This window comes from Triticum aestivum, chromosome 7D (genome assembly GCF_018294505.1).
Source record: "Triticum aestivum cultivar Chinese Spring chromosome 7D, IWGSC CS RefSeq v2.1, whole genome shotgun sequence".
NCBI lineage: Eukaryota > Viridiplantae > Streptophyta > Magnoliopsida > Poales > Poaceae > Triticum > Triticum aestivum.
The window spans coordinates 466,315,271-466,387,359 of record NC_057814.1 but is presented as its reverse complement, the minus strand read 5'-3'; the positions used below and the strand labels follow the sequence as shown (position 1 = coordinate 466,387,359).

The following is a 72,089-nucleotide window of genomic DNA, read 5'->3' as shown; positions in this document are numbered from 1 at the left end:
TGCCCGTGCTGCCGCCGCTGCCTCCCACGCAGGCTACACCCAGGGTTGGATCTTCATCTTATTGTTCTTCCGTTCGCTTGAAGCCCGGCGACCTCCCTCCAACAAGGGCGCGAGGAAGTGTTGTGTCGGTCTGTCCAGCGGCGGCTAGGTTAGGAGCGAACCAGACTAGAGGCTGGAGCGGCTCAATTGGGATTTTTCCTGCTATCGATTGATATGGGAGGCGCTCGTTTGGGCCGCGAGCCTGCTATAGGGCCTGCCTTGCACTTATGTTATTGGCCTATCCAAATTGAAACATTTTTCTTCATTTTTAACATTGCCTGCTCATGCGTTGGGATGAACAAAACTAGCCTGGGCCAACCTGGATGACTCAAAGTAGGTGCACGCTTTCGAGCCACCCGAGGCGGCCGCCCATACCAGCCCCTATGGTGGCGTCGCCCCTTTTTGCGTGTATGATAGGGGTAGTGAAAAATATTCCAGTGGCACTTTTGATTTACCCATAGAATGGTTGAATTGCTTGTTTCTATGAACTGAGTTCACCAATAATGTGAAGGATGTCAGTCTTTTCATCCTATTGTAGATTGCTTAGATCTCGATATGCCAAAAGTAATCGCATGAAATATACAGTAAAAGCCAGTGTGATGTGTGTGGCTACAACTAGTCTAACTACACGTCCTCATATAACATATCAAGGACACACCATCTTACCAGATTAACCATTCGACTTACCAATGCAATGTGGGAAGAAAGAAGTATTGGGACTGCGTATCCAAGCAATTGATGCCATGGACTCCTTCGTACAACCTTGTAAGCGAAAAAGAAGTTGCAGTGTGCCTGTACAAAGAACTAGCATAAGTTCAGTTACCTGCTTCTCGGAATTTTAGTTAGCCACTTATTGCAAAATTGTTCAATTACATTGCTTGGCTTAATTTAGTTTGCTACTGATTACATAATGCCACCGCCTGTTAATCCTATTATAGACTGCGCCTATCTATGTGTTTGATACTTACTGTTAAGAATTACCTATTTGCCTGAACTTAAATAGCTACTTGTTTGTTTAACTGCTTTGCTGCTGCAACAACGAGTTACAATGATGTTAATAACTACTTTTCAGCATCGAATTTAAACTCTTTAATTCCTTGTTTGTTTAACTGGTTTGCTGTTATAACTCCTAGTTGAGATGTTTTGCTAACTTCAACTTTTCTGAATCCAATCGGAACTTTAATGGCAAAATAGGTTAGGCCAAGATCAAAGAGCGAGGTCCCCATGGACGTTGTATCATCCCACAGCAGTGGCACCGGCCCAATCGTGCATTATGAATTGCCAACTGCTGATGCTCTAGAGGCTAAACTAGTGGTAGAAAGAGATTCTGCTTCTGCACTTAGATATGAAGTTGACATGTTGAGGAAGCAAACAGCACAATCAGTAGCAGTACTCAAGACAACCATTAAATATTTGTTGGATTTCAAAACAAAGCAAGCTGAGACTGACCACATTGTTAAGGTCCTGAAGGAAAAACGGAAATTAAATTCCCACTTGGTAAATCATAGGTGAAATGTTCTTTCCATCGTTGAATAACCTTTGTGTTATTTGTTCATGTAATTAATCAAACCATTTGTTTTAGAGATCATGTAATAATTGTTTTTTGGTTTGTAAGTTTATTTGAGCACAAGTCTGTATTAATTGATAAGACTCGGAGACATTTCATTTTGATTACTGTGCCAGACCTACAAATATGCCAATCGGGCTGAATGTGCATTCAGCAATAATAGTAGTATAGATGGACCATAAGTGGCACGCATCGGAAAGGGCCAAGATGCTGTAGTAGCTTGGCTAAAAAGGATGCTGTTGTAGCAAAGAAAAGTACATCGGCCTGGCTTATGTATGTTAGTTGATATTATTGATCCATATACTCTATAAGTGTTTATATGTCTGTTAGTTCTGTACATTCTTGGTTGATTGACTCGGTATTTGAATCTTGATACATCGCTTGTGTACAAATCTAAATGGGAGTACACATTATGCTGCGTGTGACATTTGAGTTGGACATGAAGTGTTCCAAATATTCGAATTCACCTTAAACTGGATTCTAGCTTCTGAATTTGAGTATCGGCATTTGTAAACCATATTCATATATGACAGTGGAATACATCTTTGTCGTCCTTTTGAAGATATATAAAAACACATAGAATGATTTACAAAGATTCGTATAAGAATACGAAATGGATTCGAATTTAGTTGCCAGGGTAAACGTGGATGCTTATTGTCCCAAAATTCGAAAGAAGCGGCAAAATGTCCACTCCCACATCGGCTGCCCGAAGCCAAGTGTTTGGGAGATGGAAATTACTGTCTACCCATTACACGGACAATCCATCGGCCCGATTTCCACTGCTCTAAATAGGGGTAGGATAGTAACTTCAATTAGACGTGACACGACCGCCTCTGAGCCCATTCCGACACGGTGGGCGCCAAACATGGGCAGCAAAACACATTTGATTCAAGCTCGTCCGAAAGACCTCTGTTTCTCCCTCCATTTCCCCATTCATACACGGTGGGCGGCAAAACAAACTCGACTCGGCTGAAATCGATGTAGGCAAATATTTTCAATAGGGACAGGCTTGTAACTTCACTCAGACGTGACAAAACCGCCCTACCTGTCAGCCCCGTTCATACACCATGGGCGCCAACCACCCTCTCCTCGCCCGAAATCGCTCTGGGCAAATATTGGCGAGATGCGAGATTACCGTCGTATCCCCAACCGACGAGACGTCCAAATTTTAAACGGGGGCTAAGTTCGTAACTTTCCTATATTTCAGACAGGCGTGTCCCAAAAACATGGTTCCCCGTACCTCTCCCTCCATTTTCCCATTCATACACCGTCCGTGCTAGAACACCATCCCCACACCAGCCTCCGTCCGGCACCCCATCCATCGCCGCCGTCCTCCACCACATCCATCGCCGCCATCCTCCACCACATCCATCGCCACCGTCCTCCACCATGCCGGAGCGCCTACCAAGACCGTGTCGTCCACTGCTAGAGATGGACGTTTCTCATCCATGGTGACGGACCAAGAGCCTTGCATCACGTCCTCTTGCTTCATCGGCGTCGTCGTCCTCTTTGCCGGGGCCGCTCACAGGACCTTCTCTTCCACCACAATGGGACTTATCCCCCGATGCACCCGTCTACCTTCACAGATCTGCTTCAACGCCACCGACAGCCATCGCACCCCCGATGCCTACACGGCGCCGCAAGAGAGGTGGTACTTCATATGTCCTCAATTTTGTGATCTCAACCAGAAAATAGATCTTAACTTGGTTACTCTACTTTGTTTTCAGCTCTTAGAATTTAGTTCTTAGTTCGAAGCAACCAATGGCTGCTAAATATCATTTCTCCGGTTTCCCCCTTTTATGATCACTATACGATCAGAATATGTGCTTCGTGTCATAATAGCACTGCTCAACCCATTAAGCTAAATAGCTTACTTGTTCAAATACGAATCTGATATTATTAAAACAGATTCATTTAATAGGTCAGCTAAATGTTCCTAAATTAGTTTCAAAAATGCATGTTCGCCGCTTGGGTGTGTATCTCTACAGGGTGCCCACGGTGGGTCGGCCCACCCTGGGATTTTGGGTCGTCCCAGGCCCCGATTCCCCTCTGTTCTGTTGCGCGCTTCCGATCTCTACTCGCCCCCAGCCGCCTGCCTCACCGGCGACTTGCCGTCCCCGGACGGCATGAATCTAGGAGGAGACGCCGGACTAACAGGAGGTCAGGAGCCGCTCGCCCAACAGCGTCACCGCTGCCCGAGCGCGCCGCCGTGCCTACCTTCCCAGTCCGTTCAGGGCTCAGGCATGCAGCACCCACTAAGCCAACCCGATTTATCCTGAGATAAGTCCTCAACACTCAGCAGCCACTCCTCATCACTCATTTTCTAATTGATTCATTACTCATTAGGCAAGACTGTCATTAGGGTTTGTTGTGTGCTCAGTGCTACGTACACTTAATGGTTCAGATGTATTTCGGTAATCTTTAGTAGATGTAAAGTCCACAGGGTTTTCAAAATTCCGGCCCTAGGAACAGAGACTAGTCGTTTTGGATTGTTGGTCGAAGTGACATTGACCTAGATTACTACTGCAAGCCAGGTTTGTTGACAATTTTACTTGTCTTTCTTACTCATTCGATATAATATCCAATTATTCACGTCGATTAGTTGCAAACAATAAGTGCTAGACAAACTTCTTGATTCAGATTTTGGACGGTCTCTTACTGCAATTACAATTCTACATACTTGTCCTAGTAAGCTCACAAGTAAATGATTGATTCACTACATCTATGCTTGCCTTGTCATATTTGTTGTCGATATTCTTTTAGGGTGGACCACCCTGTTTCTAAATACTGCAACCGTATACATGAGTGAATTGTATTTCTATATGTGATCTCTTCCATCATGTGTGGGCAACGAACACTGCATTGTATAGAAAGAAAGTGTCATTTCCAGCTTTTACATAGGCTTCGATCTTTTACATGGAATACAATCTGCCTACGTGCTTTGTGTCGCACTACCAACACTCCACCCTTGAAGCTAAACATTATGCCACTCATAATTCCTTAGTTTATTTGTTCAAATATGAATTTCATATGATTCTAATGTTCCTACTTCAATTATGAAATGGGTGTCTGCCTGTTATAGACATAAGGGGTTTGTATTTCTGTGTGTGGTCTGGTCAGCACGGTTGGGGGTGAACTTTGCATATGCAGGGGTTTATAGGGAGACACTCTTCGAGTTGAATCTGCAATGCATTCCATACATTATCTGACTACTTTTTATGTTTTCATGAATCTCAGATTCTGAACAGCATCATAATGATTATGAGCTTGCGCGCATGAAAAGAATAAAGCAGAACAATGCCATGGCTGTCAAACTTGGCATTAAGGGACTGAAATCAAGTCTGGATGCAATGCAATGCAAACGCTCTCCGCCTACAGATTCATGCTCAGAATATGATCCTAACAGTGATTCTGACCTAGAGGGAGACCTAAGTTAATGTAGCTCCCTAGTGGAGGAGTCAGAGGAAGGTGCCCTATCTTATTCACCCATCAAGGTGCTTGCTCTAACTTTCCAAGGTTATATTTGTCTCACATATCTTTCAACTAATGCTTTGCATTGCTTCTACTTTGTTGAACTTCCATTAGCTTAGTTTACACATCGTGTATGTGAATACGCCCTGCCTATCCACTTTCAGTACATATTCCATCTGTCATCATACCATATTTATCCATTCAAATGCTGTTCTTGTGTATCAGACGTTCAAAAGGAAGAGGGCGATTGCTGATCGTGGAGGAGCACAAGCAAAGTATTTGGAAAAGGTAGTGGCACCTGATAAATCAAATAGCCCATTAGGTGTAGTTGCAATATCACCTGACCCACAAAACACCCCAACTCTAGCAGACTCTAGCCCTACTACACTGGTCATTTCTGATGCCCCAACTCAGTAGATCCCAACTGCAGCAAACATTATGATTATGCCAGTTGACATAGCACCAGCTCTACGACGCAAAACCCCCATTCCAGCAAAGAGTACACCAAATCCAGTTGCCAAATCCCTTTACAAACCAGAGAGAGCCCCAATTGCAGCAAATAGGTCCCCTATTCCATTTCTTCCCAGTTTAGAAGACAAAGCTTATATTGTTGTCAGGAACTTTGTGCGCATCTTTCCTTCATGGAAAGATTATACCGCAGACACAGAACAATTTCCAGTCTTCCTCCGCAACTTACGCGTAAGTAATGTATTAATGTTATTCATGGTCATTGCTGCATATGTTTCTGCTGACAGAAGACATAAGATTTCATTCTTTTAAATAGGCGAGGACCAAACTGGATTGTGAAGACGAGCAAGGGTTGGTTGCGCTTTTCAAGCACTCGTTGATGAAGTATCATTCCTACCTGAGGCAAGCGCACTTCGATGGCAAGTCTCTAAACGAAATTTCTGTAAAGTCTCCGGTGCTACATTTATCCGACGGTGACTGGAATAATCTTGTTACACATTGGTCTCGGCTGCAGCGTAAGGTACTATCTATGATATCACATCACAATTTGAACTACATTTCTGCATTTGCCTTAACGTCTCACTTGTACGAAAACTGTTAGCAGAAGAACATTCATTCTCAAGGGACCACAGAATCTCGCAACTATACTGCACACTGCATTGCTCTTGTGAGTACCTCTTGCCCTGTATGACCATACTTACTTTCATAGTTGTTTGATTATGTAGCATCACTTCACATGTTAGCCTCATTATCATCCATTTGGTGGACATTATAAGATCCGTATGGACTCTTACATAAATTTAGAATCAACCCAATGCTTTTGAAGAGGTTTAGCTCTGTAGTCCTCTTGTAAGGACTGAACGTCGTCTATCACTGTACTTACATTAATAGCTACTCCCTCCGTCCCATAATATAAGAACGTTTTGTACAGTACACCAGTGTTCAAAACACTCTTGTATTATGGGAAGAGGGATTGGTTCATTGTGTAGCATTCTGCATCTTATCTCCCTCGCCCACCATTTACTAAAAAGATCAGATCTATATTTAATCTTACCAAAAAGTAGAATACACAGACAATGCCAGTGCACAAGTGTAGCCCATTGCTCTTGTCAGAACGTTTTGTCCTGTAATGCTTGTACTTCCAGGGATTGGTAGTTGATTATGTAGCATCAATCTGCATCTTATCTTCATTATCCTCTATCCCTTCCAGTATTATCATATCTATAATTACTCTCTACAAAATGTAGAGTACAGGCAATGCTTATGAAGAAGATTCTGTGCTGAAATTCTTGAGTTATCCTTCCCTTGACATGGAGAAGGGCATTATAAAGCCGGTGTTAACTGTTAATGTAAGTCAGTCCTTCTAAAGCCTTTATCCTCCACTGTTGTTTAATTTTCTCATACTCCCTATCGTTTGCTGCTGTTTAGTTTGCTGTTTCTACCAAAATGCATGTTCGCAAGAACCGTAAGTTCTAAGTTTTACTTGTAAAACCAAATTCCTTATTCATACCATGCACATTACTCAATACTCCCTATATGTATGCTTGTTTTGTGGTTCTATAATCCAGTGTGTGGTGAAGCAGCCCACATTTGCACCTTGACATCTCGTGTTTTATCTTACTGATGTGGCTGATGATATGAACAACATGCCGTGCACATTAACCAAAATAGATACAATGATTTTCTTTGCCCTTCATCTATGCTTGTTTTGTTGACATGGTAATCCAGTAGTGTGGTGAAGCTCCCCGCATTATGAACAATGCCAAATTATGCTATTGATATTTTGAACTTACTCTTTATTTTCTAATTTGAAATTGGATGGAATTGACAACACAGTTATCATCTTTGTTTATACACGTGCCAAACATGTCATCTCCCTGCTTTGTTTCAGGGTGATATGCCTGATGGCATGCACAAGTCTGCTGAAGGCTGTGAGACAAACCCAACATATATTGCAGCAAAGAAGGCAAAACATCTTGAAGATAGCGAGACAACCCCAAAGTCTTGTCTTGATGCAGTGTTCAAGTTACTCGAGACTACCAGTCTGAATCAGTTCGACTTCTTCAGTCCGAAGTTCTAGCATAAAGGCATTCTGCAACTCAACTTCGACTTGAAGTCATATCTCTAAGAAAGATTGCGGAGAACACCAATGAGAACCTCATCGCTAAACAGCTACACCTGGAAGCTATGACCGACATGCTAGGCCGGTCTCACAGCCTTGCTCGGCAGCTTGCGCAGCAGTTCCCGCGCAAGCCTAACCTTTCTTGAACTGTCTTGGAAGTCGTCTCGGTTCAGTATTATTTTGTTACGCTGCAATGGTGCCTAGTTTTTGTAGTCTGCTTGTTTGTTGCGTGTTATGATCACTGGTGGCGAACTTCGATGCCCAGTGGATGTAATATACCATAAATCCTTTATTGTATAGTGTAGGTTTATTCTTAGTTACTATGCCGTAATTTCTTTATTGTATAGAGTAGGTTTGTTCTTAATTCTTACTAGTTACTACCATCATTCTCTATCTGAAAAAAAAATCAGATTTAGTCGACCGGGCCGAAACATTCGCCTCTAACGGGTCTAGTGTTTAGCGGGCCACAATTGGCCCGGCCTGCATCTTTCTTGGGCCCGAATCATTAGGGCCTTCACACTTTGCGCGAGGCCCACAACTTACACTGGCCTATATTTTAGTTCGGCCTTTTGTGGACCCAGCGCTTAGTTTGGCCCAGGTAGCGTTGGGCCATTAACAGTCTGAATATTGTACTGGCCTGTTATGACCCAGATGAAACCATGGGCCTTTAGCAGGAATAAATGCATATTGGGCCTAATTTTCACTAGTCGTCGACGGGCCTTCAGCAGGCTGAAATGTAGACGGGCCTTTTTGGGCCCAGTTATATCACGGGCAGATACCAGGCCGAAACATATCTCGGGCCTTAGTTGGCCCACTGATATCATGGGCCTTTAAGAGGCCGAAATCTTAGTACAAACATCAACGGGCCGAATTATGCGACAGGCCTTTAACAGGCCCAAAGTCACGTTGGGCTTAACTGTTGCCACCTTTATCACGGGCCGTTAGTGGGCCCGGTGTCCTGTCGGACCATATATGGCCCATGGGCAGCACGGGCCATTCCCAGGCCGAAAGTCACACCGGGCTGAAATGGGCCCATGTCTACATCGGGCCTCTAACAGGCCGAAAGTCACTGGGCTGTAATTGGGCCCAAATATTCGGTGAACAATTAACGGGCCAGATCTGGCTTCGAGCTGTAAATGGGCCCAAATATTAGGCCAACAATTAACGGGCCAGATCTGGCTTCGGGGCATAAATGGGCCTTTATTAAGCAGGTCGTTATTGGGCTGGCCCACTAGTACCTGAGTAAGTACTACGGGCCTTTGACTGGGCCGGACTTTTTAACCTATATGGGCCTCTGTTGGGCCGTGCCACATGTCGACGTATCATAGGCGCTTTGGGTCCAATGAGTGGATGACATCTGTCCCAACGGTGAGCCGACACGTGTTTCCTCCAGCCAATGATGATTTTACACGTGGAAAATCCCCATTGGTCGGGGCTGTTAACGGATTATCGGATCCAAAACCGGACCCGATAGCTTAACAGCGTTCTATTACGGTGGATGCCACGTGTCGGTCACCCTTGACGAAAGCACTTCTGTGACGCGCGATTTATCGTCATGGAAGTGGACACTTCCGTGATGATAATTTTGGTAATGTCATGGAACACTTCTACGACAGCACAGGTATGACTATCTTGATTCTGTCATAAATTTGTCATGGATGTACATGCATGACAGAAAACGTGACCTACTGTGACAAACACGTATCATCACGGAAGTGTATTTTTTTTGTAGTGTCATTTATCGTGCTGCCAAAGGTCACAGAAATTTGTAACTATTTTTGTATAGTGTAGGTGTATCTTAATAATGTATTCAGCATCATCGATCTCCTTTCAGCCGTAAGCATCATAGGAGCCCATCGGGCCAACATTCCACCGGCCCACAATTCAAATTGGGTTCACAACGATTATGGGCCGTAATTGGCATGTAGCCCACAAAAAATATTTGGGCCTAAATCAGCGTAAGCTTTCTTATTTTTGATAGGCGCATGGCCATAGTGGGCCATTAACAGGCCAAACATGTAGCAAGACCTTTAATAGGCCGGAAACACACCGGGCCGTAATTCGGTCCAAATACTTAGCAGACTGTTAACGGGCCAGAAGTGACCATCAGCCGCAATGATGAGAAATCAAGAACGGGTCATTGACGGGCCGATTTGATACTATTCCTATGGGTCTTAATTGCAAATGGGTCGTCTGCAAGTAGGCCATTAATGGGCCAGACAGCTAATTTTGACTGGGCTGGCCTTTTTAACCTAAATGGGCCGCTGTTGGGCCTTGCCATGTGTCGATGTATCATAGGCGCCTCCTGACCATCTGTACTGACGTGGAGATGACACGTGGTCCCTACGGCCAATGAGAATTTTACACATGGAAATCGCGATTGGTCTTGGCTATTAACGGGTTATCGGATCCATAACCGGATCCGATAGCTTGACGGCGACCCGTTACGATAGATGCCACATGTTGGTTACCCGTGATGAAAGAACTTCCATGACGCACCATTTATCGTCATGGAAGTGGACACTTCCGTGATGATAATTTGAGTATTGTCATGGAACACTTCTACGACAACACGGGTATGACTATCTTGATTCTATCATAAAATCGTCAAGGATGTACATGCATGACAAAAAACGTGACCTACTTTGACAAACATGTATCATCACAGAAGTGCTTTTTTGTGGTGGATGTTGTCACTTAGATGAGTTTTTAACTTGGACGAAAGTCGGTTCGCAGCTAAGCTCCCGAGTGAGATGGATGTTCTCACTCGGATGAGTTTTTAACTTAGACGAAAGCCGGTTCGCAGCTAAGCCCCCGAGTAAGAAGGATGTTCTCACTCGAATAAGTTTTTTGAAACGCCAACTAGTGGAGCTTTACTTCCCGAGTGCATTATCTCACTAGAGCGAGGCGTAGCGCTTGGCTAAATTCGATGACGTGCGTGAAAGGTAAGACTTTAGTTCATCGAATGTCACTCGGCAAACTATTACAATGTTGAAAACGATTGTTTCAACTGAAAAACATGCGAAGGCGGTCAGCATTCCAAGCACGGGGCTCCTGTATGCTCTTCTTGAAGTTGTAGAGCCGACAAGCTCCATCATTTAACACCTTTGAGATTGCCAAGGGTCCTTCAGCGGAGGGGATAGCTTATGCAACTTCTATTGATCCATTCGTAGGACTAGGTCGCCTTCCTGAAAGGCACGCCCTCTGACTTTCCTGTCATGATATTGCCACAGGTCCTGTTGGTAGGTAGTAGATCTGATGAGCGCTAACTTGCGCTCTTCCTCGAGAAGGTTGAGGCCATCTTGACTGGCCACTTAGGCTTCTACCTCTGAGAATAATTCCACTCGGGGGGAATTGTGAAGTAAATCACTTGGGAGAACAACTTCTGCAGTGTACACCATAAAGAATGGAGTGTGATTTGTGGATCAGTTTGGAGTTGTCTGCAAGCCCCAGAGGACTGACGGCAACTCGGTGACCCATGCTCCTACAGCATGCTCCAGATGATGCATGATGCGCAGCTTCAGTCCTGGCAGGATCATTCCATTTGCCTGTTTTGCTTGATCATTCAACTATGGTTCGAAATATGCACATGGAGATTTTCGGGAATTGTTATTTGTTGTTTTCGGACTCGTTAAAACATGCCTAAATATGTAGTTTACTTATGTTTCACCTCTTTCCATGTTAACCAACATTTAAAAATTGTCGTGTACATAAACGGCGGTGAACTAAATGATCGAATGTGGAGTTTCGTTGATATGCAACTCATTGCATATTGAGCTTCACTTAATGTGTAGTGATTGTTTGTGCACTTTGCCATGCCATGAACCATTAAACCGTCCATGCACCATAATTGTTTGCGCATCATATCCTGAATATGTTGTGGTGTGTACCATGTCATTTGTTTGTTTCCGGATTTGCTTCTGCTTGCTAGAATTCCAAAACATTTTCGAGTGTGAGGATTCGTTCGACTACGCCCGTTCGTCTACTTCACGGATTCGATCTTCTTCCGAGCGGCATTTCAGGCAAGATGACCATAACCTTGGATATCACTACTATCTTTTCTTGCTAGTTGTCTCGATGCTATCGCTATGTCTTGCTACTACCACTTGTTTGTCAGCCTCCCAATTGCCATGATAAGCCTCTAACCTTCCACCATCCCAGCAAACCGTTGTCTCGCTATGTTACTGCTTGGCTTAGCCCTCTTATAGTCCTGCGAGTTGCATGTGCAGTTGTAGGTTCTTCCATCTTGGGACATGGATATCATGGGATATCACAATACCTCTTATTTAATTAATGCATCTATATACTTGGTGAAGGATGTAAGTCTCAACATTTTGCTTGGTGTTTTGTTCCACTCTTGCCGCCCTAATTTCCGTCATACCAGTGTTATGTTCCTTGATGAGCGCTCCTAACAAGTGCGAGTTTCATGGGGACCCCCTGACCATTTGTTTTAGAATAAAACTCTTCCAGCAAGGCCCAAATTTGGTTTAAAATTTTGCCATCATAATAATAATGACAATTTAGTAACACATATGGAGTTACCCCTACAAGTGGATTCTTAATTTAACATAATATAGGTGGTCCAGTGCCGATGGTGCTGGTCCAAAACGGGTAGACTGCGGGGCCAATATGGGAAACTTGAGGACTGGTTTTACTCGTAGGATGTCCCATCTAGTTGTGCCCTGAGAACGAGATACATGCGGCTCCTATCGGGATCGTCGACACGCCGGGAGGTCTTGCCGGTTTAGTTTTACCTTTGACAAGTGGCTTGTCCACCAGGATTCCTTATTGTAAGCATCTTGTTATCATGGTGTGAGGTTTTCCATCAGATGTGTGTGGTAATTTCTAATGGACTACCTGGAGCACCCCTATAGGGTTAAATCTTTCAGAAAGCCGTACCTGCGGTTATGTGCCGACTTGGAAATTTATAATATCCGGTTGTACAGAAGTTGACACAAAACCCAAATAAATTACATCAACCATGTGTGTAACTGTGATTGTCTCTTTTCGACGCATTTCGGGAAGAGAACCCAGTGGGGTTATGTATGACTGTAAGCAGGTGTTTAGGCTCACTTCTTGATCATTACTAGTTCACGTCTGTTTATGCGTAGTTACTCTTCATAATCTTGTACTCGTAAGTTAGCCACATACAAATGCTTAGTGCTTGCTGCAACCTCACCACTTAACCATTTCATACCCATTAAGCTTTGCTAGTTTTGGTACCCATGGTAATGATATTGCTGAGTCCCCGTGGCTCACAGATTACTACAACAAACAGGTGTTTGCCACAAAGTGTGAGGGTTTCAAACGGAAAACCGCTGCCTTACACACACAACTATGATTTATAAAATCAATTTAGATTCAAACTTTTTATATGATTAGTACACACCATAAAAATCTTTATGCTAAAATTTGAGCACTTTTGGAGTTAGTTTCCCATCTTTGAGACATGCAATGACTTTCCGGCAACTAAAAATGGCAGGACGACCCTCTTTGGTAAGAAATATCAGGTAAACAAGCTCCGAAAGGGATGAAACTTTGCATTATATCTTCATCGGGCACAAGTACAGTGTGATAAAAAAATTTGAGACCGTTATAGAAAAAATTGATGCACATCGTGTACAAACCTAACACTGCCACAAAGTGTCAGGATTTTGAATAGAAAATTGCCACCTTATAGACACAACTAATTTTTTTAATAAATTTAATTTAAAGATTTTAATATGATTAGTACACACCATCAAAATCTCTATGCTAAAATTTCAGCACTTTTGGAGTTGGTTTTCCATTTTTGAGGCAAAAAGGGATGAAAATTTGCATTATATCTTCATTGGACACAAGTAGTGTGTAGTAAAGATTTGAGATCCTTATGGCAAAAACTTGATGCACATCATTGTCACGACCGGTTTTTCAATAAAATAATTATTGAGAGACCAATCCCTTTTACGGACCAGTAAGGAAGAATTCCTTCTCACTGGTAGACAATATCTTGGTCACAGAAGAAAAATACCAGGAGTACTGAATATAATACAAGGTTGAGCGGGGAATGCCCAACAATTTATTACATGCACGCCGACAAAACAAGAGGGCGGATAGGGTGGCATAACTACTAACTCACGATAATAACGGAGGCGGAAATATCACCGCGAAGCGAGTGATATGACTCATGAAGACTACAGCTCTTCGAGCGTCGGAGTGAGGCTCGAGGAGACTTATTGCGGGTGGCGGAAGCGTATAAAATACAAGTGACCAAAATCCGGGATCGCACAGGACTGACTGGGACTCCTCTAGGCGTCGGACGCGCTATCAAACTCTTCATCCAAGAGATCGCCTTCGTCAACATCTGGCCAAATCAACAAGCCAGGTGAGTACTATGAAAGTACTCGCAAGACAGTTCGGACATAAGATATAACAAATGTAAACATGAAGCATATGAACAAATTAATCAGCACGTTCAGGCATAGAGATAATAAATACTGGGTGCCAAACGAGGGTCTGAATGACTCCTCGAGAGGAAACTGCAAGAATAGTAATACTGGTGCCAAACGAGGGTCTGAATGACTCCTCGAGAGGAAACTGCAAGAATAGTAATACTGGTGCCAAACGAGGGTCTGAATGACTCCTCGAGAGGAAACTGCAAGAATAGTAATACTGGTGCCAAACGAGAGGGTCTGAATGACTCCTCGAGAGGAAAATGCAAGAATAAAAATGCTTGTGCCAAATGAGGGTCTGAATGACTCCTCGAGAGGAAATGCAAGAATAATAAGGCCGCAGTCGGGCGTCGGGGCGACACCACATAAAGGGCCTAAGACGAACATGCCACAGTCGGACGTCTGAGCGACATCACATAAAGGGCTTATAACAGAAAATAAAAGACGAACAGGCCACAGTCGGACGTCTGAGCGACATCACATAAAGGGCTTATATTGTAGCTCAATAATTCAGTAGCTCGAGAACATAAATCATTACAAGTACGAGACAAATATAAGGTTAGTCCATCCACAGCAATAATAATTAAACTGGGTTTACCACTTGAGCTTGTTCACCGGGGACAAGTTTTCCACGCAGATAGATATGGATATAATGATTTCACTACTTGATCATGGATACGATGTCTTGGAAGAATTTGACTCTGCAGAGTTGGTACTTAACCACAGCCAATGGATTTCAGTAGTCACGGGGACTAGTTCCGTTTACGGTGTTTTGGAAGAAACACGTCTAACCAGTACACACCCATTCAACATTCCGAAGCCAGGGATCACCCTCGGCAACATTCAAGAAAAACCTTGAGACGGGGAGGCTACAACCTCGCGTAGCATGGGATGAAATTTCTATACGCGCGCTCTAAGGGGGTGCCCCCCTCTCGGTCCCAACCGGAAACACCCATGCCCCCTGACCGGATGACTGGCTTTAATCCTGGGCCAAGGTACCATCATCCCGGCCTCTCTGTTTGGTGTGTACACGGAAATAGGTTACCAACTTACTAAACCGCATCTTGGCAAAGAAACACGTGGTAGCACGGAGGGGGAAAGAACGATAACGTGACTCCGTCCACGTTAACGACGGAAATTGTCGGATGAGCCAAGGCTGGTATGCTACAACAGTACCACCTTGCTGCCCTTCATGTCACCACATGATTAGGCCATCTCTCACCAGAGATCATCGCAACTTTGGAACATGCGGGTAGTTGCCTCGCAAGCAACGGGGAACTCACCGATACTCATATGCCACGCACAAACTTTCACGCAAACATGCAAAACACCTGCCATATCAAAGGTTCAAACATGCTTGCCTGGTTCGGAGAAGTCGGAGTCTAGCTCGGCGAAGTTCGCGGCTCCGTCACCTCTTCCGAAACCTACGGCATAACGAAAACGGGTACTAACGTGAAAACCAACGCGTGCACAGAAACTTCTCCAAAAAATTTCCAAATAAATCCCATAAAAAAACTAGACAAAATTTTAAGACTGTCAGAAAAAGAATCACTCAAAAATCCCTTTTCATTTAAAATTTATAAAGGTTTTTGTCCAGGGACCCATCTGTAATGAAACAGAAAAGTTCCAGGGTTTAAACTGAGAAACCAGAAAACGCTTCGGAAAGAAATGCGCAAGCTCAAGAGGGAAAGCGTATTTGCCCGAAGGCGCCAACAGAAAATGTTTCGCGTGGGGAAACAGAAGAGAGGCTGATAGGGGGTCCCACATGTCAGGTTCAAAAAGCTCGCCGGCGCCCGAAGACTGCGGTGGACGCCGGCGTCGAACCACGGCGAGTCAGGAGGATCGGAGGGTACCAAGAGCTTCAGCGTGTTCTTCCGCTTCGGTGGGTGGTGGACTCGACCAACGGAGAGCACCACGTCGACGGCGACACTTTCTCTGGCGGACGGCGGCTCGGGTGATGGTGGAGAACTCCGGTGGAGGGCTGCAAACTTCAAATTGAAGCGCGGGTCAGAAGGAGGGATGCATAGTGAAGCTACTGGCAAGAGATGGGAGGCAGAGGCGCACGCACGGGAGCGAATCGAGCTGGATCTCGTGGCGGGTCGCGGTGGCCGGAGTCGAGGAAGGAGACCTCCTCGGGGCTCTTCCAGTGGCTAGGCGTGCTCTAGGTGGAGTGCAGGGATGGTGCGGGTTCGAGTCGAAGCTCGGGGCCTCTATTTATAGGCGGATCGACGAGGTGGCCGTGAACGGAGAATCTCCGGCGAGCAATTACGGTGATGCAGTGGATTGGCAGGAGGTTTGAGTGACCAGGCAGCATCAGTGGACGTTAGTGGTGCCGTTCCCCCGCAGATCTCGGTTGGTCTTGGCGTAATGGCGCCGGTCCACGGTGGGGTGGCCGCACGGGCACGACGGCGGCAGAGAGCGCGCTCCGCGCCCTGCGGTTCACGACGAGAGTGGCAGCGCGTTCGGGGGAGTGGAAGGCCACGCGGCGCGCTTCGGTGGCTTGGGCGGCGCTGGGTGGCGCCGTCGGTGCTGCGCCTCTCCCTGGCGGCCGCAAAGCCGCCGCTGGCGTCGGTCACGGGGCGGCGCACCTTCTGCTGCTCGTCGCCGACGTCCGCAAGGTGCCAAACGCTCGTGCGGTGCAGAGGACAAGGGGGCGAGGACAGGGAACACGGCGACACAGCGGCACTGGCGAGATCGACGTCGGGTTCAGAAGAAAACGACAGTGCACTGAAACTGTTCTCTGAACTTAACTGAACTTGATATTGACAATGCACTGCCGGTGTTCGACAGAATGATTTGGCAAGCAGAAAAATTTTCCTGGGGCTGTGACTTGGTGAGGTGACCACTCAATGCACCCAGAGGCTGCCTGATTTTACTAGGAATATTTGGAGAAGGATTTGGATGAATTTCACCAAATTTGACAAATCTGGTCCAAACTTGCAGCAAGTGTAGTTTGAAAATTTTGAACTGAAGACCAGTGGGTCTTCATGGATCTTGTTTGAGGGTTCAAAGGACTAGGGAGGGGAGTTGGTTTGGGGGCAAAAATCAAAACAGAAAGGGTAGCTCCTTTGTAAATCACCAATGGCTAGAATAGAAGACAGAAATTTATTTGATAAGATTTAAATGGAAAAATAAATCTAGGAGGAGGTTCAACTTGCTGGATTTGATGCAAATCATGATCCAAAGGTGAGGGGAGTTTTAGGAGAGTGGATTTGTACTAAGGCCATGGCAAGAGAGATATGTTGAAAGTGGTAAAGGATCATTCCAAAAGCCATAGTGCAAATTTCAAAGAGATTTTCAAAAGGCATCTTTCTCAAGTAAAAAAGCATTTTGTCTTGAGTCCAAATAGAAACAAGTATCTCCAAGATCAAAACAAGTCTTGGGTGAATCCAATTAAAACTCTTGCCACCAAAAAAATATTTTGAAAGGGAGGATTCTCTTGAAGGAAAATTTAAATCACCTCCCTCAAGTCAAATAATTTTTTTTGAAAAGTCCAAATAAAAATTTGGGTGTCACAATCATATACAAATTGAATACTCTGCCACAAAATGTCAGGGTTTTGGATGAAAAACTGCCGCCTTACACACAATTAAAATTTATAAATCAATTTAAATTCCAAACTTTTTATATGATTAGTACACACCATCAAAATAACTATGCTTAAATTTGAGCACTTATGGAGTTAGTTTTGCATTTTTTAGGCATTAAATGACTTTCTGGCAAATAAAAATGGCACGACGACCCTCTTCGGTAAGAAATATCTAGTAAACGAGCTCCAAAAGGGATGGAACTTTTCATTCTATTTTCATTGGAGACAAGCAGGATGTGCCAAAATTTGAGATCGTTACGGTAAAAACTTGATGCACATCAAGTACAAACTAAACACTCTACCACAAAGAGTGAGATTTTTGAACGAGCAACCACCACCTTACACACACACAACCACAGTTTTTAAAATAAATTTAAATCCAAACTTTTTATATGATGAGATCACAACATCAAAATCCCTATGCTCAAATTTGAGAATTTGTAGAGTTGGTTTCCATTTTCGTGGCATTAAATGACTTTCCGACAACTAAAAATGGCAGGACGACCCACTTCGGTAAGAAACAAAAGGTAAAAGAGATCCAAAAGGGATGAAACTTGGAATTCTAGCATCATTGAATAAAGCAGGGTGTGGTAAATATTTGAGATCATTATGGCAAAAAAATTGACGCACATTGTGTAAAAACCAAACACTTTGCCACAAAGTGTGAGGGTTTCAAACAGAAAACCACCGGCTTACACACACAACTACAGTTTTTAAAATCATTTTGAATTCAAACTTTTTCAACAGTTAGTACAGACCATCAAAATCCCTATGCTCAAATTTGAGCGCTTTTGGAGTTGGTTTTCCACTTTCGAGGCATTAAGTGACTTTGAAGCAACTAAAAATGGCAGGACGACCCTATACGGTAAGAAATATTGGGTAAACAAGCTCGAAAAGGGATGAAAATTTTCATTATATCTTCATTGGACACAAGTAGGGTGTGGTAAAAAATTGATATCATTGCTTCAAAAACTTGATGCACATCGGGTAGAAACTGGACTTATATGTGGCAGGCATTTACTAGGGCCCGCCACAATAACTTCTAGATATTTTGTTATTTTTTGGCGCAGGTTACAAAAATTTATCTATGGCGGGCATACGATTTGCCCCCACTGTTGCCGTATAAACCAATGGCGGGCATATATGTGTTCCCGCCATTCCTGACATTCATCACGCGGGGAAATTTGGATGAGCTTATGTGTAGCAGGTAGGTATACATGCCCGCCACTGCTATGTTGATTCCACTTGCTAACTGGACTTGCTACCGGCCACTGCTACTTCTCTAGCATAGGAGTTGCGGGTACCTGGCATCACCCGCCACTTATTTGAGGCCACCTATAAGCCTTTCCCTAGTAGTGCATTTGAGATGAGTGTTTATGATATTCTCAAAGGTTTAAGGATGTAAGTAAATGTTGACACTTTATAAAAAAATACAGACAACATGATCTCGTAGTATTACATAAGTTGGGTCTCTCAAACATCATTGTTAGCTTAAGAATGTGTTCACAATATTATGGGCAACCTTGTTACAATAACAATGCACAACCATCAACAATACATGAGCTTGTGTAGAGGCCGGACTAGGGGTCTGTTTCGTGTTTATCTTTCCACACATGCAAATAAGTTTTCCCTCTCAATCTCACATGCAAAATCCATTGCAATTATAACATGGAACTATAAACTCAATTATGAACATGAAAATATAATAATACAACTTTATTATTTCCTATAGGACATGTTTCCAACAATTCCTTGATAGACATTTTGTAAAAGGATCTGCCACATTTTTTAGAAGTTGGAATATAATCAAATGTTATTACTCTCGAGAATTTCATTTTCATGACAAATTTTAATCTTCATTTCACTTGTCTTGAACTCTTCGTGTTATCCTCTAAACTGTTCACTTTGACAAATTACAATTTGATTGTCACAGTTCATGAGGATAGTTGGTATGGGCTTTTCATTGAGCGACAAATCCATTAATAGTTCCCGAAGCCATTCTACTTCAACAGTGGTTATATTCAATGTCATGAGTTCTGCTTCCATTGTTTACCTCGCTAAGATGGTGAGCTTCCAAGACTTTCCATGAAACTGTGCCACCACTAGAGTGAATATGTATCCACTTGTGGCCTTTATCATCAACATCAGAAATCCAATTTGAGTCATTGTACCCTTATAGTACTATTGGATATATGTTATAGTGAATTTCATGGCTCATGGTTCCCTTTAGATAGCTCTTAACTCTATCAAGAGAATGCCAATGACATCTCCCGGATTAGAATAAAAACGGCTTAGTTTGCTTACAGCAAACGAGATGTCAGGCCTTAGGTGCTAGCTATATACATGATTTATCCAATTATCTGAGAATATCTAGTAGCTTGTTGATTCTTTCAACGCAACACACCACAGTCATAAGGAGTTGGAGAAGGTTTCAATTGGAATATCAAAATCAGCTCAACACCATTTCAACATAATGGGATATGACAAGAGTGATCCCATTATTTTTAATTCCCCGATAGGTTGATGTATAAGCTCTTGTGGTGATTGGAGGAGTGACCATCTGAGCTGGACATTGTGCAAGACTAGAAACAAACTTTGCTATGAGAATTTTTTTCCTAATGATCCAACTGCGATGGTTTTCAATCTATATCATTAGCTCACTAGTTGGAGCATTTTGCGGAAAGACCCAAGATGAACAAAAAAGAAGCATGCATATTGATCAAGATGGTGATCGCGAAGGTTTAAGCTCGGAGTGATGGCTTCATTGATACTTCAAGCCATTCTTGCCTTTGTTGAGTTTGATGTTCATGTACATACATAGGTAGCTCTTGTCCTCTTCAATTTCCCATCACTAATTAACAATTAATACAACACTGTCTCCTTGAGGCTTGGATTTGAAATTGACTATGGAGCATGACAACAAAATAAATAGGCACTCAGGTGAGGTTCGCTGGGCTATGTTTGTTCTGCTCTAGATGATATTACAAGTGTGAGCGTGATTGTGGTTGATGTTTCTTACTGTCAAAGATTTGCATGGATTCCAAAAAAATAGTTGTTTGTGTTCAAAATCGAGATGATCAGTGGTTGGTGGCATCCTCCTCGTCCAATCGCCATCCAGGACCGCATCAGCTGATGACTGATACGTCCCAACATATCTATATTTTTTTAATGTTCCATGCTGTTATATTATCATTCTTGGATGTTTTACAATCATTTTATAGCAACTTTATATCATTTTTTGGGACTAAATTATTGACATAGTGCCCAGTGCCATTTGCTGTCTTTTGCTTCTTTTTTACATCACAGAAAAACAATACCAAACGGAGTCCAAATGCGGCGAAACTTTTTGGAGAATTTTTCTGGACCAGAAGAAACAACATGGGCCAATTAAGTACCCGAGGGGGGCACAACCCATCTGGGCGCGCCTGGGGGCCCAGGCGCGCCCTGGTGGCTTATGCCCACCTCGGTGGACACCCCCACCGCCTCTTCGCCATATAAATACCCAAATATTCCAGAAACCCTATGAGAGTCGACAAAACACAATTCCAGCCGCCGCAAGTTCCAGAACCACAAGAACGAATCTAGACACCATCAAGGAGGGGTTCATCATCCTCATTGGTGCCTCTCCGACGATGCGTGGGTAGTTCATTGTAGACCTACGGGTCAGTAGGCAGTAGGTAGATGGATTTTTCTCTCTCTTTTGATTCTCAATACAATGGTCTCTTGGAGATCTATTTGATGTAAGTCTTTTTTGTGGTGTGTTTGTTGGGATCCGATGAACTTTGAGTTTATGGTCAGATCTATTTTATCCATGAAAGTTATTTCAGTTTTTATCTCTTATATGCATGATTATTTATAGCTCGTATTTCTTCTTCGAATCTTTGGTTTAGTTAGGCTCACTAGATCGATTTTTCTTCCCATGGGAAGAGGTGTTTGTGATAGGTTCAGTCGTGCGGTGTTCTTTCCCAGTGACAGAAGGGGCAGCAATACACGCATGTATCGTTCCTATTAAGGATAACAAGATGGGGGGTATTCCTAAATGAATAGATCTCGTCTACATCATGTCATCATTCTTATTGCATTACTCTGTTTCTCCTTGAACTTAATACACTAGATGCATGCTGGATAGCGGTCGATGTGTAGAGTAATAGTAGTAGATGCAGGCAGGAGTCGGTCTGCTAATCTTGGACGTGATGCCTATATATCGATCATTGCCTGGATATCATCATAATTATTTGAGGTTCTATCAATTGCCCAACAGTAATTCGTTTACCCATCGTGTGCTATTTCTTGAGAGAAGACGCTAGTGAATTCTATGGGCCACGGCTCTATTCTTTATGATATTTGCTTTCCGATCTATTATTTGCCTTTGAGATCTATTTTTGTTTGCATTTATTTTCAGATCTATTATTCCAAAACCCAAAAATAGTGTGCTGCATATTTTATTTCGCGTTTATTCGAGATCTATTTTATCCAATCTACAAATATTTTATCCCGTCAACTTGACAATTTCATACGCCGTTACCCCTAAGAGGGATTGACAACCCCTCATAAGCGTCGGGGTGCAAGTATTTGTTCTTTGTGTGCAAGTACCATTTACATATTGTTGCTTGGTTCTCCAACTGGATTGATACCTTGGTTTCATAACTGAGGGAAATACCTACCATAGCTGTGCTGAATCATCCCTTCCTCTTTAGGTAAATACCGACGTAGTCCAAGCGACATCAAAAGGAATTTCTGGCGCCGCTGCCAGGGAGACATCATCAACATCTATCAAGTTCCTAATCACAAATTCAACTCCTTGCAATTTACATTATTTGCCATTTGCCTCTCGTTTTCAACTACCCCACTTCACAAAAATTGCTGTTTTATTCGCCCTCTTTTTCGTTCGTCGTTTTCTCGTCAGATCTGTTGTTGTGTGCAATCTTGTTTGCATAGTCACGATGTCTCAAGAAAATACCAAGTTGCGTGATTTTTACAATACCAATAATAACGATTTTATTAGCACTCCGGTTGCTCCTCCCGCCAATAGTGTGGAGTCTTGCGATATTAATGCCGCTTTGTTGAATCTTGCTATGAAAGATCAATTTTCCGGTACTCCTAATGAGGATGCCGCGTGATACGTGTCCAACATATCTATAATTTTTTATTGTTCCATGTTGTTATATTATCGATCTTGGATGTTTTATAATCATTTTATATCATTTTTTGGTACTAACCTATTGACATAGTGCCAAGTGCCAGTTGTTGTTTTTGCATGTTTTATACATCACAGCAAATCAATACCAAACGGAGTACAAACGCAATGAAACTTTAAGGAGATTTTTTTGGACCAGAAGACACCTAATGGGCCCTGGCTGCACCTGGGGGGTGCTTCGAGGAGAGCACAACCCACCAGGGCACGCCAGGAGGCCCAGGCGCACCCTAGTGGGTTGTGCCCACCTCGGTTGCCCCCCGAACCGCCTCTTTGCTCTATAAATACCCCAATATTCCAGAAACCCTAGGGGAGTCGACAAAAAATCAATTCCATCCGCCACAGAGTCCAGAACATCCAGATCCAATCTAGACACCATCTCGGATGGGGTTCACCACCTCCATTGGTGCCTCTCCGATGATGCGTGAGTAGTTCTTTGTAGACCTTCGGGTTCGTAGTTAGTAGCTAGATGGCTTCCTCTCTCACGCTGAATTCTCAATCCAATAGTCTCTTGGAGATCCATATGATGTCACTCTTTTTGCGGCGTGTTGTTGGGATCGATGAACTTTGAGTTTATGATCAGATCTATCTTTTCATATCCATGAAAGTATTTGAGTTTCTTTGATCTCATTTATGCATGATTGCTTATAGCCTCGTATTTCTTCTTCGATATTTGGGTTTTGTTTGGCCAACTTGATCTATTTATCTTGCAATGGGAAGAGGTGCTTTGTAGTGGGTTCGATCTTACGGTGCTTGATCCCAGTGACAGATGGGGAACCGACACGTATGTATCGTTGCTACTAAGGATAAAACGATGGGGTCTATATCTACATAGATAGATCTTGTCTACATCATGTCATCATTCTTATTGCATACTCCATTTCTCCATGAACTTAATACACTAGATGCATGCTGGATAGCGGTCGATGTGTGGAGTAATAGTAGTAGATGCAGGCAGGAGTCAGTCTACTAATCTTGGACGTGATGCCTATATAATGATCATTGCCTGGATATCGTCATGATTAGTTGAAGTTCTATCAATTTCCCAACAATAATTTGTTCACCCACCATTTGCTATTTTTTCTCGAGAGAAGCCACTAGTGAAACCTACGGCCCCGGGGTCTCTTTTTCATATTATTTGCCTTTGCGATCTATTTTCCTTTGCTTTCATTTTCAGATCTATTAAACCAAAAATACAAAAATACCTTGCTGTGTTTTATTCTTATTTATTTTATTTGGTGTTCAATCTATCAATCTACTACAATTTTATTCACGTCCGTTTGCCATCTTGGGGTGCCGCTACCCGAAAGGGATTGACAACCCCTTTTACACGTGGGTTGCGAGAAGTTGTTATTTGTGTGCAGGTGATGTTTACGTTGTGTTGCTTGTTTCTCCTACTGGTTCGATAACCTTGGTTTCATATCTGAGGGAAATACCTACCGCCACTGTGCTGCATCATTCCTTCCTCTTTGGCGAAATACCGACATAGCCTCAAGCCGCATCAAAAGGAATTTCTGGCGCCATTGCCGGGGAGGATCTTCAACATATACCAGGTTCCTAATCACAAATCTCATCTCCTCGTAATTTACATTATTTGCCATTTGCCTCTCGTTTTCCTCTCCCCCACTTCACAAAATTTTGTCGTTTTATTCGCCCTCTTTTTCGTTCGCCATTTTCTCGCCAGATCTTTTGTTTGCTTGTGTTGCCATGTGCCTTCTATATGCTTGCATCTTCGCTTGCTAAAAAACTATTGATATGGATCCCCATCCACTTGCTAATCTTTTTAAAAGATCCAATCATGATGAACCAATTTCTAGTAAGTTGAGTGCACTAGATTATCTTTATGAAGTTTTGCTTGAGGATCGTGAATCTGAAAATTGTGATGAAGAAATTTATGAAGTGATTCATGATAGCTCGTTGAATGAAAAGCATGATTGCAATAATTTTACTATAAACTCTATTAATGTAAATTGTGCTAATAATATGCAAAACCCCAAGCTTGGGGATGCTTGTTTTGTCATGTCTACTACTTATTGCAATGATCATGATTGGGGTGATAATGTTTCTTATGATCTTGAAAATTTATTTAAGCCTCATGATGAATATGTTTGCGATAATATTGAAAGTGGGTTTGGAAGAGTATCAACTTTAGCTAAAAGTAATCCCACATATTTGGAGAGTGTTCAATCTTATGAAATTTTTGATGAAAGTGGGTTTGGAGAGGTCATGACTTTATTTGATGATAATCCCACTATTTTGGAAGAGTGTCAACTTTGCATGCATGTGGATCACAAAGAGAAAATTTTATATGATAGTTATATTATTAAATTTGATTATGATCCTACATATAATTATTATGAGAGAGGAAAATATGGTTGTAGAAATTTTCATGTTATTAAATTTCCTCTCGTTGTGTTGAGATTGTCAATGTTTTATTCCTCTCCTTTGCATATGCTAGATGTGTCTTGTCTTGGTAATTTGTTTTCCTATAAAATTCCTATGCATAGGTGTTAGACTTAAATATGTTTGTCACATGTTTCATGATGCTCTGTATGTGTTGCAACTCTTATCTTTCATGTGAGCATCGTTGAAATCTTATGCCTAGCTAAGGGCGTAAAACTATAGCGCTTGTTGGGAGGCAACCCAATGAATAAAATTTATTTTTGCTTTTTGCTTTCTGTTCTTGACTGTTTGCACAATTATGCTACTGTTATGATTGTGTTTTTTGTGTTTTAATTAGTGTTTGTGCCAAGTAAAGCCTTTAGGATCTTCTTGGGTGATAGTTGTTTGATCTTGCTGAAAAACAGAAACTTTTGCTCTCACGAAAACAATTCTCATTTTTTACCAGAGAGTGATAAAATGCCAATTCTTTTTGCAGTATATTAATGTACAAATTACCCAGGTCTTCCTAATTTTTCAGAATTTTTGGAGTTTCAGAAGTATTCGACATAGTCAGATTGCTAGAGACTGTTCTGTTTTCTTTGCGTTGTGTGCTTGTTTTGATGGCTCTATGGTTTTCTTTGATGAGTTTTTGCCATATAAAAGTTGGAATACAGTAGATATAATGCAAAAACAAAATATGAGTTGGTTTGGTACAATACTTATAGTAGTGATTTGCTTTCTTGTACTACCGGAAGGTTTTGTTGAGTTTTGTGTGATTGAAGTTTTCAAGTTTTGGGTTATCTTACGATGGATGAAGGAATAAGGAGTAAGAAGAGCCTAAGCTTGGGGATGCCTCGGTATCCCAAGCTATTATCCAAAAGAGAGCAAGCAACTAAGCTTGGGGATGCCCCGAGTGGCATCCCCTCTTTCTTCTAACGACCATCGGTATTTTACTCGAAGCTGTATTTTTATTCGTCACATACTATGTGTTTTGCTTGGAGCGTCTTGTATGATATGAGTCTTTGCTTGTTTTATTTTGTGTTTTAAGTCCTGATTCCTTGCTGGACACACCTATTTGAGAGAGCCAAAATTGTGTCATGGCTTGTTAGAATTGCTCTCTATGCTTCACTTAAATTTTTTATGAGCTATGGACTTCCTATAGTGCTTCACTTATATCCTTTTGAGCATAGTGTGCTTTAGTATTTTTGAAGGAATGCTCTCTTGCTTCACTTAGATTTATTTGAGAGTTAGTAAAATTTTCAAGAAATTTTCACTTGCTTCACTTAAATTAATTTGAGAGAAAGAAAAATTATGCTCATGATCTTCACTTATATTTGTTTGAGCTTATCAAAAACAACAGATGAATATTAGTCCCAAAGTGATAGATATCCAAGAAGGATATAATAAAAACTTTCATGAAGATCATTGGATAAAATAAACTTGATTCTTAGTAATAGTTTTGAGATATGATGATGTGATATGTGAGTCATGTTGATGAGTAATTATGCTTTAGTAAGAATATCGGTGTTAAGGTTTGTGATTCCCTATGCAAGGACGAAAGTCAATAATTATGCAATGAAATTGTATCCTACTTGTGGTGCATTATTCGGTGTTAATTATGCTTAATTCTCGCTTATGAGATCATTCGTTTCTTGGTTGGTCGATTCTCAATCTTTTGCTAGCCTTCATTTTGCACTAAGTATGATCACTACTTGTTCATCCAAAAACCTTTAAACCAGTTTTGCCACATGAGTACACTATATCTACCTATATGCGGTATTATTTTGCTGTTCTAAGCAAATTTGTATGTGCCATCTCTAATTTTCAAAATAAACTTCTCTTTTGTGTGTTCGTTTCGCTCGAAGAGCGGTGAGGGGTGGCTAATATTTTTCGTGCACGATGTGTTATTCTCACGATGAGTGTTTATTCACTTGTCATTGCATGAGAGTAAGGCAAAGGTATTAGGGATGCCCAGTCCCGAAATAAAAAATGAATTTACTTTATGTTATCAAATAATAAATTCCCTGGAAAGTGTTGGGATGGGGGGCAACCGTGGATACCTCTAGCCATGGAAAGTGAAAGTATGGTTGAAAAAGGAATAAACTTTATTTCCTGTTTGGGAACCGCCTATGATATATCTAGCATGGAAAGTGTTGGGAACTCTAAGTCGTTTTTGTTGGTGGGAAGGATACACCTCCAAAAATGTTTTTATCTCTAAGTTTTTTCTCTTTGAGCCCTGGCACCTCTACAAATCCCTACTTCCCTGTATGAAGGGCCTTTCTTTTATTTTATGCAATTTTTATTTTTGAATTTGAGTCTCCATCTTCTCTTATAAAAGCACCAACTTGGAGGCAATATGATCGTACTTGAGTATTGGGTGTAGCTAATATGCGAGTGTGTTTCATGAATGGATCAATGAATGAGCATAATGGGCTAGGGATAGCTTATTTTAGCGTTGATATTTTGAAAGACATGGTTGCTTGTTGATATGCTTGAGTATTTAAGTTATCATGTCAAAACTAGACTATTGCTTTGAACAATATAAAAGTCCAAATGTCCATGCTACAAAGAAAAGAAATATGATATGACATGATAGGCAGCATTCCACATAAAAAATTCTGTTTTTATCACTTACCTACTCGAGGACGAGTAGGAGTTAAGCTTGGGGATGCTGATACGTCTCCAACCTATCTATATTTTTGATTGTTCCATGCTGTTATATTATCAATCTTGGATGTTTTATAATAATTTTATAGTCATTTTATATCATTTTTTGGTACTAACCTATTGACATAGTGCCAAGTGCCAGTTGCTGTTTTCTGCATGTTTTTTACATCGCAGGAAATCAATACCAAACGGAGTCCAAACGCAACGAAACTTTACGGAGTTGTTTTTCGACCAGAAGACACCTAATGGGCCCTGGCTGCGCCTGGGGGTGCTCCGAGGAGAGCACAACCCACCAGGGCACGCCAGGAGGCCCGGGCGCGCCCTGGTGGGTTGTGCCCACCTCGGGTGCCCCCCGGACCACCTCTTTGCTCTATAAATACCCCAATATTCCAGAAACCCTAGGGGAGTCGACGAAAAATCAATTCCAGCCACCGCAGAGTCCAGAACCACCAGATCCAATCTAGACACCATCTCGGATGGGGTTCACCACCTCCATTGGTGCCTCTCCGATGATGCGGGAGTAGTTCTTTGTAGACCTTCGGGTCCGTATTTAGTAGCTAGATGGCTTCCTCTCTCTCACTGAATTCTCAATACAATGGTCTCTTGGTGATCCATATGATGTAACTATTTTTGCAGTGTGTTTGTTGGGATCGATGAACTTTGAGTTTATGATCAGATCTATCTTTTTATATCCATGAAAGTATTTGAGTTTCTTTGATCTCTTTTATGCATGATTGCTTAAAGCCTCATATTTCTTCTCTGATATTTAGGTTTTGTTTGGCCAACTTGATCTATTTATCTTGCAATGGGAAGAGGTGCTTTGTAGTGGGTTCGATCTTACGGTGCTTGATCCCAGTGACAGAAGGGGAACCGACACGTATGTATCGTTGCTACTAAGGATAAAACGATGGGGTCTATCTCTACATAGATAGATCTTGTCTACAACATGTCATCGTTCTTATTGCATTACTCCGTTTCTCCATGAACTTAATACACTAGATGCATGCTGGATAGCAGTCGATGTGTGGAGTAATAGTAGTAGATGCAGGCAGGAGTCGGTCTACTAATCTTGGACGTGATGCCTATATAATGATCATTGCCTCGATATCATCATGATTATTTGAAGTTCTATCAATTGCTCAACAGTAATTTGTTCACCCACCATTTGCTATTTTTCTCGAGAGAAGCCACTAGTGAAACCTACGGCCCCCGGGTCTCTTTCTCATATTATTTGCCTTTTCGATCTATTTTCCTTTGCTTTTATTTTCAGATCTATTAAACCAAAAATACAAAAATACCTTGCTGCATTTTATTCTTATTTATTTTATTTGGCATTCGATCTATCAATCTACTACAATTTTATTCACGTCTGTCTGCCCATCTTGGGGCGCCGCTACCCGAAAGGATTAACAACCCCTTTTACACGTCGGGTTTCGAGAAGTTGTTATTTGTGTGCAGGTACTGTTTACATTGTGTTGTTTGGTTCTCCTACTGGTTCGATAACCTTGGTTTCATATCTGAGGGAAATACCTACCACCGCTGTGGTGCATCATCCCTTCCTCTTTGGGGAAATACTGACGTAGCTTCAAGCCGCATCACCGCGTCCCATCTAAACGCATTCATAGAATTATGCGATATGCAAAAGAAAAAAGATGCGGACAATGATTGTAGCGACCAGACCTCAAACAATCTGATCTCTGTGCATCAGTGTCATCCGTGGATCGGTAATGCTGACACGCACAGTACTTGAAGGATTTATAACAGAGTAGCAATCACGCACTTATTACATCGAATGTCTCAAAAAAGAACTTATTACAAATAATATGGCTTAAGGCCATCTAAATACGATAACAGCGGAAGGCTTGGAAGATAAAGTGAGTCCATCAACTCCAACGGCATCACTGAGTGAAAGACCACGACCTAAGGCTCCTTACTCGTCGTCTGAAAAGTCTGCAACATGATACGTTGCAGCCCGAAAACGGGTCAGCACATGGAATATGCTGGCAATGTAACACAAAAGAGTAATGAACAGAATAATGCTATCACTACATGCATATATGGCTGGTGGAGGCTGTATGGTTAATATGTTTTGCGAAAAGCCAATTTTTTCCTACAACAAAGGAATATATTTTATTTAACTATCATGGTGGTTGTTAAACATTGAGAATGGTAAACCCCATCGCAATCCCAATTAAAAAGGTAATTAATAACCCAATCAAATTTTATGATTAAGAGTGATGAGATCCACATGATAATCCAAGAACGAGATACTCAAGATGTCCATAACCGGGGACACGGCTAACCATGATTAGTTTGTACACTCTGCAGAGGTTTGCGCACTTTTCCCCACAAGACTCGATCTCCTCCATTGGATTTCTCGCACTACATGGTGTTTGAGAAACGGATGACCGAGACACAGTCTTTCAGAAGCATTAGCACCTTACGATGGGTAGACAGTACCACCTACATCCCCTACATCTGCTAGTCTACCACTGTAAGAGTTCACACGACTTAATCAACTATGCTAGAGCCCATAATAGCTTGTGGCTGCACACAGAAATTTCTAGCATGAATAATCTCATGATCCCTTTGATCCTGGGTGGCAGTCCATAGGAGAATCACACGGTACCCCGGGATTTCCAAAAAATACAAGCAATCGTTGGATTCTCCAGGTGCCTCAATCCACCCAGATGTGTGTTAAAGTTGCCACCTTAAGTTAACCATTAATTAACAATACTCACAACTGTCATGAATACACTCAAACCCAATCCACGTCTACGAGCATAGCATAGCAATATAAGCAACGTAGAAGTAACTCCCAAGGGTTTGATAATAAACAGGTGAATAGGTACTACCTCATCTATTTCCCAAACCCACAATTTAATTCAGATCCTAACCATGCAATTGTTTGAGGATTGATCTAATGCAATAAAACTGGGTAGTAAAGAGGTATGATCAAAGTGTTACTTGCCTTGCTGATGATCCGCGAAACCTAGAGACTCGTAGTAGCACGCTTCGCACTCCGGGTACTCTATCGCAAACAAACAAGCATACAATAAGCAATCAACCAAGGGCACAAGTAAAACTCAAATAAGAGATCTAACCAGAAAATTCAACTTAAGAACTCCAGTTTGCAAGAAGAATCAAATCAAATGAAGCAACAAAACTCAAAAGGCGAAAGAAACAAGCTTCATTTACTAATCTGGACTAAAGTCAAGTTTTACAGTAGCAAAATCTTGTTCAAGTTGGTTAAACAGAAAGAAGGTTTCGAGATGAAACTCTAGGCGCTTGAATCGCCTGATTCCGATAAACGAGCGAAAAGATAAACTCACACGAACATCGGATCAGGAATCACGATCAAAAATAATCGCGGAAAATCCGAGAAAAAGAAAAATTGATGAACAGGCTAACGAACGAACGTTCGCTATCTGCGGCTAAACGGTGAAAACCGTTCGTTAAAACGAACGTACGAACGGGCGTTCGCTAAATAACTAAACCGAAAAAATAAACCGAACCAGATCTAGTAAAAAACGGATCTAGGGTTTATAAAAAACTGAACGGTTTTTCCGGCGAAAACCGGCGGTGGATCGGGCGGCTACCTCGGGACAGGGTCGGCGGGTGGTGGGGCGGCGGCAACTCCAGCGATGGCCGACGGCGACGACGGCGACGGGCTAGTGGCGGGGCTCCGAGGGGCGACGGCGTCGCGGACGGCAGAGGCGGAACTCGGCGGCGGCGGCGGCTTGCGGCGGCGGCGACTTGCGGCGGCGGCGGCGGGGGTCGGGTGACGGTGCTAGGGTTTCGGGGGGCTGGGCTGCGGCTCGGGCCTCCCGGCTCTTAAAGGCCGGCCGGGCGCAGTGTCCGGGTCGGACACGGCCCGTTAAGTCGGTTGGCTTTTTTTTTAATTCCGCGCAGAAAAATAAATAAAAGAAATACTAAACGGACATCAAAAATCCTAAAATAAATTTTCCCCATCCTCTAAAAATAGGTCGGACAAGGTGAACATTTATTTGGGCCTAAAATGCAATTTTGAAAAACGCATATTTTTCCTAATTCAAATAAAATAGCGATAAAACTCCGAATAAAATTCTTATTTGATTTTAATATTAAATCTCCGATATTTCTGTATTTTGAGGAAGTCATTTTATCCTCTCTCTTTTATTTTTATAAAAGAAATATTTCGAAGAGAAAATAATTAAAATTAAACGATCCTCTTTTCAAAATTCGAGAATAACTCGAATATGAAAATAACGAAATTTCCAACTCTCTCTGTGGGTCCTTGAGTTGCGTAGAATTTCTAGGATCAAACCAAAATGCAATAAAATATGATATGCAATGAAGATCTAATGTATAACATTCCAAATTGAAAATTTGGGATGTTACAATGATATTGTGAAGTTGAAATTATTTCCGTTTTCTTTGCGAGATCGTGCAAAAATTTGGTTTTCTTCTTTGCCTCGCAATAGTTTCGATTCTTGGATAAGTGCAAAGATGCTTTTATTACTAAGTATTTTCTGCCCGCAAAAACTATTTCCCTTAGGATACAAATCATGAATCTTAAGCAACTTGAGCATGAACATGTTGCACAATCTTGGGAAAGAATGAAATTGATGCTAAGAAATTGTCCTACTCATGGTTTAACTCTTTGGATGATCATACATATTTTTTATGCGGGATTGAATTTTATTTCTAGAAATATTTTAGATTCCGCCGCGGGTGGCACTTTTAGGGAAATTACTTTGGGTGAAGCTAATAAATTGCTTGATAATATTATGGCTAATTATTCACAATGGCATACCGAAAGAGCAGCTGCTAGTAAGAAGGTTAATTCTATCGAAGAAATTTCTACTTTGAGTGAAAAAGTTGATGATCTTATGAAATTGGTTGCTAATAAAAATGCTCCTATTGATCTTAATGATGTGACTTTGTCCACTTTGATTGAGCAAAATAGTGATGCCGTAGATGTGAATTTTATCTCGCCAAACAATTTTAATAACAATGCTTATAGAGGTAATTTTAATCCTAGGTCTTTTCCTTGAAATTCCTCTGATAATTATGGTAATTCCTATGGTAATTCTTCTTACAATAATAATAGGAACACCTCTGATCTTGATAATAATATTAAAGAATTTATAAATGCTCAAAAATCTTTCAATACTACGATAGAAGAAAAATTCAATAAGATTGATGATATGTCTAGAAGCATTCATATAATTTCTCACAATGTAGAAAATCTCAAGTTGAAAATTTTTGTGCCCAAGGTCGATGAATCAATTGAAGCTTTATATGTTTCTATGGATGAAAGTAAGAAAAGAACTGCTATGCTTACAACTAAAACAGAATTTTTAGAGAGAGCGTTTTCTAGTGATTGCTTTCGTAAAAATGATGAAGATCTTAAAACGATTGGTGTTTCTTCTATTGATTCTTTGTTTAGTAAAATTAAAATTGATGAAAAGGGGACTGGACAAGAGTCAACTTTAGCTAGAAGGCGTCCCGATAATTCGGAGGGTAAAAATCTTGTTGAGAAAATTGATAAAAGTAGGTTTGGAGAGGTCAAAACTTTAACTAGTGATGTTCCCACTCTTTTGGATTACAATGACTCTTATTATGATAATTGTTCTTTGATTGATTGTATTTCTTTGTTGCAATCAATGATAAATTCACCCCATGTTTATGAACAAAATAAAGCTTTTACTGAACATATCGTAGATGCCATGATGAAAGCTTTAGAAGAAAAGTAGGAATTAGAGATTTCAATTCCTAGAAAATTACATGATGAATGGGAACCTACTATCAAAGTCACGATTAAAAATTATGAGTGTTTTTCTTTATGTGATATGGGTGCTAGTGTTTCCACAATTCCGAAATCTTTATGTGATGTGCTTGGTCTTACCGATATTGAAGAATGTTCTCTTAATTTGCACTTGGCAGATTCTACTATTAAAAAGCCTATGGGAAGAACTAATGATGTTCTTATTATTTCAAATAGGAATTATGTGCCCATAGATTTTATTGTTCTTGATATTGATTGCAATCCGTCTTGTCCTATCATACTTGTAGACCCTTTTTGCGCACTATAGGTGACGTGATTGACATGAAAGAAGGGAATATTAAATTTCAATTTCCACTAAGAAAGGGTATGGAACACTTCCCTACAACAAGAATTAGGCCACCATATTAATCAATCATGAGGGCATCCTATGGATCTAGAACTAAAGATGGCAATACTTGAATCTATGCATTATGCCTTGCTAGGGGCACAAAACGATAGCACTTGCTGGGAGGCAACCCAATGAATAAAATTTTATTTTTGCCTTTTTCTTTCTGTTCTTGAGTTTTTGCACAATTATGCTACTGTTATGATTGTGTTTTGTATGTTTTGATTAGTGTTTGTGCCAAGTAAAGCCTTTGGGATCATGTTTGGTGATAGTTTATTTGATCTTGGTGAAAAACAGAAACTTTTGTGCCTAGTAAAACAATTTTAATAAATCACAAAAGTGTGATAAAATTCTAAAACAAAATTACACAAGATTGATATACAAATTGCCTACTTTGTCCTAACTTTTTAGAATTTTTGGAGTTACAGAAGTATACGACGTTTTCATATTGCTACAGGCTGTTCTGTTTTTGACAGATTCTGTTTTCTTTGCATTGTGTGCTTATTTTGATGAATATATGGTTTGTATTGAGGGGTATGAGCCATGGTAAAGTTGGAATGCAGTAGATATAATGCAAAAATAAAATATGAATGGGTTTTCTATAGTACTTATAGTAGTGATTTGTTTCCTTATACTAACGGATCTCACGAAGGTTTGTTGAGTTTTGTGTGATTGAAGTTTTCAAGTTTTGGGTGAGATCACGATGGATGAAGGAATAAGAAGTAAGAAGAGCCTAAGCGTGGGGATGCCCCATGGCACCCCAACTTATTATCCAAGGAGAAACAAGCAACTAAGTTTGGGGATGCCCCAGAAAGCATCCCCTCTTTCTTCTAACGACCGTCGGTATTTTACTTGGAGTTATATTTTTACTCGTCACATATCATGAGTTTTGCTTGGAGCGTCTTGTACTATATGGGTTTTTGCTTGTTTTTCTTTATAGTTTGTGTCATCTATCCTTGCTGGACACACCTATTTGAGAGAGCCAAAATTATGCTATGATTTAATAGAATTGATCTATCTGCTTCACTTAAATTTTTTGAGCTATGGAATTGCTCTAGTGCTTCACTTACATGTTTTTTGAGCATCGTGGCCAATATTTTCCATGCTTGATGTGTTATTCTCAAGATGAGTGTTTATTCACTTGTCATTGCATGACAGTGCGGCGGCAATAGGGATGGCCAATCCCGAAATGATTTTTTTACTTTATGTTGTCAAATAATAAATTCCTTGGAAAGTGTTGGTATGGACGGTGCCTGCGGATACGGCTAACCGTGGAATGTGAAAGAATGGTGGAAAAAGGAATAAATTTTTTTTTCGGAACCGCCTATGATATATCTAGCATGGAAAGTGTTGGGAATTACTCGGTCATTTTCGTTGACGGGAAAAGTATGCCACTCAAAAAATTTTGTCTCTCAATTTAAGATTTGAGCTCTGGCACCTCTACAAATCCCTACTTCTCTCTGCGAAGTGACTTTCTTTTTTATTTTAAGCAATTTTTATTTTTATTTGAGTCTCCATCTTCTCTTATAAAGCACCAACTAACGGGCACTATGATCGTACTTGACCATTGGATGTAGCTAATATGCGAGTGTGTTCCATGAATGGATCGATGATTGAGCATGATGGGCTAGGGATAACTTTCTTTAGTGTTGATATTTTGAAAGACATGGTTGCCTGTTAATATGCTTGAGTATTGAAATCCTCATGTCAAAACTAGACTATTGCTTTGAATCATATAAAAGTCCAAATGTCCATGCTACAAAAGAAAAGAATATGTGATGAACATGTTAGGCAGTATTCCACAACAAAAAATCTGTTTTTTATCATTTACCTACTCGAGGACGAGCAGGAATTAATCTTGGGGATGTTGATACATCTCCAACGTATCTATAATTTTTGATTGTTCCATGTTGTTATATTATCATTCTTGGATGTTTTACAATCATTTTATAGCAACTTTATATCATTTTTTGGGACTAACCTATTGACATAGTGCCTAGTGCTAGTTGCTGTTTTTTGCTTGTTTTTACATTGTAGAAAATCAATACCAAATGGAGTCCAAACGTAGCGCAACTTTTTGGAGAATTTTTCTGGACCAGACGAAACGACATGGGCCAAAGAAGTACCTGAGGGGTGCCTTGAGGGGGGCACAACCCACCTGGGCGCGCCTGGGGGCCCAGGCGCGCCCAGGTGGGTTGTGCCCACCTCGGTGGCCTCCCGCACAGCCTCTTCGGCCTATAAATAACCAAATATTTTAGATACTCTAGGGGAGTCGACGAAACACATTTCTAGCCGCCGCAAGTTCCAGAACCATGAGATCCAATCTAGACACCATCACGGAGGCGTTCATCATCCTCATTGGTGCCTCTTTAATGATACGTGAGTAGTTCATTGTAGACCTACGGGTTTGTAGGCAGTAGCTAGATGGCTTTGTCTCCCTTTCGATTCTCAATACAATGGTCTCTTGGAGATCTATTTGATGTAACTCTTTTTTGCGATGTGTTTGTTTGGATCCGATGAACTTTGAGTTTATGATCAAATCTATTTTATCCATGAAAGTTATTTGAGTTTTGGTCTCTTATATGCATGATTATTTATAGCCTCGTATTTCTTCTTCGAATATTTGGTTTAGTTAGGCCGACTAGATCGATTTTTCTTGCCATGGGAAGATGTGCTTTGTGATGGGTTCGGTTGTGCGGTGTTCTTTCCCATTGACAGAAGGGGCAGCAAGACACGTATTGATCGTTGCTATTAAGTATAACAAGACGGGGTCTATTCCTACATGAATAGGTCTTGTCTATATCATGTCATTGTTCTTATTGCATTACTCCGTTTTTCCATGAACTTAATACACTAGACGCATGCTGGATAGCAGTCAATGTGTGGAGTAATAGTAGTAGATGCAGGCAGGAGTCAGTCTAGTAATCTTGGACGTGATGCCTATATATTGATCATTGCCTGAATATCATCATAATTATTTGAGGTTCTATCAATTTCCCAACAGTAATTCGTTTACCCACCGTGTGCTATTTCTTGAGAGAAGCCACTACTGAAATATACGCCCCCTGGGTCTATTCTTTATTATATTTGCTTTCCGATCTATTATTTGCCTTTGAAATCAATTTTTGTTTGCATTTATTTTCAGATCTATTATTCCAAAAACCCAAAAATACTTTGCTGCATCTTTTATTTGCATATTTTATTTCGTGTTTATTCGAGATCTATTTTATCCAATTTACATATTTTTTATCCCGTCAACTTGAGAATTTCCTATGCCATTACACGTAAGAGGGATTGACAACCCCTCATAACCGTCGGGTTGCAAGTATTTGTTCTTTGTGTGCAGGTACCGTTTATATAGTGTTGCTTGGTTCTCCTACTGGATTGATACCTTGGTTTCATAACTGAGGGAGATACCTACCGTAACTGTGCTGCGTCATCCCTTCCTCTTTGGGAAAATACCGACATAGTTTAAGCGACATCAATGACAGCGGTGCATACAAGGGCAAGGGTGTGCTCCGGCTCTCATCACGTGCGAGAGCGCCATCGGAAATTGCAGTCAGTAGCAAGGACGTGAGGGCGTGTAGCAAGGCTCGTCATGTGTGGCGGCGATTGATTATCTATCTTTCCTTCCTATTGATCATAGATATTGAATTTGGACACTAGTGACTTCTAGACACAGGAGAAGTCCCAACTAGGCCAGACCAGATCAAAACATTGTCATGATCGAATCTAAACCAAATAATATAAACCACTAGATCAACTTAATACTACATATTAAATCATGTAAAGCAAAGTGTCCTTTTACATTACGTCATATAATTTTGGAGCATTTATTTCTAGGATCCAACGGCCTTAGCCTTTTGCAAAGAGTCCTGAAAATGCTCGTGTAATAATCTTTTATAATCTGCAAAACAACATTGGATTCAAGATGGAAATTTTCACTGGCTCTCCAACCTTTTCAGACAAAGAGTAAGACTTAATGCAATCATACCATTTCCCCCATTTCTAGTTACCAACTCTCCCAATTAGCATGAATTTTATTCAAAAACCTACAAGCTGGAGAAATACTACAGCCCAAAAATGATCCTCCAAATGTAAGGTCTATAGTTGTATTACACTAGTCATCTAGTCCTTCATAAAAGATATGTCCACCCAGGGCGGATAATAATGATGAGGATAATTATCAAGTAAAGCATGGTACCTTTGATAAGCCTTAACAAGATGTTCACTAGGTTTTTGAATAAAGTTGTTTATCGTGTGCCTGGCCTCAAAAGACACTCTTTCCGGATAAAAATAAACCAAGAACGTGCCAAATAATTATTCCCTTGTATCAACGGTACATGCGGGATCGGTATATAACCATACTTTCGCTTTGACAGTTAGTACCTGACCAAATAGCTTTACTTTCATTTCATTATAAGTGAAGGCTTTCAATTTTAGTGTCCCACAAATTTCATCAAAAAGTTTCATATGTTGGTATGGACCATCCCTGCCATCACCTAGAATTTTTTTGGTCTCCAACAGTTAGAGTAAACTAGGATTAATTTTGTAAATCTCACCATTTAGTCTCGGCCCTAAAGATGTAAAGATTTCTTTAATGATCGGTTCTGATTCTTTTATTGTGATGAGTTTGATACAAATGTACAAATCATCCATTGTTGCTTAGAACCTGCAAAATAGCATATTACACAGACAAAAAAACATAAAACAAAGACCAAAAGTGGTTTTTTTTCGGGCAACTGCATCAAAAAAAGATAGATGCAACTTCTCAGACATTCCATTCTAAGTGGTGTTTCTGGGAAGTATAAGTTATGAAGGACGCAGATTTTCTGCACCCGAGCTCATTTGAGCTCGGGTGAACAGTAAAATCGAAACAAAATCGAAAAAATTCAAAAAATTCCATCAAAAAATTTGGGAGAAACATTGACAAAAGTTTTAGGTGCTTGCAAAAAATTCGTCATGAAATCACATTCCTAGAAGGCGTGGCAAAAAAATTGGTAATCTGAAAATGCTACTTTCAAAAGCAATTTGGAGCACTGAATTTGTTTTTTTTCACGCCTTAGAGGAATGTGATTCCATGAAGAATTTTTGCAAGCACTTAGAACTTTTGTCAATGCTTCTCCCAAAAAAATTGGATTTTTTTGAATTTTTTTCAATTTGTTTTCGATTTTACTATTCACGGAGCTCATTTGAGCTCGGGAGCAGAAAGGTACTTTCGAGTTATGAAACTCTTTTCACAACTTATGAGAAATTCGCTAAACCTGTAACTCAAATATATTCCTTTTCGTGATCTTATTGCAAAAACACATTTTTTATGCAATAATTTCTAGTTCATTCTGAAAACCTCTTGAACAATTTCAAAGGATCTAGACTTCTGTCACATTAAGAAAATATTTACATATCTGCTTGAGTCGTCCTTAAAGATAGATAAATCCACCGCTTGCAACAACACTTATTGGATTACACACATCAGTAGTAGGTATGTTTGTCAATGAGTTCGTTGCTGGTTGTTCCTTATGACCTTTGAATGGTATTTTAGTCACCCTAGACTTATGGAGTAGTTGCAAGTGTCAGCTGATACATAATATGACTTCAAAAATCCATCACTATGGAATTTCTCCATGCGTATTTCATCAATGTGACCAAATGCAGTGCCACACATATGTAGTATTACTTTAGTCTTGTGACATTTAGCGTCAATTTTAGGAATGCTTAATCTTATCATCAACACTCATAACATGTATCCCATTCAAGTATGGCTTTATGTTAACTTAGAACTATTTATCTTTTATGAACATCCTCCTCACAGCAAAGTTAGTGTCATGGGCTAGAGTGTACAAAAAACTAGAATAAGTTATAAAAATAAATACGGAGATAATGCGCAAATGATATAGTTCTCCCTCCGTAAACTAATATACGATCTTTTAGATACTAAAGTAGGTATCTAAAAGATCTTCTATTAGTTTACAGAGAAAGTAACTTTTACAACGCTCACAACGTGTATCTTAATCTCATTATCAACTAATCATTTAAGCCGTAGTATTTCTCACATTGAGTTGCGACAATATACAACTTTTCTTTTTCATTGATTAAAACAATGAGAACATGTATCCATCATTTCGTACACCGTGTCCTTTTCATCTACAAAATACAAACAATACTACATTAATTGAAAAAAATCTGGTAGAAATAACTCACAACAAAAGTTCTGCCCTTCCATCCGTCTAGTCACTGAAATAACATTTGGCGGACCAGCATGCTCGTGGCGCGCTATCCTAAAGAACTTTTTTTCAGTGCGGAACCCTCTCTCATGATATTAAAATGCCGCACTAATGACGCTATATCGGTCCACAAAATTCTCATCGAGTTATCTCTAAAATCAAAAGTTGTTTCTCTTTTTACGTCCGTCCAAGCGCTTCTCGTCGAGTTATCTCTAACATCAAAAGCCGTTTCTTTTTTGCGTCCGTCCAAGCGCCGAAAGAACACTTCCTGGATCGACATCCACGTGTGACACCGTCCAGTCGATGTTGTAGAAATCGAAACTTTCTATAAAAAAAAGAGCAACAACCATTTAGATATTTGCATATTTATTTTGCACACCGTCTATGGAGTAAATAGACATGAACAAAGTCATGCATAGTGTAATGGAAGATAGGAACTGCAATGCTTATCATAAAACCCTCTTTTTTTCAGCCAAAAGAAATACACAGACAAAAAAAACTGGCCTTCGGCTGTCCGCTTCTCCTTCCACGTTTAAATAACCAGCAGCCCCACTATTCCCTTCCCCAACCCCGCTTCCTCCCCCAAAACGCCAAAACCCAAACCCCACTCCGCGAAGGAGAAGACGCGGCGCAATGCTGGAGGCGGCGGCGATCCCTGAGCTGTGGAGCACCGTGCACGGGTGGTTCACCCCATGGGTGCTGTTCCTCGTGCTCAACCTCGTCGTCCTCACCATCGTTGTCACCTCCATGGCCGCGGCCCCGGCGAAGGGCGGAGAAGGGGCTGCGCCCGGTGCTGACGGCGAGAGGAGGAACCTGGCGGGCCGGCCGTCAATGGAGCTCGACCGGCACCGGTCGCCCAACCTGCCTCGCTTCACCGCCCCCGCCCCTGAGGCCCCGGCGACCGGAGTACTGGATCTGGGGCAGCCCGACAATCAGCCGCCGCCGCCGCTCGAGATGGAGCCGGAGAATCCGGGTAAGCGCGAGCACGCGCACATGGAGAGGAGCATGTCTGAGGCGGCGGTCGAGGCCGAGCTGCCGCGGCGGCCGGCGAGGCTGCGCAAGTCGGCGAGCGACAAGTCGGCGTTCGCGCACGTCGTGGCCAAGAAGGACACCGAGGTGGTGGAGGTGCGCAGGCCGGCGACGACGAGTGATGCGGAGCGCCGCAGCTCCCTGGTGGCGAAACCGGAGCCGGCATCGGAGGAGGAGATCCAGGAGGCCGGCAGCGAGGTGGACGCGCGCGCGGACGAGTTCATCAACAAGTTCCACCACCAGCTGAAGCAGCAGCGCATCGACTCCTTCAGGCGCTCCCGGAATACGCTCCACCGCCGCCGGGCAGCCGTGGTGCCAGAGGCGCGCTAGGCTGGCGTCTCCCGCAGCCGCGGGAGCTCCTTGATGCTCCACAGAGCTGCTTCCCGCGCTAGTAGCCGAGTCGATGAATAAAATAAATAACCAAACAAAACCTGGCTTCCGAATCTTTGCTAAGAAATGACATGGTGGCGAGCCAGCTCTCAAGCGTTAAACCAACCAATGTTGTGTGTGCCGTTCGGCTATGCGATGCGCCGGGGAATCTGATATATGTTTAATGCTGATGATGGTTCTTCTGCACCTTTCTGTCACCACACCACAAAAACAGTTATTCTTTCCCGCTCGGCTATTCTGTTCTGCACGTTGATCTCGTGCGGGTTTGTATGTGCTCAGGTTCCTTTTGTTTCCGAGGCGTCATGTGGTGTGAAGACAGCACACCGCAAAGTAAGCACATGCAGCAATCATTTGCCACTGTTTCAGTCATTTGCTCAGAAATTCATTGCAGAGCATGGCTACAGGGGTGGGTAGTTCAGTACTAATTCAGTTCACTAGATCATCGATGGCGCGTTTGTCGCGCCCATCTATAAAAAACTTTATAAATATTGATGGTACAAATACAAGACAAATTGAGTTGCATTGTATCAATATAGACTGAACATATTTGATCAAAATTCTAGTCTTGGTCAAAGTTGGCATGTAACTGCATAAATTGACACTGCATATTCGTGCAAGAACAAAGACAATTAGCATTTACAGAATAAAAAAAGCATACATTTATATATCTAGAGATGACATGTCATGACATACTTGTGTAACCTAGGCAATGACATTCGCGAGTTAGAAACAAAGTAGATTGTAACCTAGGCAATGACATACTTGTGTAACAAAGAATAGCAGCCCAATAATCTAAGCAGGCATAACTATGAGGGCTATGACTTCACTGGTTCAAAAGCTTCTGTGGTGATCAAGGGCAGCAAATATACACTCCACCTACTTAAGGCTGGGGGAGGGATTGGTTTCCGCATGGTTGAAGGCTTGGAGCAACATGATTACCTGACAAATATAGATTAGACCAGTCGCATTAAACAATCAATTATTGGTTTGTGTACGCAAAACTGATCAAAGTCCCAAGTGCTTCACTGAACAGAAATTTAGGAGACGGGGAAATGATAGTATGAAGCTTTGCGGTCATACGACAAAAGAGAACAAAGAACGTTATCAACTAAAGGTCATGTTCTTAAATTTCCACGACATCTGCACATAACAGCAGGCAAGGCAAATGGAAGTGTCAAATCTAATGAACGCCTTGTTAAAAAAAAATCTAATGAACGCCAATTAGTTTGCCAGCACAAAACTTCAAGAAAGTATCGAGACAGAGACGGTGCAGGCTCCATGGGAGGTCGGTAGATCTAGCCACATCACGTGCCCTGCAGACTACTCGATAGGCGCCCTTAACTGAAGCTAAACCCGGGCATATGTCAGGCCGGGCCGGGTTTCGGGCTAGGCTTGTAAAAGCCCGATCATCTTTTCTCAAGCCTGAGCCAGGCCCAAAGCCTGACATGCACTCTTTTTTCAAGCCCGAGCCCGGCCCGAAATCAAGCCCGAAGCCTGAAAGCCTGGACCAAATGTTGTTTTCTAGTGTTCATACGTGTAAGCCCAGCCTGAAGCCCGAAAGCCCAGCCCAAAATTCTGGAAAAGAGAAGCCTGAGCCCGGCCCGAAGTACCTTCTGGGCTTCAAAATGAGGCCCGAGCCCGGCCTGAATGTCAAGCCCGAAGCCCAATTTTTTCGGGCCGGGTTGTCCATGCCCGGGTTTAACTGAAACACATACATGCTCTTACACAAAAACGACTTGCTAAAATTGACAGGCAAAGGATCAAAATTATTACCTCATGACGTCATGCGCATTATCTTAGGCATTGAACATGAACTGTACAGTTCCCTTCCATCTGCACATAAGGTGGAGCTGGGCATTTATGCATCACTTGGAACGGAAAAATAATGGAGCCTCTCGACCGTGAGATGAAAAGAAAATCAACGGTGGAGGACCGATCTGACAATTGGAAGGGAACCAGCCGTATGAATCAAAGTGTTTCCCTTTAAATTAACATCATGCCCCATTCCTTCCTCCGTCCTTCTTTTATTTTGTCTCTCTTCAAAGTGCACGCAAAGGCACTGTTTACGAACTTCGTTCTCGTGGCATCTCGCTTATTTTCCCGCCAAATCATGGACATATAAAAACTACTGGAATTTGGCACAAAAGAGCGAGGTGGGACTTTAAATTGGGAGCGGCCTTGTCTTTTGTCACAAATCATAAGCTAGCTGAATAGGCTTGTGCGATTGGGCTTGAAGGGGAGGTTTGGAGTTCGAATCCGTGATCTCTACTATCTTTTGCCGATCGGTGCTCTTCCAATCAAAGTTGTCAGAATCGCGATTCTGTTATACGATTCTACGACTTTACGATCCAAACAACCCCTATCATTCTACGATTTTAGTTCTTAGAATCTACATTTATGCGATCCTGATAGTAAAGATTCTACGATTTGCGATCCTACCATCAAAGCTCCGATCTGATTCAAAATCGTGATTTTGACAACCTTGCTTCCAATGGACAAGAAAAAAGTTGCGTAGCAAGCCAAGCTCGGCCCACAGGAGCGCGTCAACCGAGGACAGACCACATACCAACTCACACGCCTGGATGATTGACATATACATTTGCTAAAAAATAGAACATGCGGAAGAAGATAGGATGGACGAACGAAAACACAAACAAATTTACGGTGGTAAGAAGCTATCCGTGCTTAATTATTACTATCATATATGCCCGTGCGTTGCAATGGAAGAAAAAATAATATGCATTTAAAGTTAGTGAGAATTATATGCGTAAACAAAAACCCGTGTGCACGTGCAAAAGGACCAATTAGATTCTTGGTTTCGCCGGGCGTGAAGTAATCAATCCGCTATTTTTCCATTCATTGATTGAGGATATTTAAGAGTTTTGTTACGTCATTGTACGCCAGACAAGCCCCATTAATTATTCAATCTACTTTTCCTTTCAATCGAGGAGATTTTAAAGTATGAAGTTTCTAAATATTGTAGCAAACATGAACCATTTTTAAAATCCTAAACAGGTTTTTGAAAATTATGTGCGCTTTCAGAAAAACGCGAATAAAATTTAAACAAGAACATCTTTTAAAATTCACAAACATTTTTTGAAAACACAATTTTTTTTATAAAAACATGGACATTGTATGAATTTGTGAACCTTTTTATAAAATAGGAACATGTGTTGAAAATTCACAACATTTTTTGAAAATATTTATCTTTTATGCCCAAACATTATTTTGAATTGTGAAAATTCCACTAAACCAAGAATATTTTTTGAATTTTGAGCATTTTTTAAATGCCATTTTCTTTTTAGAAATCTCAAACAATTTTGAAAAGCAATAAATGTTTTTGAAAAAATGGGACTCCTTTTTCAAGTTCCGAATATTTTTCAAAATACCAACAAAATTTTGGAATTCAGAAAAATTTCCAAAAATTGATTTTTTTATTCCTTATGTTTTTCTTGAATTTTGAATTTATGGAATAAATTCTGTAAGAAAAATAAACTTGCAAGGGAAAAAGGAGATAGAGAAGGAGAATAAAAATAGAAGTAAAACACAGAAATAAAGGAAAAGTGCAAGCCCACTATTAGTTGTCCTGTGTGAAGCTCTGACTATTTGCCGTCCTGTGCAGAAAATATAAATTTCCCAGCTGCGTGGGCAGCAAAATAAGTGGGCTGGCTTCGCTGGGCCACGGCGCGCGGCTCATGTACAAAATTCTGAAATAGTCTTTTTTTAAGCAGACGAATGCATAAGAATTTAGTACCACCTCGGATAGAAAAAAAATCAGCAGTGAATGGATGAAAAACTGACGAAACACACCTTACTTTATTAACAGTAGGTAGATATAGATTCGGTAAAGATAAATGATATTTGCATAATGTGCGCAGCGGGGGAACAGTATAATTTAAAGCTCATTGACCAAGCAAGCACTTGGCTACCATCAGAGCATTTTAAAAAAAATACACATCGTGGCCTGCAAAAAAATTACACATCGTGGCGTGCAACTTGACTGACTTAAGTTGGAGATAAACAATTCCTTGAGACGAGGAAATCTGAGTCTCTCGTGTACAATTCCTTGACGCAGCAATGACAGTTCGGCCATGTCGTCACTCATACCGGTGCCAGCGGGTCAACGTCACCAATGCCAGCCTGACGAAGAGAAGGAACATCGAGATCTAATGGCACGGCAAGGACTGACGATAGAAATGCTAATTAACCACTGTGATGGGGCTGATGAATCGTCGCCGGTGAATCGAACGGGGAATCATCAGGCGGTCGCACAGCAGAACGAGAGCGAAAAGCCCTAGAATATACCGGTAGGTGTCGCTCGCCGGATGTTGATGCGGTCGGTACATGTACGACGACGTTTGTCTATATGGGTTAAAAATAAATTGCACACCGAGGTCGCGACCACGTACTACTACCGCTAGTCGTCCAGTGTGCGGACCGCATCAGTGGTTTACGTGCAGATGTGGAGCTGGACCACAGATTTGTGAGGTTTGACGTAGGTTGTGCGTGGCGGTAACATGCCACCCTACCGAGCCCCGAATTAAGTACCAACCGCTTTCTCGATTTTAATCGTGATGTTCGTGCCGTACGTCTAAAACTAACATCTGTCCGTCTCTTCTCGATTGAGTACTTTGTTATTATCATTTATAAGTAAAACGAGATTGAAATTGAATGGACAATTAAATTAGGCATCTTTGCAGAACGGATATTGATTCTCAAATATATATATATCTGAAAGAGATGGGAAGAAGAGGTGTCTATTCTGAGGCATCCTTGCAGAACGGATATCTTTTGTGAATAGAGAGAGGGGAGGGACATTACTCTTTAGAGTTTTTTTTTCACTTTATAAATGATGGTTCGTTAATTAGCATGTGCTAATTAATAATAGACATGTGCTAATTTATTCCTAACACTCTTCCTTCTCTTGTATAATGCCGCTTCTTAAACAACATGGAAGACTTCTTGAGCATCGTTGAAGATTTCTTGTATATTCATCTTCCATCTTGAAAAGTCCTTTGTATAACTTGAGATTTGCCCAAAACCCCTGTAGAAAAAATATGAGGAGAACAGTGCATATGTTGCTAAAACTTCCTTAAACCCAATAAAATAATAATTAAAAAATGTTCCACATATATGACGCGTTTGGTTGCTCGCATTAAGCTCGGCAAGGCCCGTGCGGAAAAAACTAGGCTTGTTTGGTTGGTTGGGTCGCATGCAAAAGCTCACCCACACGAATCTTAAAGTATCTTTGGGCCTGGCTCTGGGGAAGCGGCCGAATCGGTGTTTTTTCACAGCCAGGCCCGAGCTATGCAACCTGGGGCACGTGTGCATGGGCAGTAGCATGCGTGGAGGCGGCCACCAGGCATCGCGTTATTTACCGGAGCCGCAACATAACATACCGTTACCTTCCTTCCCTCACCGCTCTCTCTCCCCTCTTCGCACTCTCACACCAGCGGTGGCGAGCACCGGAGCGACGGATTGCAAGGCGACCCTAGGCGGCGGCGAGCACTGGATTCACCAGTGCACCGGTACGACGTTGGAAATGGCGGTAAGCCCTTGCCCTCTATCTCGATTCACTACATTCAATTCGTGTTAGATTGGATATGCAGACATGATTCAAGCGTTACAGAGGGGATTGAATACAAAGGGGCTGGGGGATTTGGATTTGCGCACCTGATTCGTCATAGTGATGACCCACAAGTATAGGGGATCTATCGTAGTCCTTTCGATAAGTAAGAGTGTCGAACCCAATGAGTAGTAGAAGGAAATGACAAGCGTTTTTAGCAAGGTATTCTCTGCAAGCACTGAAATTATCGGTAACAGATAGTTGTGTGATAAAATAATTCGTATTGAGTAACAAGTAACAAAAGTAATTAAGATGCAACAAGGTGGCCCAATCCTTTTTGTAGCAAAGGACAAGCCTAAACGAACTCTTATATAAAGCAAAGCGCTCCCGAGGACACATGGGAATTGTTATCAAGCTAGTTTTCATCATGCTCATATGATTCGCGTTCGTTACTTGGATAAGCCTCCCACTTATGATTAACCCCTCTCGCAAGAATCCGCAACTACGAAAGAAGAATTAATATAAATCTAACCATAGCATGAAACATATGGATCCAGATCAGCCCCTTACAAAGCAACGCATAAATTAGGGTTTAAGCTTCTGTCAGTCTAGCAACCCATCATCTACCTATTACTTTCCTTCCTGTAGGCCCAAATCATGGTGAAGTGTCATGTAGTCGACGTTCACATAACACCACTAGAGGAAAGATAACATACATCTCATCAAAATATCGAACGAATACCAAATTCACATGATTACTTATAACAAGACTTCTCCCATGTCCTCGGGACAAACGTAACTACTCACAAAGCATATTCATGTTTATAATCAGAGGAGTATGAATTATCATTAAGGATCTGAACATATGATCTTCCACCAAATAAACCAACTAGCATCAACTACAAGGAGTAATCAACACTACTAGCAACCCACAGGTACCAATCTGAGGTTTTGAGTCAAAGATCGGATACAAGAGATGAACTAGGGTTTGAGAGGAGATGGTGCTGGTGAAGATGTTGATGGAGATTGACCCCATTTCGACGAGAGGATTGTTGGTGATGACGATGACAATGATTTCCCCCTCCGGGAGGGAAGTTTCCCCGGCAGAACAGCTCTGCCGGGGCCATAGATTGCTTCTGCCCAGGTTCCGCCTCGAGACGGCGGCAATTCGTCCCGAAACCTTCCTCTTGATTTTTTTTCCAGGTCAAAACCCTTCATATAACAGAAGATGGACACCAGAGGCCTGCCAGGGGGCCCACAAGCCATAGGGGCGCGCTCAGGGGGTAGGGCGCGCCCCCAGGCTTGTGGCCTCCTGGTGGGTCCCCTCTGTTATTTTCTTCGCCCAATATTTTTTATATATTCCAAAATAATTCTCCGTAAATTTTTAGGACTTTTGGAGTTGTGCAGAATAGGACTCTCAGATTTGCTTCTTTTTCAGTCCAGAATTCCAGCTGTCGGCATTCTCCCTCTTCATGTAAACCTTTGTGAAATAAGAGAGAAAAGGCATAAGTATTGTACCATAATGTATAATAACAGCCCATAATGCAATAAATATCAATATAAAAGCATGATGCAAAATGGACGTATCAACTCCTCTAAGCTTAGACCTCGCTTGCCCTCAAGCGGAAGCCGAAATCGATAATCATGTCCACATGTTTAGAGATAGAGGTGTCGATAAAATAAAATACGGACATGAGGGTATCATGATCATCTTTAGAACAGCAACATATAATGACATATAATTTCTTATGCTAAAGTAACAATTCGTTCACAAGGTAAAGTATGAATCAGAAACTCTATTGAAAACCAACAAACTATGATCTCAATCATTAAAGCAATTGCAATTTATCATAATTTAGTCTTTCACAATTGCTAACACTCACGCGATACTTATGGGTTCGAAGGTTCAATCGGACACAGAGAAAGATAGGGGCTTATAGTTTCGCCTCCCAACATTTACATCAAGGGTAATGTCAACAATAATACTTTATGATAGCCTACATCCGAGTGGATAAAAATATATATATATATATATATATATATATATATATATATATATACACACACACATATATATATCTTGATCTTTCTCCCACACATAGTGCTTGCCAAAAAGAAAAGAAGAAAAAAGAAAGGTTAAGACCACCATGACTCTTGTATAGAGGTAGAAGGTAAAAGTAAAACATAGGCCCTTCGCAGAGGGAAGCAGAGGTTGTCATGTGCTTTTATGGTTGGATGCACAAAATCTTAATGCAAAAAAAGTCACTTTATATTGCCGCTTGTGATAAAGAACTTTATTATGCAGTCCGTCACTTTTATTTCTTCCATATCACCAGTTCGTATAAAGCTTTTTTTCTTCACACTAAAAGATCATACATATTTAGAGAGCAATTTTCATTGCTTGCACCGATGACAACTTACTTGAAGGATCTTATGTTGGGGAACATAGTAATTTAAAAAAAAATCCTACGCACACATAGGATCATGGTGATGCATAGCAACGAGAGGGGTGAGTGTGTCCACGTACCCTCGTAGACTGAAACCGGAAGCGTTAGCACAACGCGGTTGATGTAGTCGTACATCTTCATGATCCGACCGATCCAAGTACCGAACGCACGGCACCTCCGAGTTGAGCACACGAGCAAAGCTTCGCCGGAGAGTTTCGTCAGCACGACGGCGTGATGACGATGATAATGATGCTACCAACGCAGGGCTTCGCCTAAGCACCGCTACAATATAATCGAGGTGGATTATGGTGTAGGGGGCACAACACACGGCTGGGAGAGATCAACAGATCAACTTGTGTGTCTAGAGGTGCCCCTGTATATAAAGGAGCAAGGGGGGAGGCCGGCCGGCCCCTGTAGCCGCGCCAGGAGGAGGAGTCCTCCTCCTAGTAGGAGTAGGACTCCCCTCTTTCCTACTCCTACTAGGAGGGGGAAAGGAAGGGGGAGAGGGAGAAGGAAAGGGGGCGCCGCCCCCCCCCTCTCCTAGTCCAATTCGGACTAGAGGGGGAGGGGCGCGCGGCTTGCCGTAGGCCAGCCCTCTCTCTCACCACTAAGGCCCATAAGGCACACTATTTCTCCCGGGGGGTTCCGGTAACCCTCCGGCACTCCAGTTTTCTCCGAAACCACCCGGAACACTTCCGGTGTCCGAATATAGTCGTCCAATATATCAATCTTTACGTCTCGACCATTTCAAGACTCCTCGTCATGTCCGTGATCATATCCGGGACTCCGAACTACCTTCGGTACATCAAAACACAAAAACTCATAATATCGATCGTCACCGAACCTACGGGTTCGAGAACTACGTAGACATGACCGAGACACGTCTCCGGTCAATAACCAATAGCGGAACCTGGATGCTCATATTGGTTCCCACATATTCTACGAAGATCTTTATCGGTCAAACCGCATAACAACATGCGTTGTTCCCTTTGTCATTGGTATGTTACTTGCCCGAGATTCGATCGTCGGTATCTCAATACCTAGCTCAATCTCGTTACCGGCAAGTCTCTTTACTCGTTACGTAATGCATCATCCCGCAACTAACTCATTAGTCACATTGCTTGCAAGGCTTATTGTGATGTGCATTACCGAGAGGGCCCACAGATACCTCTCCGATAATCGGAGTGACAAATCCTAGTCTCGATCTATGACAACTCAAAAAGTACCATCGGAGACACCTGTAGAGCACCTTTATAATCACCCAGTTACGTTGTGACGTTTGGTAGCACACAAAGTGTTCCTCTGGTAATCGGGAGTTGCATAATCTCATAGTCATAGGAACATGTATAAGTCAGGAAGAAAGCAATAGTAGTAAACTAAACGATCAAGTGCTAAGCTAACGGAATGGGTCAAGTCAATCACATCATTCTCCTAATGATGTGATCCCGTTAATCAAATGACAACTCATGTCTATGGTTAGGAAACTTAACCATCTTTGATTAACGAGCTAGTCAAGTAGAGGCATACTAGTGACATAATGTTTGTCTATGTATTCACACATGTATTATGTTTCCGGCTAATACAATTCTAGCATGAATATTAAACATTTATCATGATATGAGGAAATAAATAATAACTTTATTATTGCCTCTAGGGCATATTTCCTTCAGTCTCCCACTTGCACTAGAGTCAATAATCTAGATTACACAGTGATGATTCTAACACCCATGGAGTTTTGGTGCTGGTCATGTTTTGCTCGTGGAAGAGGCTTAGTCAACGTGTCTGCAACATTCAGATACGTATGTATCTTGCAAATCTCTATGTCTCCCACCTGGACTTGATCCCAGATGGAATTGAAGCGTCTCTTGATGTGCTTGGTTCTCTTGTGAAATCTGGATTCCTTTGCCAAGGCAATTGCACCAGTATTGTCACAAAATATTTTCATTGGTCCCGATGCACTAGGTATGACACCTAGATCGGATATGAACTCCTTCATCCAGACTCCTTCATTTGCTGCTTCCGAAGCAGCTATGTACTCCGCTTCACACGTAGATCCCGCCACGACGCTTTGTTTAGAACTGCACCAACTGACAGCTCCACCGTTCAATGTAAACACGTATCCAGTTTGCGATTTAGAATTGTCCGGATCAGTGTCAAAGCTTGCATCGACGTAACCATTTACGACTAGCTCTTTGTCACCTCCATAAATGAGAAACATATCCTTAGTCATTTTCAGGTATTTCAGGATGTTCTTGACCGCTGTCCAGTGATCCACTCCTGGATTACTTTGGTACCTCCTTGCTAGGCTAATAGCAAGGCACACATCAGGTCTGGTACACAACATTGCATTCATGATAGAGCCTATGGTTGAAGCATAGGGAACATCTTTCATTTTCTCTCTATCTTCTGCAGTGGTCGGGCATTGAGTCTGACTCAACTTCACACCTTGTAATACAGGCAAGAACCCTTTCTTTGCTTGATCCATTTTGAACTTTTTCAAAACTTTGTCAAGGTATGTGCTTTGTGGAAGTCCTATCAAGCGTCTTGATCTATCTCTATAGATCTTGATGCCCAATATGTAAGCAGCTTCACCGAGGTCTTTCATTGAAAAATTCTTATTCAAGTATCCTTTTATGCTATCCAGAAATTCTGTATCATTTCCAATCAGCAATATGTCATCCACATATAATATAAAGAATGCTACAGAGCTCCCACTCACTTTCTTCTAAATACAGGCTTCTCCAAAAGTCTGTATAAATCCATATGCTTTGATCACACTATCAAAACGTTTATTCCAACTCCGAGAGCCTTGCACCAATCCATAAATGGATCGCTGGAGCTTGCACACTTTGTTAGCTCCCTTTGGATCGACAAAACCTTCCGGTTGCATCATATACAACTCCTCTTCCAGAAATCCATTCAGGAATGCAGTTTTGACATCCATTTGCCAAATTTCATAATCATAAAATGCGGTAATTGCTAAAATGATTCGGACAGACTTAAGCATCACTACGGGTGAGAAAGTCTCATCGTAGTCAACCCCTTGAACTTGTCGAAAACCTTTCGCAACAAGTCCAGCTTTGTAGACAGCAACATTACCGTCAGCATCAGTCTTCTTCTTGAAGATCTATTTATTCTCTATGGCTTGCCGATCATCGGGCAAGTCAACCAAAGTCCACACTTTGTTCTCATACATGGATCCCATCTCAGATTTCATGGCCTCAAGCCATTTTGCGGAATCTGGACTCACCATCGCTTCTTCATAGTTCGTAGGTTCGCCTTGGTCAAGTAACATGACCTCCAGAATAGGATTACCGTACCACTCCGGTGCGGATCTTACTCTGGTTGACCTACGAGGTTCAGTAGTAACTTGATCTAAAGTTACGTGATCATCATCATTAGCTTCCTCACTAATTGGTGTTGGAGTCACATGAACAGATTTCTGTGATGAACTACTTTCCAATAAGGGAACAGGTACAGTTACCTCATCAAGTTCTACTTTCCTCCCACTCACTTCTTTCGAGAGAAACTCCTTCTCTAGAAAGGATCAATTCTTAGCAACGAATGTCTTGCCTTCGGATCTGTGATAGAAGGTGTACCCAACAGTTTCCTTTGGGTATCCTATGAAGACACATTTCTCCTATTTGGGTTCGAGCTTATCAGGTTGAAGCTTTTTCACATAAGCATCGCAGCCCCAAACTTTAAGAAACGACAACTTTGGTTTCTTGCCAAACCACAGTTCATAAGGCGTCGTCTCAACGGATTTTGATGGTGCCCTATTTAACGTGAATGCAGCCGTCTCTAAAGCATAACCCCAAAACGATAGTGGTAAATCAGTAAGAGACATCATAGATCGCACCATATGTAGTAAAGTACGATTACGACGTTCGGACACACCGTTACGTTGTGGTGTTCCGGGTGGCGTGAGTTGTGAAACTATTCCGCATTGTTTCAAATGTAGACCAAACTCATAACTCAAATATTCTCCTCCATGATCTGATCGTAGAAATTTTATTTTCTTGTTACGATTATTTTCCACTTCACTCTGAAATTCTTTGAACTTTTCAAATGTTTTAGACTTATGTTTTATTAAGTAGATATATCCATATCTGCTCAAATCATCTGTGAAGGTGAGAAAATAACGATACCCGCCGCGAACCTCGATATTCATCAGACCACATACATTAGTATGTATGATTTCCAACAAATCTGTTGCTCGCTCCATTGTTCCGGAGAACGGCATTTTAGTCATCTTGCCCATGAGGCATGGTTCGCAAGTACCAAGTGATTCATAATCAAGTGATTCCAAAAGTCCATCAGTATGGAGTTTCTGTATGCTGTACACCAATATGACCCAAACGGCAGTGCCACAAATAAGTTGCACTATCATTATCAAGTCTGCATCTTTTGGCTTCAACATTATGAATATGTGTATCACTACTATCGAGATTCATCACAAATAGACCACTCTTCAAGGGTGCATGACCATAAAAGATATTACTCATAAAAATAGAATAACCATTATTCTCATATTTAAATGAATAACCGTCTCGCGTCAAACAAGATCCAGATATAATGTTCATGCTTAAGCCGGCACCAAATAACAATTATTTAGGTCTAAAACTAATCCCGAAGGTAGATGTAGAGGTAGCATGCCGACGGCGATCACATCGACTTTGGAAACATTTCCCACGCGCATTGTCACCTCGTCCATAGCCAGTCTTCGCTTAATCCGTAGTCCATGTTTTGAGTTGCAAATATTAGCAACAGAACCAGTATCAAATACCCAGGTGCTACTGCGAGCTCTAGTAAGGTACACATCAATAACATGTATATCACATATACCTTTCTCCACCTTGCCATCCTTCTTATCCGCCAAATACTTGGGGCAGTTCCGCTTCCAGTGACCAGTCTGTTTGCAGTAGAAGTACTCAGTTTCAGGCTTAGGTCCAGACTTGGGTTTCTTCTCTTGAGCAGCAACTTGTTTGCTGTTCTTCTTGAAGTTCCCCTTCTTCTTCCCTTTACCCTTTTTCTTGAAACTGGTGGTCTTGTTGACCATCAACACTTGATGCTGAAGGAAATATTCCCTAGAGGCAATAATTAAGTTATTATTTATTTCCTTATATCATGATAAATGTTTATTATTCATGCTAGAATTGTATTAACCGGAAACATGATACATGTGTGAATACATAGACAAACAGAGTGTCACTAGTATGCCTCTACTTGACTAGCTCGTTGATCAAAGATGGTTATGTTTCCTAGCCATAGACATGAGTTGTCATTTGATTAATGGGATCACATCATTAGGAGAATGATGTGATTGACTTGACCCATTCCGTTAGCTTAGCACTTGATCGTTTAGTATGTTGTTATTGCTTTCTTCATGACTTATACATGTTCCTATGACTATGAGATTATGCACCTCCCGTTTACCGGAGGAACACTCTGTGTGCTACCAAACGTCACAACATAACTGGGTGATTATAAAGGTACTCTATAGGTGTCTCCGAAGGTACTTGTTGAGTTGGCATATTTCGAGATTAGGATTTGTCACTCCGATTGTCGGAGAGGTATCTCTGGGCCCACTCGGTAATACACATCACTATAAGCCTTGCAAGCATTGTAACTAATGAGTTATTTGCGGGATGATGTATTACGAAACGAGTAAAGAGACTTGCCGGTAACAAGATTGAACTAGGTATTGAGATACCGACGATCAAACCTCGGGCAATGTAACATACCGATGACAAAGGGAACAACGTATGTTGTTATGCGGTTCGACCGATAAACATCTTCGTAGAATATGTAAGCCAATATGGGCATCCATGTTCCGCTATTGGTTATTGACCAGAGAGATGTCTCGGTCATGTCTACATAGTTCTCGAACCCGTAGGGTCCGCATGCTTAACGTTCGTTGATGATATAGTATTTATGAGTTATGTATGTTGGTAACCGAATGTTGTTCGGAGTTCCGGATAAGATCACGGACATGACGAGGAACTCCGGAATGGTCCGAAGATAAAGATTGATATATGGGATAATAGTGTTTGGTCTCCGGAAGGGTTCCGGAATTCATCGGAAGGGGTTCCGGATGTTTCCCGAAATGTTTGGGTACGAGAACACTTTATTTGGGCCAAAGGGGAAAGCCCACGAGGCTTTTGGAAAGTGCAAAAGGAAGTTTTGCGGAGACCAGAGGCTAGACGCCATGAACCCTGGCGTCTAGGGGGTAGACGCCGGGAACCCTGGCGTCTAGCCCTGGAGTCCGAGAAGGACTCTTGCCTTTCGGGCAAAACCGACTTTGAGGAGGCTTGTACTCCAAGTTTCGACCCCAGGGCTCAACATATAAATAGAGGGGTAGGGCTAGCACCCAAGACACGTCAAGAAACACCAAGCCGTATGCTGGCAACCCCGTCCCCTCTAGTTTATCCTCCGTCATAGTTTTCGTAGTGCTTAGGCGAAGCCCTGCGGAAATTGTTCTTCACCAACACCGTCACCACGCCGTCGTGCTGCCGGAACTCATCTACTACTTCGCCCCTCTTGCTGGATCAAGAAGGCGAGGACGTCATCGAGCTGAACGTGTGCTGAACGCGGAGGTGCCGTACGTTCGGTACTTGATCGGGATAGATCGTGAAGGTGTACGACTACATCAACCGCGTTGATAAATGCTTCCGCTTACGGTCTACGAGCGTATGTAGACAACACTCTCCCCTCTCGTTGCTTTGCATCACCATGATCTTGCGTGTGCGTAGGAATTTTTTTGAAATTACTATGTTCCCCAATAGTGGCATTAGAGCCAGGTTTTATGCGTAGATGTTATATGCACGAGTAGAACACAAGTGAGTTGTGGGCGATACAAGTCATACTGCTTACCAGCATGTCATACTTTGGTTCGGCGGTATTGTTGGATGAAGCGGCCCGGACCGACATTACGCGTACGCTTACGCGAGACTGGTTCTACCAACGTGCTTTGCACACAGGTGGCTGGCGGGTGTCAGTTTCTCCAACTTTAGTTGAACCGAGTATGGCTACGCCTGGTCCTTGAGAAGGTTAAAACAACACTAACTTGACGAACTATCATTGTGGTTTTGATGCGTAGGTAAGAACGGTTCTTGCTCAGCTCGTAGCAGCCACGTAAAACTTGCAACAACGAAGTAGAGGACGTCTAACTTGTTTTTGCAGGGCATGTTGTGATGTGATATGGTCAAGACATGATGCTATATTTTATTGTATGAGATGATCATGTTTTGTAACCGAGTTATCGGCAACTGGCAGGAGCCATATGGTTGTCGCTTTATTGTATGCAATGCAATCACCCTGTAATTGCTTTACTTTATCACTAAGCGGTAGCGATAGTCGTAGAAGCAATAGTTGGTGATACGACAACGATGCTACGATGGAGATTAAGGTGTCGCGCCGGTGACGATGGTGATCATGACGGTGCTTCGGAGATGGAGATCACAAGCACAAGATGATGATGGCCATATCATATCACTTATATTGATTGCATATGATGTTTATCTTTTATGTATCTTATTTTGCTTAGATCGACGGTAGCATTATAAGATGATCTCTCACTAAATTTCAAGGTATAAGTGTTCTCCCTGAGTATGCACCGTTGCGAAAGTTCTTCGTGCTGAGACAACACGTGATGATCGGGTGTGATAAGCTCTACGTTCACATACAACGGGTGCAAGACAGTTTTGCACACGCTGAATACTCAGGTTAAACTTGATATGCCTACTATATGATTCACGCTCGACATTTCGGTCTCAGTGTTCCGAGGCCATATCTGCATATGCTAGGCTCGTCAAGTTTAACCCGAGTATTCTACGTGTGTAAAACTGTATTACACCCGTTGTAGATGAACGTTGAGCTTATCACACCCGATCATCACGTGGTGTCTCGGCACGACGAACTTTTGCAATGGTGCATACTCAGGGAGAACACTTTTTACCTTGAAATTTAGTGAGAGATCATCTTATAATGCTACCGTCAAACAAAGCAGAATAAGATGCATAAAGGATAAACATCACATGCAATCAATATAAGTGATATGATATGGCCATCATCATCTTGTGCCTTTGATCTCCATCTCCAAAGCACTGTCATGATCACCATCGTCACCGGCGCGACACCTTGATCTCCATCGTAGCATCGTTGTCGTTCTTGCCAACTATTGCTTCTACGACTATCGCTACTACTTAGTGATAAAGTAAAGCAATTACAGGGCGATTGCATTGCATACAATAAAGCGACAACCATATGGCTCCTGCCAGTTTTTTTTGACTCCTGCCAGTTGCCGATAACTCCGTTCAAAACATGATCATCTCATACAATAAATATAGCATCATGTCTTGACCATATCGCATCACAACATGCCCTGCAAAAACAAGTTAGACATCCTCTACTTTGTTGTTGCAAGTTTTACGTGGCTGCTACGGGCTGAGCAAGAACCGTTCTTACCTACGCATCAAAACCACAACGATAGTTCGTCAAGTTAGAGTTGTTTTAACCTTCTCAAGGATTGGGCGTAGCCATACTCGGTTCAAATAAAGTTGGGAAACTGACACCCGCCGGCCACCTATGTGCAAAGCACGTCGGTAGAACCAGTCTCACGTAAGCGTACACGTAATGTCGGTCCGGGCCGCTTCATCCAACTATACCGCCGAACCAAAGTATGACATGCTGGTAAGCAGTATGACTTGTATCACCCACAACTCACTTGTGTTCTACTCGTGCATATAACATCTACGCATAAACCTGGCTCGGATGCCACTGTTGGGGAGCGTAGTAATTTCAAAAAAATTCCTACGCACACATAGGATCATGGTGATGCATAGCAATGAGAGGGGAGAGTGTGTCCACGTACCCTCGTAGACCGAAAGCGGAAACGTTAGCACAACGCGGTTGATGTAGTCGTACGTCTTCACGATCCGACCGATCCAAGTACCGAACGCACGGCACCTCCGAGTTCAGCACACGTTCAGCTCGATGACGTCGCGCGAACTCCGATCCAGCAAAGCTTCGCCGGAGAGTTTCGTCAGCACGACGGCGTGATGACAGTGATGATGATGCTACCGACGCAGGGCTTCGCCTAAGCACCGCTACGATATGACCGAGGTGGATTATAGTGGAGGGGGGCACCGCACACGGCTGGGAGAGATCAACGGATCAACTTGTGTGTCTAGAGGTGCCCCCTGCCCCCGTATATAAAGGAGCAAGGGGGAGGCCGGCCAGCCCCTGTAGGCGCGCCAGAAGGAGGAGTCCTCCACCTAGTAGGAGTAGGACTCCCCTCTTTCCTACTCCTACTAGGAGGGGGAAAGGAAGGGAGAGAGGGAGAAGCAAAGGGGGGCGCCGCCCCCCTCTCCTTGTCCAATTCGGACCAGAGGGGGAGGGGCGTGTGGCCTGCCCTAGGCCAGCCCTCTCTCTCTCTCTCTCCACTAAGGCCCATAAGGCCCACTATTTCTCGCGGGGAGATTCCGGTAATCCTCCGACACTCCGGTTTTCTCCGAAACCACCCGGAACACTTCCGGTGTCCGAATATAGTCGTCCAATATATCGATCTTTACGTATCGACCATTTCGAGACTCCTCGTCATGTCCGTGATCATATCCGGGACTCCAAACTACCTTCAGTACATCAAAACACAAAAACTCATAATACCGATCGTCACCGAACTTTAAGCGTGCGGACTCTACGGGTTCGAGAACTATGTAGACATGACCGAGACACGTCTCCGGTCAATAACCAATAGCGGAACCTGGATGCTTATGTTAGTTCCCACATACTCTATGAAGATCTTTATCAGTCAAACCGCATAACAACATACGTTGTTCCCTTTGTCATCGGTATGTTACTTGCCCGAGATTCGATCGTCGGTATCTCAATACCTAGCTCAATCTCGTTACCGGCAAGTATCTTTACTCGTTACGTAATGCATCATCCTGCAACTAACTCATTAGTCACATTGCTTGCAAGGCTTATTGTGATGTGCATTACCGAGAGGGCCCATAGATACCTCTCCGACAATCGGAGTGACAAATCCTAGTCTCGATCTATGCCAACTCAACAAGTACCATCGGAGACACCTGTAGAGCACCATTATAATCACCCAGTTACGTTGTGACGTTTGGTAGCACACAAAGTGTTCCTCCGGTAATCGGGAGTTGCATAATCTCATAGTCATAGGAACATGTATAAGTCATGAAGAAAGCAATAGCAGTAAACTAAACGATCAAGTGCTAAGCTAACGGAATGGGTCAAGTCCATCACATCATTCTCCTAATGATGTGATCCCGTTAATCAAATGACAACTCATGTCTATGGTTAGGAAACTTAACCATCTTTGATTAACGAGCTAGTCAAGTAGAGGCATACTAGTGACATAATGTTTGTCTATGTATTCATACATGTATTATGTTTCCGGTTAATACAATTATAGCATGAATAATAAACATTTATCATGATATGAGGAAATAAATAATAACTTTATTATTGCCTCTAGGGCATATTTCCTTCATCTTACTCAATCCATAGGTAGGTATGATGGACTCTCATGGCAAAACTGGTTTAAGGGATGTTTGGATGCACAGGTAGAATCTCTACTTGGTGCAAAAGATTTGACTAGCATAAAGCAAGGTCAACATGTTGGAGGATCCATGATAATATAATTTCTATTTGGATATAAGAAAATATAACCCAATATGTTGTCTTCCTTGTCCAACATCAACTTTTTAGCATGACATACTTTAATGAGTGCTCACACTCACAAAGATGTCCAAGATAATATATTTTTATGTGAAACCTCTCTTTCTTTATCATTTCTTATTAATTGCAAAAATGACCAAAACTATGTTTGTCAACTCCCAACAAATTTTATGCATCATACTCTTTATATGTGAAGTCATCACTTCCCCTCTTTCCCGATCGACCTATCAACAGTAGCGATCATACCCCGTCGAGCGAGTTAGGAGCTGCTCACAAAGAAAGTAAGATAATTATATAATCTTTTTACTTCTTTTATCCTTTCTTTTTCTTATTCCCTCAAGATCATAGCAAGAAGGCAAAGCCCTCAACTCAAAACTATTCATTATTATATAACTCACGGACTCGGTTACATAGAGGGAACACAAAGCAAAACTCAAAGCTAGATCATACTAAAAAGTTTTATTCTACTTGATCAAGATATAACCAAAAGGATCCCCCAGCGCCAAGCGGAAGAACTCCATCCACTACCATGAGGAGGCAGGGCCAACACACTTCTGCAAGGTGATCCTTGCCCCGAAGCTGTAGTGCCTGCCTATGCCTCTAGACTTCACAAAACACTTCTCGTAGTCCCTCAGATGTTCAATCTGAAGACGAACACGGACTGCACATGGAGGGGCACGGTTTGTTGATCAACGACATGGTCACCCTTGCTTAGGGTTGGTCCCCCTTCACCGTCATTCACCAGATCAGGATTGGGTACATGGTGACCTTCAAGTTGCTGACTCGGGACACACTGAAATTGATCATCTTCAGCGATGACGGCGTGGAGGTGCTCACCAAGTGCAAGAAGCACGATAATGCCATCACCGTGAACGTCTAGAGAGCTCTTGTTGCGTGTTGCTTGGTTTGGTTTTAAGACTATTATGTGGTGCTGGTTTGGTTAAAAACTTATTGTACTATTTTTAAACTTGCTCTTATGCTGGTTAAGACTATTATATGTCTCTCTGGTCTGTTTTGCCTGCTCTAGTTTGTTCTTATTCTATCTATGTGTGCCTCTGGTAACCTCACCACCTCGATGAGGAGGTAACCAGACAATTGTGTTGCATGTAACCAAACAACCGGATTGTGTTTCCCCTGAAACAAGCCTGCAACCAAATAGGCTGCCTTTCATTTCATCGCATGCAGGCTGGAGGGATGCAGGCAACCAATCAACATGCAAATGTTAGTTTTTGACTGCATTAGCTAAACCAGGCTGACCTAGGACAAGTATGCAAAGGGGCAAAAAAGGTGTGGGTGACCAAACGGGTCAATACTGATTATTTTCTCCTTGATGACTCATATGAGAATAAAGTTTCAAGCAGGAGATAACTCGATGATGAGTTTGGAAGCACCGCATATATCGCCTGATTGAAAACATTTATGGGAAAATTGGAGAGAAAACTCATAAGGGAGAAGTGTGTGATCTGATATGCTATTGAAAAATCCTTTCAAAACCTATGGGAAAAATAAAGAGAAAATGATATGACATATGATGGTAATTGTCTCTTTGATTACTTATATGAGAAAACCTCAAAGGACAAAACTCATTGGTAACTTTAGAGGACAATTAATATGCCTTGTATACATCAGTTAGAAAACCCTGGTGGGGAGAATAGTATGTATGACATATATTCTTGTGTTAATATTACCTCATTAAAAACCTTGATGAGAACCTTGAGAGTAAACTCGCAAAGGGAAAAGGAGTGTAACATAATGTTTGAATATGTTATATATACGGAAGAAACTCCCCCCGATCCTTGCAATTTTCGGGCAATATGCTTAGTGATATTGCTTCTTATATAACCGGTTTGCATCCGAGCAACACAAGAAACATTATATTTGAGATATTGGTTGATTGTTCAGTGGAACCAATTCAACATAATCGATGTATGTGATTCATCCTTCAGTGAAGCTACAAGAATACAAGTGATGTGTCATACTTCATAAATATTGATGGATGTAGCCACTAAGGTCTGCTTTCAAAACTTTCATATGATGGATACCACACCAAAGAGAAACACGATCTGACAGTGGGAATCTGATGATATTAGTGTCCAGATTTCTCTAAAACTAGAAGACTGGGACAAGAAGTTTGATGATCTAGAGAGATTGAAAGATATTCTTGTGTCCTGGACCATTTGTGTTTGGTGGATCCAATGGAACGAGAATATGGAATCTTGGGTCCCAATATCATATTTCCATCTTCTCATGGTGAAAGGATCTTTCTATGTTAGAGATTGAACAACCATGAAACTGATAGATGGATAAGACTTTTTCCATAATGAATTCCTCCAATATATACTATATATAGGCAATATGGTTTACCATAATACATGAGTGAATGCGCTTGAATTGCAGCTAAAGCAATATTTGTTTTGACTTAGATCCTTCATCTCAAATTCCGTCTTTAAACGATTATGTCCTTCATCAATATCTTGTGTGTTGTCGGTAATGTTATAATCATCAACATACACTTATATGATGTGGTACCCTAATGAGGATTTCTTGATGAACACGTATGAATAATCATCATTGTTGGAGAAATCATTTCGTATAAGGACTTACTAAGTCGATTGTACCAAATTTATTTCGGCTATTGTAATCATGTAGCGACTTACTTAGTTTACATATTTTGGATTCAAAATTGGGATTCCCATGAGGAACCTATATGTTTGAATCAGGTGACAAATGAATATATGTTGTTAGAACATCTATCAACTTATTAAATAGATGATTTGTACTACATGACAGAGTCGAATCCGACAGATCTCGGGTAGGGGGTCTCGAGCTGGTAATCTTGGCACCATGGTAATAGAAAGGGCAACACGATGTTTACCCAGGTTCAGGACCACTCAAAGAGGTAAAACTCTACATCCTGCTTTGCTTGTATTGATTGTGGATGGGGTACAAAGTACAGGTTGATCTACCCCGAGATCGTGTATGAATGAGTTAGCCTCTATGGTCGAAACCCCTCGGTATAAACACCGGGGGTACCTAGGGTTACATATAGGTCAGCTACACCTGAGGATAAACATGCCGAAGATTGTATTTTTGTCCCGAAAGTATAAGCCAAGTCTTCGAAAGATTCCATCTTGAGTCCACCAAAGTGCCTGATGAATGTGGCCCACTGGCTGGTCATTTTGGTGGTCCTCGGCCTGGTCCACGTCTTTCGGAGCCGACGTGGTTAGCACGCCCTTATCTAGGACACCATCACTTCCATTGAGATAAATTATCGGAAAGTGATTCCACTAGTGTCTGGAGGAGAGGTTTTGGGTATCTTCGTGAACCCTTATGCTACAAGTCTTGCTATTCACTGCCTTGTTGTTGTCATCCCGCGCTGTTGGATGAAACTGGTGTGGGTGTTGCCTTTGTGAATATATTTCTTTTATTGAGCGAGGCTATTTCTTTTGTATCAAAGAAACGAAACATGGCTCGTTAGCCTACCGGATTGATAGATCATTAGCCTTAAACCAAACAAAAAATGGCTTCGAATCTTAGTCAAGAAATGACATGGTGGCGAGCAAGCTTTCACGCATTAAAACAACTATGTGGTGTGTGCAGGATGTATCTATCCTGGCTTTCGGATCTGTGTTGTCAAGTTCAGGCGCGTGATGCACTGTGGTGTGGATTCTGATATGATTAACACTGATGAGTGTTCTGTTTAGAAAGACAACACACACATTTCCCTCGTACTGGTTTGTACGTAAGGGAAACTCTAACGTCTGCACTAAAATGACCCCTAAATATTCGGACAATGTGGTTCAAACGCTTTTTGACATCCAACGTCCTGCATTAAACGTCTGTAGGCCGGTCCGCACGTCCGAATTCTCGTAAACCAAAAAAAACTTGTCGATGGTTTGGAGGAGTCCAGACCTCTGCCAATTCGAACTCCAACGCACCCGACCCACCAAAAACCTCTCCCAGAGCCCTCCCACCCACCTACCCAGTCCCCGCCCTGCTATCTATTCACACCCACAAAGACCGCTACTACATTGATACCACTTCGGCCGTTGCCCAATTCTTGCTACACCTCCACTGCACCACCCAGCCGTCTTGTACTTCGCCGCTGTTGGACCCCGGATCCGGCCGCATCCCAGGTATCGTCTATCCCCTACCAATGTCGTCCATGGTGGACACCATGTCGTGTAAGTGTTCGTCCAAATGCCATTAAGATTTTTTTACTTTCTCCATGTTCAACATGAAACAAGCACAATGGAGGGGTACTAGGTGAGGGAGGATACATTGTTGTGCAATGCGTGGTTGACCACAAGTGTATGGTTTATTGACATGAAGCAAAAGGGCAGGATTTTTTGGCAACATGTGCATTCTTAGTTTTATGAGCACAAGTACTACGCACCCTACAATTTGGATGTGATTCATGATTGTTATGCAGAGTCGCTACTCCATCGGTGGTACATGATACGTCTCCAGCGTATCTATAATTTTTTATTGTTCCATGCTATTATATTATCTGTTTTGGATGTTTTATATGCATTAATGTGCTATTTTATATTATTTTTGGGACTAAGCTATTAACCTAGAGCCCAGTGCCAGTTCATGTTTTTCCTTGTTTTTGAGTTCCGCAGAAAAGGAATACCAAATGGAGTCCAAACGGAATAAAAACTTCGCGATGATTTTTCTTGGACCAGAAGACAACCAGGAGACTTGGAGATGAAGTCGAAGGAGCGACGAGGCGGACACATGGCCGAAGGGCGCGCCCCCCACCCTTGTGGGCCCCTCGTGCACCTCCTGACCTAATTCTTTCTTCTATATATTCCCATATATCCCTAAACCACCAGAGGCATCCACGAAAACACTTTTCCACTGCCGCAACCTTCTGTACCCATAAGATCCCATCTAGGGAACTTTTCCAGCACCCTACCGGAGGGGGATCCGATCATGCAGGGCATCTACATCAACCCTATTGCCCTTCTAATGAAGCATGAGTAGTTTACCATAGACCTACGGGTCCATAGCTAGTAGCTAGATGGATTCTTCTCTCTCTTTGATTCTCAATACCATGTTCTCCCCGATGTTCTTGGAGATCTATTCGATGTAATACTTTTTTGCGGTGTGTTTGCCGAGATCCGATGAATTGTGGATTTATGATCAGCTTATCTATGAATATTATTTGAATCTTCTCTGAATTCTCATATGCATGATTTGATATCTTTGTAATTCTCTTCGAACTATTGGTTTGGTTTGGCCCACTAGATTGGTTTTATTGCAATGGGAGAAGTGCTTAGCTTTGGGTTCAATCTTCTGGTGTCCTTTCCCAGTGACAGTAGGGGCAGCAAGGCACGTATTGTATTGCTGCCATCGAGGATAAAAAGATGGGGTTTTCATCATATTGCTTGAGTTAATTCCTCTACATCATGTCATCTTACTTATTGCATTACTCCTATCTTTATGAACTTAATACTCTAGATGCATGTTGGATAGCGGTCGATGTGTGGAGTAATAGTAGTAGATGCAGAATCGTTTCGGTCTGCTTGACACGGACGTGATGCCTATATTCATGATCATTGCCTTAGATATCGTCATAACTTTGCGCTTTTCTATCAATTGCTCGGCAGTAATTTGTTCACCCACCGTATTATTTGCTATCATGAGAGAAGCCTCTAGTGAAACCTATGGCCCAGGGTCTATTTTTCATCATATAAGTTTCCAATTTACAATATTAGTTTCCGATTTACTCTTTTTGCAATCTTTTACTTTCCGATCCATAAACCAAAAATACCAAAAAATTTACTTTTTATCGTTTATCTATCTCTATCAGATCTCACTTTTTCAAGTGACCGTGAAGGGATTGACAACCCCTTTATCGTGTTCGATGCAAGTTGTTTGATTGTTTGTGCAGGTATTCGGTGACTTGTGTATTGTCTCCTACTGGATTGATACCTTGGTTCTCAAACCGAGGGAAATACTTATCTCTACTTTGCTGCATCACCCTTTCCTCTTCAAGGGAAAAACCAACGCAAGCTCAAGAAGTAGCAGTACACCATTCTCAAACGCCGTTGTGAAATATTGCGGCGCGATTGCATAAGTGGAAGAAGGTGGCCAATAGGCGTGCCAATCATGGAGATCGTAAGTTTTGCTTCTTGTTGCTCCATGTGTTGAACAATTTATTGATTCATTCAATGTTGTATCTTGATGATCACGACATTGTATAGTCCCGACGCGCTACCGTGATGTACCGTAGGATAGAGGGAAAACCCTCTACATTGATGCATAGTTGGACAAAACTCAAGGGGCAGCTAATCTAGATGAACAACATGTGTCGATAAAAGTGCGTTATATCGACTAGAGGGGGGTGAATAGGCGATTTTTATGAATTCTTCAATGAGGAATTTGCTGGTGAGGAAATTCCTTAGCGAAGAAATACTTGCAGCGGAATAAGTACTCAAAAGTAAACATAACAGAACACAAGCATGGTCATCATGATGAAATGAAGACAAGCACAGAGTACAGAAAGCGTAAACACAGGATGACACAGGATGAAGACAAACAGACTGAAGAAATTGAACTGCGAAAATTGAGAAAGTCTTCAGTCAAAGTCTTCAAACACAGATATGAGGAAATGAAAGAGTTGAGGAAATGGAACCAGTAAGTTTGGTGAAGACAATGATTTGGTAGCCAATTCCAACTGCTATCTCAGTTGTACGTCTGGTTGGAGCGGCTAGGTATTTAAACCTGAGGACACACAGTCCCGGACACACAATCCTCACCGTATTCTCCTTGAGCTAAGGTCACACAGACCTCACCCAATCACTCGTGGTAAGTCTTCAGGTGACTTCCAAACCTTCACATACTCGGTCACTCGGCGATCCACAATTCCTCTTGGATGCTCTAGACCATGACGCCTAACCGTCTCGAAGAAGCACAGTCTTCAAACGTAACAAGCGTCGGATCCACGCAGGATCAATCTCTTCAATGATGCTCAATCACTTTGGGTTTGTAGGTGTTTGGGTTTGGGTTTCCTCACTTGATGATTTTCGCTCAAAGTCCTCGGAGGATGGGATGGTCTCAAATGACAAGTATCAGTTTCTCTCGGAGCAGCCAACCAGCTAGTGGTTGTAGGGGGCGGCTATTTATAGCCTAGGTAGCAGCCCGACATGATAAGACATAAATGCCCTTCAATGATATGACCGTTAGGTGGGTAGATATTTTGGGACAGCTGGCGTGTAGCACAGCAACGGTCAGAAATTTGAGTATCAAATTCCTCAGGGCTATCATGTTCCTCACTGTGTAGGCAATCCGCACTGGCGAATTCCTAACTCCTCAGTCAGAACAAATTCCTCAGAGACCAGAAGAACTTCGTCTCTGTCACTGAAGAATATGACTGAACTGTATGAGATTTCCAATGGCTTCACTCGAAGGGATTGGTAGGTGTAGGATTTTGAGTTGAGCATCACATGGAAATTTTTCCTTAGTATTTCCTCGACCCCCTTTAACAGTACGGTGTTTCCTATGACTCAAGAAAGAGAAAATGAAACTACGAAAACAAAAGTCTTCACGCTTCATGTTCCTCGAATGAATACCAAGTCTTCAAGGTCACACCAATTTCTTCACTTTCAAAGTCTTCAGAAAGTCTTCAGAAATCCAAAGTCTTCAGTCGAAGAACTTCATTTTTAGGGGTCGACTTTCTCTGTAAATATCAAACTCCTCATAGACTTATAGACCTGTGTACACTCATAAACACATTAGTCCCTTAACCTATAAGTCTTCAATACACCAAAATCACTAAGGGGCACTAGATGCACTTACAATCTCCCCCTTTTTGGTGATTGATGACAATATAGGTTAAGTTTTCAACGGGGGTAAACATATGAAGTGTAAATAATGATATTGAGGAATTTGATTGCAAGATATAGAAGAACTCCCCCTGAAGATGTGCATAGTGAGGAATTTTCTTTTGAGGCAATGCACACTTGAAGAGTAGAATCATGGAGATCTCCCCCTATATCTTGTAATTCATACACGCATTTGACATATAATATGAAGAATTTGAAATGCATGATGAAATATGGTGACTGATGTAATTCAGCATGCGTGCATTAACATTAATGAGGAATAAGCATGCAGAAAATCACAGCAAAAGTATCAGGCCACCATAGGGTTTAAGATTACAACTCGATCCAGCAAAGTCTTCAAAAAGAATGAGAGTTGTAACTTAGCAAAAAAAACGCCCATATAAGATAGACCCGCTTGAAGACTAACTCAAATTTCTCCCCCTTTGTCATCGAATGACCAAAAGGATCGAAAATGAGGACTAACGCCCCTGAAGAATATCATGTTGATGGAGGAGCGCCAGCGTTGTTGGGGTCGTTTGTCGTGTAGGGCCTGCCGCAGTGTCGTCCAAGTCTTCATGCTCGTCGGTTTCGCGCGATGAAGAATATGAGCTGGCCACCAAGGAAGGAACCTTGACCTTCTTGTATTTCTTCGGTGGAGGAGCAGACCAGTCAAAATCTTCCTTGAGACCCATTTTCTTCAGATCTTTTTCACCATATACATGTGACAGAATAGCCCAGGTGCAACCGAAGACTTCATGGAGGTAGTAATGGTTTTTCTTCACTGCATTATGTGTAGCAGTCATATTGTGAAGAATAGAACCAAACTGACGCTTAACCCATTTATGGTTTCGATCCACCTTCTGGTGAAGACTAAGAAGCAGCTGATGGTCAGTCATCACTCTTGGAGCTGTGGCTTGAGGATTTGGCTTGGATGCATTGGCAGCAGAATCATGTGTGGCAGAGTCATCATTGGTGGAATAAGATGCAGCTTTGCGAAACTGACCATCCAATGGACGAATGCCTTCATCAATAACAGCAGGTGCCTTGCCCTTTTCATCAGCTGAGGAATCGGTCCGCTTGAGGACTTCGATTGGGGGCAAGTAGCTGAGGTGATTCTGAAAATCAGCCTTGTAGTTGAGTGAAGACCTTGTTCTGAGGAATCTCATAATCCAAGGAGCATAAGGCTTCAGCTCAAATGGAGAGAGAGCGACATTGGTCAGAGTCCTCATGAAGAAATCATGATAGTTGACAGCGATACGATGCATGATGTTGAATAGCAGATTCTTCATGATGCCAACGACCTCTTCATCATTCGAGTCGTGGCCTTTGATTGGACTCTAGTCTTCGTCAGAATGCGATAGACTGTTCTGGGCACATAGAGCAATTCCCTCACGAGGAATGTGGTCCTTGGGGCTTGACCAGGTTTCAAAGGCTTCATAAGAACTTGCATATAATGGGCAGTCAGTTCACGCTCTTGGTACAGGCAACGAGCTCCTTCAGGTGGAGGACTGATGGGCAGGGCGTGAAGTAATTCACAGGCTGGTGCCTTATAGTGAGTGTTTTCGGTCATCCAGTCCAAAACCCAGGAGTTCACATCGTCAGCATCTCCTGTGATGTGCAGTGTTGCGTAGAATTGAAGAATGAGCTCTTCATTCCAATCAACTATGTCTGTGCAAAAGTTGAGGAGGCCTGCGTCATGAAGCACACTGAGGACAGGTGAGAAGCATGGCAGTGATTCCATGTCCACATGAGGAATATGCTCGTGGTCGAAGACTTTGTCCTTGTTGAAGAGCAGTGAAGAATAGAAGTTGGCCTGGCTGGCGGTCCAGAAGCGCTTCCTTCTAAGACGAGTAGAATCATAGGGATTATAGTCAGTGAAGAACACGTGCTCGCCGAAGAAGTCATCAGCCTTGAATTTCTGCTTCTTTGAGAATGGATCCTTTGGCTTGGGCCGAGGAGTGTCAGTCAATTGCATTATCACCTCAGGAATCGCAATCTCAAGTTCCACAGGCTGAGGAATTTCAGCTTCTTCTTCAGTGATAGCCTGGGTCTTCAATTCTTCATTTACATTTTCATCAGCACTAGTGGCTGGAATCTCTTCATGGACAGACGGTGTGGCATGTGGTTCATCAGATCCCATTTGAACTATAGTTACTGGGGAGTGAGGAATCTGTTGCAACGGTGTGAATAGTGGAGAGTTGGGGTGCTGACTTTCCCAAAAGTCATCATTCAGCATGGGTGTGGTACAGCCAATGTCCACATCTTCATCTTCCATTTCTTCAACGCCGGCCTCTTCAGCAGTGAACTGAGGCATGGGCGAGGAGATAATAGGAGTTGAAGGGATTGCATCCACTTCAATTCCTTCATCCAATTGCTCTGACGAAGCAGCAGAAGGAATTTCTTCATCGGATTCACTTGGAATCACATATTCTTCATCAAAAGGAACAAGGTCCTTTGATGGCATGGTTGTGATAGGAACGGCATCAATTGGGTTGTCAAATGAGCTAGTCAATGGCTTTATCTTCTTCGGGGCTGAAGAATCTGATGAAGTTGATGCCTTCCTTTTCTTCACTTCTGCACGCTCTGCAGCCTTGGTCTTCTTCACATCTGATGCAGATGGAAGGATCGGAGTTGGGGTAGGCGCAGGAGGAGCAGAGGAATTTGGTTGAATTTCGTCAGGCACAACTGATGCAGTTGCCCTGACTTCTTCATTTTCTTCAGTAGCACCACTAGTGGATGCCCTGGCAATTTCTTCAGCTGCTGGAATGCAGTCATCAACCCTGGTCCTTTGAGTTTCTTCAGCAGCCTGATTGTCATCAGCGGTGCTGGCATTTTCTTCAGTCGGCTGAGCAGATGCTTCAGCCTGAGGATTTTCTTGTTGCGTTGGGGCTACAACATTGGAAGTGAACTTTTCAGTCAACTTCACAAACCTGACTTTGGCTCCAAGCCAGTCAGCATAGTAACGATCAAATTCATCACTCAGTTGCTTGATGTCAGCTTGCAAGGCAATGAGTTCTTCGGGGGAAAGCTTCAGAACATTTTGCTTCAGAAAGCGCTGTTTCTTGTACTGCGCTTTCTTCACTCTTCTTCCTTGTTCAAATTTCCATTTCTCTTCTTCAATGAAGGCAGTCAAAACATGACTTTGACCAGGAGTGAGGTTCATCTCCGGCAAAGGCGTGTTGGGATCCTTGTGCCATAGATCAATGAAGTCTAGGATCAGCTTCGGATCCAGAAGAAGAGGCACATTGCTGCCTTTGGCTCTAGCGGCCTTGACCTGCCTATCTCTGATGATTTCAGCAAGTTCTTCATCATCAGCTTCGTCTTCATCAGACGGCACTTGGAAGGCGACCTGCTTCTTGTGAGGACTTGGGTCGAGTGCCTCGTCCAGCAGTGGCCTTTGTCTTCAGCAGAGAGGGGCCAGTTGAGGAATTTGGTGCAGCTGAGGAACTAGCAGAAGCTCCTGAGGCAATAGGGATGCCTGTTGTCCTTTGGCACGTGGCAAGGTGCACAGGTGCAGAGGATTTGGACGGAGCAGCTGAGGACTTTGGCGGAGGAGCTGAGGACTTTGGAGCGGGAGCAGCATGAGGAGTTGGCCGTGAGGGCTTTGAAGATTCTGGCTGTGAGGGCATTGCTGAGGAACTGGGGCATGAGGGCATTGAGGGTGAAGCACTTGGCTTATGAGCAGGCTTCTTTGCCATGGCCTTCTTCGGCTTGCTAGCAGAGGCCTCAACAGTGGCAGCAGCAGCAGAGTCTTCGTTAAATTTCCTCACTGCTTCTATTGCTTGTCTGGCCAATTTGGCCTGGCG

General features: G+C 42.2%; 1 protein-coding gene across 1 annotated transcript; it reads left to right on the top strand.

Annotated features, from left to right (window-relative positions):
• Nucleotides 1-40,881: 40,881 nt before the first annotated feature.
• Nucleotides 40,882-41,896, top strand: LOC123167606 (pathogen-associated molecular patterns-induced protein A70). The gene has a single exon (XM_044585448.1). It carries the CDS (start codon nt 40,943-40,945, stop codon nt 41,666-41,668), a length of 726 nt encoding a protein of 241 aa, XP_044441383.1. The 5' UTR covers nt 40,882-40,942; the 3' UTR covers nt 41,669-41,896.
• Nucleotides 41,897-72,089: the final 30,193 nt, after the last annotated feature.

What these genes read in the sequence shown, in the direction of transcription:
- LOC123167606 (XM_044585448.1), top strand. Translation starts at nt 40,943, where the DNA reads ATGCTGGAGGCGGCGGCGATCCCTGAGCTGTGGAGCACCGTGCACGGG.